At 35.4% G+C, this 72,089-nt stretch overlaps 1 protein-coding gene and 1 pseudogene across 1 annotated transcript; both read left to right on the top strand.

Annotated features, from left to right (window-relative positions):
- The first annotated feature begins 23,193 nt into the window (after window positions 1–23,193).
- Window positions 23,194–41,182, top strand: LOC126727893 (receptor-like protein kinase At3g21340; annotated as a pseudogene).
- Window positions 41,183–44,183: 3,001 nt separating this feature from the next.
- On the top strand, window positions 44,184–58,493 carry LOC126727894 (uncharacterized). The gene is made up of 5 exons (XM_050433793.1): window positions 44,184–44,326; window positions 55,351–55,422; window positions 55,494–55,565; window positions 55,649–55,720; window positions 56,720–58,493. Exons 1-5 carry the CDS (start codon window positions 44,184–44,186, stop codon window positions 58,491–58,493), a joined length of 2,133 nt encoding a protein of 710 aa, XP_050289750.1.
- Window positions 58,494–72,089: the final 13,596 nt, after the last annotated feature.

Here is a 72,089-nt window from a genome sequence, read left to right on the forward strand (position 1 = left end):
TGATGTGGCTTAGATAGTTGTTTAATCAATTCCATGTTATAGCATATGTTAAGTTTCCGCACACTAGTTGTTTAACATATTGCATGTGTTGATTAAGTTGGTTTTTGGGGGTCTAAACGTTCAAAAGTGTTTTTGTACACGTTTTTGAACTTTCAATTGGTATCAGAGCGGGTACACAGCTGTTTGGTGTCATTACCATTTGTGTGATCCTAGACCCCTGTGTTGTGGTTGCTGTTCTTGTTTATACCATGTTGAATTGTAGCTCAAGTGTTTGTGAAAATGTCTCTATGCACATGACTGAAAGGTGTCTTACTGATGACCTTGTAGAGTTATTAAAAACTAAGAAACATGCTAGAGCTTTTGTTCACATGCTGAAATTTCTTGAGAATCAGAATCTTGTCTTACACAGTAGCATATCTGAATCAAAATCATTGATTAAGAAATATAAAAGAAAGAATAGAATGTTGTGTGAAATGATTGAGAATCTGAAAATGAAAAATCAATCTAAAAGTAGCATGAAACCTGATGATGAGTTTGTGTTTGAAGGTCAAGAGTGTCTGTCACATGTGAACCTATTTGTGCATACCTCTTTAAAGGTGTTTAATGCTTGTCTGTGGTATCTTGATAGTGGGTGTTCTCGCCATATGATAGGGGATAAGTCACTGTTTAAGTCACTCAAAGAAAAGGTGGGTGACTATGTGACCTTTGGGGATGGAAGCCATGCTCAAGTCCTAGGCAAAGGAACCATTGAGATACCCGGTTTGCCTCTGTTGAAAGATGTGCTGTTCATAAAAGGGCTGAAGGCAAATTTGCTGAGCATCACTCAAATTTGTGATGACAACTTTCTGGTACAATTCTCCAAGAAAGGATGTTTGATCATCAATAAAGAGGGGATTCAGGTTTTGGAAGGAAATCGGACTACGGATAATTGTTATGGAATAGTTCCCACGGCACCAATATCATGTAGAAGTGCTCGGGTAGATATGTTGGAGCTGTGGCATCACAGATTTGGGCATGCCAACTTCAAACAAGTAGCCAAAGTCTCCAAACTTGAAGCAGTCGAGGGACTTCCTAAGTTTGGAAAAGTAGAGAAGACCATTTGTGGTGCATGTCAAATGGGGAAGCAAACTAAGGCAAGCCATCACAAGGTAAATGTGATAGCCACCTCTCGTTGCTTGGAGCTACTTCATGTTGATCTGATGGGGCCCACCAGAACTGAAAGCCTAGGGGGAAAAAGATATATCATGGTCATTGTGGACGACTACTCAAGATACACTTGGGTTGAATTCCTTAGAGAAAAATCAGAAGCTTGTGAGAGGCTAGAGATTCTGTGCAAGAAACTACAAAATGAAAAGGGGATTCCAATAGCCAAGATTAGAAGTGATCATGGGAGAGAATTTGAGAATGCAAGATTCGAGTCCTTCTGTGAGAAGAGTGGTATTAAAAGAGAGTTTTCAGCTCCCAAAACTCCACAACAAAATGGAGTGGTAGAGAGAAAAAATCGTGTGATTCAGGAGATGGCAAGAGTCATGTTGCTTAATAAGCAAATACCTCAAAATTTTTGGGGAGAAGCTGTCAACACCTCGTGTCACATTGGCAATAGGATTTTCTTTCGAGCTGGTACAAAGAAGACTGCATATGAGATATGGAATGAGAAGAAGCCTAAAGTGAAGTATTTCCGGGTATTTGGAAGTAAATGTTATATCTTAAATGATCGAGAGAATCTTGGGAAGTTTGATGCAAGAAGTGATGAGGGTATTTTTCTTGGCTACTCTACTACAAGTCGAGCATATAGAGTGTTCAACAAGAGAACAAAGACTGTGATGGAATCCATAAATGTCAAGATTGATGATGCCTTACCTAAGGTGGAAATGATTGATGATGTAGAAGGGCCGAGCACCGAAGAGCCTGATGTTGAGGTAGAAGCTTTGGATATAGAAGGTGAAGAACCTATACCAGAAGTAGAATCGACTCCCATCAACCCAAGAAGGGAAACGAGATCGATGTCTAGAACTTCAAGTCCTCTTACTCCACCAGAAGTTCATCCTCCTATCTCTCGTAGTGATGAAGTTTCTACTTCAAAAAGGCCTTCCTCAAGAATTCTCAAGAATCGTCCGGAAAGTAATATCATAGGATCACTTGATGACGGTCTTCGCCTCAGGAAAGGAAATATTCTGCTAGCCAATCATGTAACATATCACTGTTATCTTGCACAGTTTGAACCAAAAAGGGTTGAAGAGGCTCTTCTAGATGAGAATTGGGTTGAATCAATGCATGACGAGCTGAATCAGTTTGTGAGGAATGACGTGTGGGAACTTGCTCCACGGCCTGAGAACGTTCATGTTATAGGCACAAAGTGGATTTTTAAAAACAAAACTGATGAAGATGGGGAGATAATTCGAAACAAGTCTCGATTGGTGGCTCAAGGCTACACACAAGTAGAAGGGGTGGATTTTGATGAATCATTTGCTCCGGTGGCAAGACTCGAATCCATTCGAATCCTCATGTCCATTGCGTGCACCTTGAAGTTCAAACTTTATCAAATGGATGTTAAGTGTGCGTTTCTGAATGGATATCTAAATGAAGAGGTTTTTGTTGAGCAACCAAAAGGATTTGAGGATCCTCATTTTCCAGATCATGTATTAAGATTAAAGAAAGCACTGTATGGTTTAAAACAAGCGCCTAGAGCCTGGTACGACCGTCTTACACATTATCTTCTAGATAGAGGTTTCAAGAGAGGGTATGCTGATCGAACTCTATTTGTCAAAAATGATGAAGATTATCTCCTTGTGGCACAAGTCTATGTTGATGACATAGTGTTTGGAGCAACTATCGAAGATCGTGCTACTGAATTTTCTGAGGAGATGAAGAAGGAGTTTGAGATGAGCATGGAGGGGGAGCTCACATTCTTTTTGGGTCTTCAAGTCAAACAACAGAAGGAGGGTATATTTGTATCTCAAGAGAAGTATGCCAGAAATATTGTCAAGAAGTTTGGCCTAGACTCCAAAAAACATGCCTCCACTCCCATGAGCTCTGCCACTAAACTGAATGTGGATTCATCAGGAGTTGAAGTAAGTCCCACGTTGTATAGGAGCATCATTGGAAGTTTGCTCTACCTTACAGCAAGTAGACCGGACATTGCTTTCAGTGTGGGCGTTTGTGCCAGGTACCAAGCTAATCCGAAGGAATCTCATCTGACTGCTGCTAAGCGAATCATTCGATATGTGAGTGGTACTGCAAACTATGGTCTGTGGTATTCAAAAGACTCAAATGCGTGTCTTGCTGGGTATTCGGATGCTGACTGGGCTGGAAGTGTAGACGATCGGAAAAGCACTTCAGGTGGCTGTTTTTATCTTGGTAACAATCTTGTTTCGTGGATGAGCAAGAAGCAGAATTCAGTGTCTCTATCTACTGCAGAAGCAGAGTACATAGCTGTTGGAAGTTGCTGCACTCAGCTTCTTTGGATGAAGAAATTACTTCATGACTATGGAATTCCTCAAGAAACGATGTGTGTCTTCTGTGACAACACCAGTGCCATCAATCTTTCCAAAAATCCTGTTCAGCATTCAAAATCCAAACACATAGAGATACGTTACCATTTCATTCGGGATTTGGTAGAGGAAAGAGTTGTGTGTCTTGAGTTCATACACACTGACAATCAAAAGGCAGATATCTTCACCAAGCCTCTCGATGGTCCACGGTTTGAATCCCTCCGTAAGACCATTGGTGTCGGTACAATTCCTTGACTCTCTTGTGTGTTGTGTGCTTCACTGTTTATATATCTGTCTGTGTTGGAGCACACACATTTTTTTTTGCAACTTGTTTCTTGCTTGCTTGTTCTTTTGTGTTTGCTGCTGGTTTTGTTTGTGTTTGATTCATTCTTTTTGTTTCTTGAGTCAAAAATCCAAAAATCATATAAAGAATTTGAAAATCAAAACACTTGATTGACTTTGTTGAGTTTTTGTCTTAAAACTCGTTTTGCTCAGTTTTGGCGACTTGTTCGCGAGTGGAAGGTCCAGTCGCGAGATTCACTCAGAGATTTTCGCGGCTCAGCTCGCGACTCACTCGCGGGTAGACCTTCCAGTCGCGAAAAACACTTAGAAAAATTTTTTCAAAATTTTCATCTTGAGTGCTTTGGCGGCTTGAGCTGGCGACTGTGTGGCGACTTGAACCAGTCGCGAAAATCGCGTGTTTTGGACATACAGGGGCAGTTTTTAAAATTTTCTGTTTTCCCTCGATCTTTTTGTGACTGTTCTTTGTCTTTTTCTTCTGCACTTTCCCTTTCTCACCGTGCCTTCATTGTCGATCTCCATTGTTTGCTTCTTCTCCGCTAAAAAATCGTCGACTCACAGGTATGGTTTCTTGTCTTGCACTCTAATTGTCCTGTTGTTATGGTTTTCCCTCTGGATTATTCACTTCTGAGTGTGGGTTTTGTGATGGGCTTTGATGTCATCGTTGTCCTTTCTTAGCTTATGATAACCTGTGCTTCTGGTTTTGAGCTCATTTATTTTGTTGGCTGTGTTCTTCATCATATGCTTAGTTAGGGTTAGCTAATTTTTGTCTGATCTGTTGTTGCTATCATATTTCACTTTGATCTTGTGTGGTATCTTGTTGATGTGGTGTTGATTTTGGTCCCTTTACAGCTGTTTTTGTGGGCATATTTGATCTCTCTACTGTGTAGTTCTAAGTTGGGCCTTTGGTGTCCCTCATTGTTATTTTCTGACCATTCTCATCCAGCTGTTAGGGTTTCTTCATTGTTCCTACATTTTCACTAACCCACTGCTGATATAGTCTGTTGGATTGTGTTTTTGTCATTTCCCTTGTTTATAATACAGACTGGTCATGTCTCCATTCAAAAAGGCTGCTGTGAAAGGAGGTTCTTCCAAAGGGAAGGAACCCGTAATTGATGTTGATGAAGACACACCTCTCCCGAAAGTGACTCGCTCTTCATCACAGCGATTCGATCCCAATAAGTTCAGATCCTATTCAGCATATCAGTCATATGAGAACTTCTTTCTTCATGCCACACCACTACTAGAGAGAGCAGTGGATCTGCCTTCACTTCATAACACTGACATCCCGATATGCTTTGCTCACAAGGATTGGAATTACCTTCTCTCGGATCCGGATATCGTGTATGAAGAGTTGGTTAAAGAATTTTATGCTAATGCAATTGTGGAGGGAGATGAACTTAAGTGCTGGGTTCGGCAAAAGAGCTTTTCTGTCTCTCCTACATACCTGGCAGAAATTCTTCACATCAACAGACCCATTTTTCGTCATTCACCGGTCTATGATGATCTATGTCCTGATGAGGAGCTTCTCAAACAAAGTCTTGGTCAAGACTTGGAATTCTCGCCCAATGGAAAATCCATCAGTGTTTCCTCCCTTTCTCCGAAACTACGAGTGCTTACAATTGTGATGTTTCACAATTTGTACCCTTTGTCAAGTACTGGGTATATGAATCTCGGACGAGCTTTGTTTCTTCATGATCTGGTTTCTGATGAAGAAATTGACATTTGTGCTCACATCTTTCATGTTTTGCGCAAAACAGTTCTTCGCAGTGAGTCTCGGATCTGCATTCCTTTCTGCAGTCTCATTTCACGGATCTTGAAGCTCAAGGGGATCTATCCATCGACTGATGAGTCTCCTATCCCCAAACCGAGTCCGATCAACATGCGTACATACAATGCAAGTGTTGGACATAGTCGGAAGAGAGCCAAACCAGAAACTTCTGCATCTCACAGTGACTCTCAGTTCAGCAATCTCTCCCTCGATGAGAAACTTGATCGCATTGTTTCCTCTGTCCACGAGGTGAATACAAAGATGTCTGGACTCACTGCTTCTCTACACCATCAAAGCAACCGATGGGACATGAAGTTTACTTCTCTTCAGACTCAGTTGGATCAGATTCAGAGAAAACTAGAAGAGGATGACTAGCCTATTCCATGACAAAAAGGGGGAGTGATAGGCATAATCAGAGGGGGAGGATATTACCCTAAGGGGGAGTGTCACTATCTAAGGGGGAGTGTCTTTATTTTTTTTGTTTCCTTCTTCTCTTTAAGTTGATATATTATGTTTTGTAAAACTGTTATTCAGGTATTTGTTGGTTTGTACCCATATGCTTTTGTAAGCTTTGAGGGTTTATGGTTTATGCATAGTTTGTAGGCCTTGTGGTATGTACCATGCTTAAGTGCAGCCTTTATGCTATGTGAAATCAGTATTTTAAATCTAAATGTTCTGCATTGTGGTTTATGTACTGTCACTCTTGTGCCCTTGTAGGATTGTTCCTAGATGCATATGCCTTGTGTGCTATGCATTGGTTGAGTGTTGTACATACAAGTGTCTTGCCTTGTGCTTGTTAACTTGTATGTCCTTGTGTTCATTCCAAGTGTGAATGAACACTGTGATCACTACCTTGTGGTGTTCACTTGGTTGATCAAGCCATGGTTTGTTCTTTAACTCCATCTTATGCTTGATCTTATATTGCCTGTTTCATATGCATTTATAATTTTCTGCTTACAATGATCATGGTGTATTGTTGTGTTTCAGGAGTTTATGTTCATATGATTCAAGTGCTTTACAGCTTCTAGAATTAGGTGTGAGTGAGTTTTGATCAACTGTTCCCAACTCACATGTTAAGTCTAGAGTCTGTTTTAGGGTTTTGTCACGGAATAGCCAAAGGGGGAGATTGTAAGGTTGAATTTATTCAACCATCTAATTGGCTTTATTCCGTGCCAAATTTGCTTGTAATTCAGCATTTAGTAACCCTGTATTTAGGTGGGATTGTTGTAAGGGTAGTGAGTGAGATAGTGTGAAGATTGCTCAAGAGTGTGCAAGAAAACAGAGAGTCGCGGCTGGGACTCGCGACTGGACTCGCGGCTTCAACCCGCCAGAATCTGCACACGTGCCAAGCATGCTGGAAGATGAATAGTCATGCTAGCTGGAGCACTACAGGACAAAACAGGACAACTGGCCATACGGTTAACTCGCGACTGGAACTCGCGACTTAGTCAAGCCGCGAGGTCAAGCCGCGAGCCACCCCTGTTTTGGAAAAACCTGACGTTTCGCATTCCACTCCTCTTCAGTATAAATACCCTTTTTAACCCACGATTGAAAGAGAGCTTCCAGAGAGAATTTTGAGAGAGAAACCCTAAAGAAAAACCAGATTGTTTTACCCACAATCTCTACCTTAGAGTCTCATCAAAATCCCTCACTCTCTTCCTCTCCATTGTCAAATCCTTGAGAGGCCATTATACCAAACCTGGTTCTCACCATTATCATCTCTGTGAGACAGACGTTTGGAGTTCTGGGAAGCAGTTAGGAAGGAGTCAATCTTTATTGGTTGAGGCTACGGTGTAGTAGCGGAATCCGGAAAGCTAGAAAAGAAAAAGGTTCGGCGCAACCTCGTTGGAGCAAGAAGCTTGGAGGGCTTAGGTGCATTGGGTAGATTAGGCTTGGAGGGTCTATTGCTGTCCTTGTATCCCAACTGTATTTTCTAGTGGATTGATTACCGCTTGGAGGGCGGCGGAGAGGTTTTTCGCCGAGGTCTTCGGTTTCCTCTTCGATAACATATCTGGTGTTATCGCTGTGTTTGCATCTTCCTTCCTCTCTATCTCTGCCTTTACATTAATTTGCTGTGGTTTATTTTTGATGTGGCTTAGATAGTTGTTTAATCAATTCCATGTTATAGCATATGTTAAGTTTCCGCACACTAGTTGTTTAACATATTGCATGTGTTGATTAAGTTGGTTTTTGGGGGTCTAAACGTTCAAAAGTGTTTTTGTACACGTTTTTGAACTTTCAACTTTTCTTTGCCTTTTCAGCAGATAAGTGACTCTTGCTCAAGATATCAATGAGATGGGTCATTGGCGAGACAAAATAGTTCCTTCTTTTGGTGGACAAACACCCTTAAGAATCATGGCAAGGCTGTAGAAGGGAAGACACATTTGTGTAGCTGATCTCTCTGCTGTTTTTCCCATGGTCTGAAATATATGAGCACAAATGTCAATTTGAGCTCCATTGATTAGATCACATAGGAATTGTGCCCTTCCGAAATTAATGAACCCTGTGTTGGATAGAGGATATAGGTTGAAGAACATGATTAATGTGAGAATCTTCGTCTCCGGTCCAAATTTTGTAGTCCCAATGGAAGTGCCTGTGGAGGAGACTTCATGTTCAGCTCCTAAGATGTCAAGAATCTCTATCACTGGGGTTAGTCTGTCATCATATTGTGAAATGCCTACATTCTCCGGACAATTGATGTGAAGAATCTTCGCTAGATAATCCGGAGTGACAACAAAATCTTTTCCTCGAACCTAGCACTTCAGTTCAGCTCCGGTGAACCAAGTGTTCGAGTAGAATTCTTTAACCAATTCATCAATACGATCCTCAAAATTACCAAACAAGCTTGCCCAATCCTTATTAGCAAATATCATAGGTAAAAGGTGGATGCCAGAGTGTCAAATCTCACAACCTTCTCCACCATAGTAGGCGCACTCTTGAAGTTGTTGGAAAAGGATTGAGAATCCAAGAGTCTTGAATCTCTTGTTATCAAAATCACCCGATGATTAACGGGTCCTCTTTGGTACAAGAGATGATGTGAGATCAATCACCTCTTCTTTACCGCGAGAGGAACATCGAGACATGTGTAGAATGAATAACCACACAAACAAACAAAAGCAAACACAACATGGAAGCAAACTTGATTAAAGACCAAGTTAGTCCATAAAAACGAACAAAATAGTCCTAAAAATCATAAAGACAAGAAAACAAAGTTACAAGATCATGTTTTAAGTGCTAAAGGTCTAACAAGACTTACCTAGCATGAGTGAAATGCAAAACATGTCAAATGATCGAGTGTGTGCATCAAGTGTGCATCAAATGTGCATGTGAGATGCATGAGCAAAGCATGACATAGCACTCATGGGGAAAAGTGTGTAAAATAAACAACCAATGTTCAAAACATGTTAATCATGTAAAAACATAGTAATTCCCAAAAAATTGGTACTCATCGGAGTCCAAAACAACGAGAAAATGCCATTTGGGCATTTTATCAAATACTTAAAGTGCACACAAACCACTAACAAGTGAAACAATGCATGAACATGTGGAAAACTTTCCTAAATACATGTTAAAATGCCACTTGGGGCCAACACAAACACAATGGGACATAGCCCAATCAAGAAAATTAAAAAAATTTGACAAGAAATTTAGGTTTTTTATTTTATTTTATTTTATTTTTTATTTATTATTATTTCAAGCCCTTTCAAAATAACCCAACCGAAATCTTAGAATCTAAGGCTTAATCTAAGGATTCAAAATTGAAAAAAAGGTTAAAACATACCTTAGATGAGTCTTAGAGATGAAAGCCCTTGAGATTTGGTTGAGTTTTTGGAGAAAAATGTGTTTTGGGTTGAGAGAGGCATAGAGGAGGCAAAACATAAGGTTGGAAAAAATTGACATTGTTTGGCCATTTTAACTGAAAATACGCTCATTTTGCATGTAGGGTACTCGTGAAGCTACTCACGAAATGGCCTTAAAAGCACAGGACATGTTTCGCGGGAAGCTACTTCTTGCGAAAGAGTGGAAAGGGAGTCGTGAAATTCTCTGTGTAAAATTGAGGAAAAAACTGAAAATAGCTTCCTCATTTTCGTGGATAGGCTGGGAGAAGACTTACTCGCGACTTACTCACAAAAATGCCTCTAAAGGAGTTTTTCAACAAAACAAAGGTGGCTTTTTGGAAAAACTCATAACACAAAAATACTATACAAAAACACTTTCAAAAACATATAAAATGCTCAAAAATCTTTTTAGGTTTGATCATCAAGAAATTGAGTATACACATATCACATTTGAACACATATAATCACACAAATGAAATAGGCATTAATTGAACATTAAACTTGTGTGTTGTGTGTGTGGATCAAATATGAACTATTCCATAGTCTAGTATGAAGCTTCAATGATCAATTCAATCAAGTCATACACAACTAGCACGAAGTTAAGTGACCTATCTCACTTGTAGAAATGAACATATATGACCCCTCACCAAAGTGTTTACATTTGATTGAAAACTTTTCATTTGGCTTTCATTTTTCATGCTTTTGATTAATACAACTCAAATTTTTGAGAAACGATGCCATAACTTTTTGATATTTCTTTGATAAATAAGCCTTTGACTTTGGCCCTATACATTTCAATACATATTTGCTCCATCTTTTCCTAGTCAAATTAGTTTTCGAAGCAAGGTTTTTTCAGCTCTTTCTCTTTTTAGAGATTGAAATTTGTAGAGCTTTTGGAAAAAGGAAAAAAAATGTGAGGAGATATATAGGCACAAGTCTACGTATGTATTAAGATCAAACAAGACTATTGACTAATCATTTATGACAAGCTTGAAAATCTATTTATAACAATCAAACATAGATTTTTAGATGTCGCTCATACTTAGAAAAATGTGCATACATAACAAGTTAAGCTCGTAAATGCATTACGCCATTAGTACGAAAGTACTAGGCCAAACTCAACATGTGATATACACAACACAAGCGATCAAACTTTTGAGATTTTTCATTTTTTTTATGGGTTTTTGAATTTTTTCAATACACTAAAAAACAAAGCAATAAAGTAAGATCAACAAAAATAAGGTAAACAAACAAAGACCTATAAAAGAAACATGCTAAAATGGAAGCAATGACACGAGAAGATCTCATATGTTATGATGCATGGAACTAATAAGCCTAATACGTTGGAAGTATTAATGCATGGGCATAGTGAGTGATCATGCATGAGTACCCTTCTTCACCTACATTGTACGAGTGTTTTTAGTGAGATCCTTAGATGGAGGGGTATGATCGACATAGCTCTCAAACCTCAGAGTGAAGCTAGCAAGGCACGACGAAATGTTCTTCAACATCTCCATAACATCTCCAATGAGTTGTCCCTCATTTTCTCCTTTAGCTTGGTTTCCCTTTGGCATTCTTCTTGAGTTATCTTGGCCACGTAAAGAATTAGCCCTCTTAAGAGCTTGAAGCTTGAAGCAATTTGGTCTTGTGTGCCCTCACACACCACAATGATGACAAAAATGCTTCACTTAAGGTCTCCTTTGACTTTTGGGTAATGACTTCCCTTTTTTCTTTGGTTTTGCACCAATGGTTCTCTTTGCAACTGCAGGGGTCTCAACCTTGGGCTTCTCTACATTTTTGGCCAACATGAACCTCACTTCCTTCTTGGGTTCACTACTTGAGCTTCCTTAACTGGTATAGCCTAGACCGGTCTTGTCATTTGAAGGTTTTTGAGAAGAGAGCACACTGTCAAGTTTCTTGGTGGAAATGCGCTCCACTTTGACATTTGCTTGGATTATTTCAAGTTCAAGGAACTTGATTTTAGAGTAGGCATTCAGTAATTTTTCCTTCAACTCCTCAACTTCACATTTCACGTCCTTAAGTTGCACTAGTGTGGACTTATGCTCCTCTTCAACTTTCTTCATCTTTTTAATAGCATTCTTTGCAACTTTAGCATATTTGCCACAACCTTCAAGCAACGCATCATACACTTCTTGAAGGTTCTTCTCACCTTCATTGAGGTACACATCCTCATCTTCCGAATCATCAACTTCTTCACCTTTGGAATGTATGCCTAGCTCATCAACCAAGTCGCTCAACTCATCTCTAGAATCAACAGTGGTAATTGCCATGAAGGCCTAATAGTTTCCCTCACTATCACATTCTCCTTCCACATCGAAGTTTAAGTTCTTCGAGTCACTAAGGGTGGTAGCAAGCACTTTACCCTTTCCACTCAAGTAGTTTGGACATTCTTTCTTTAGGTGTCTATGACTGTTGCATTCATAGCACACAATTCCTTGAGTTGATGACGAGTCTTTCCCATCTTTCTTCTTGAACTCCCTTTTGTCATTTTTTGAGGATGAGAACTTTCCTTTGCCAAATGACTTCCCATTGTTCTTCATTTTGAGAAATTTCCGGAAGTTCTTTGCAAGAAACACAACCTTCTTCTCTACATCGTCTTCATCGGAGGAATCACCCATTCTCTCATTTATAGTTTTGAGAGCAAGTGATTTGCTGGATTTGTGATAAGGCAGTCCAAGCTCATAGGTTTGGAGAGATCCAATGAGTTCTTGAATTTTTATCTCATCCAAATCTTTACCCTCCTCTATTGCTGTGACCTTAGCCCGGAAGCTTTAGGGTAAGGATCTCAAGATCTTTCTCACCACTTTGGCATCTTCAATCTTCTCCCCAAGGTTGAGCTTGGCAATCACTATCTTGTTAAGTCTCCCATAGAAGGAATCGAATGACTCATTGTCGCTCATTTTTACTTCCTCGAACCTAGTAGTGAGCATTTGAAGCTTGGTGTCCTTGACCTTCTTGGTACCTTCGTAGGTTGTCTCAAGAATGGTCCACACCTCTTTGGTGATCTTCACATGCGAAATCTTGTGAAACTCATTAGTAGAAATACCACAAAAAATAGCATTAATAGCTTTGCTATTGGCATTCACCTAGACAAGAGTAGCCTTATCCCATTTGGATTTGGCTGTTATGGGTCTTACATATCCATTATCAACAGAATCCCACACTGTCTCATTAATAGCACAAAGAAAAGCGTGCATACATACTTTCCAAAAAACATAATTACTCCCATCAAAATAGGGAGGTGCATTAAGGGATTGAGATCTATCCATCTCACACGGGATCTAGGATCACACTAGGATATTAAAATCCGATGAGTGTACCCGCTCTGATGCCAATTGAAAGCTTGGATTTGTACTAAAACACAAGAGCTTATTCAGACTCCCAATAAAAAAATGCCAGCTAGATTGCTTTTACTCTAACTTAGATTAAGTATGGAATAAGAGTAAATAAGCACAATAAACCGATGATACTACCCTAAGCCATATTCATTCATCATTAACAATAAAATGAAAGCTTAAAGAGTAGGAAAGAGAGATGCAAATACAAGATAACATCAAGACGTGTTATCGAAGAGGAAACCGAAGAACTCTACGAAAAACCTCTTCGCAACCTTCCAAGTTGAAATCAATCCACTAGAGAATAAAGTTGGAGTACACGAATAACAAAAGACCTTCCAAGCCTAGTCTACGCCATGGACTTAAGCCCTCCAAACTTCTGCTACCAACGGATTTCTTTGAGTCTTGTCTTCTCTAGCTTTCCGGATCTTGCAATTCAGCCTAATTGCATCCACCAATGAATGACTTCTTCCAATGCTTCCCAGCAGCACAAAAATCTCACTTTACACTCAGAATGGGTGTGGTAAGTGTTTGGGCTAGCAACCTCTCAAAGATCTAGAGATGAAGAGGTAGGAGTTGAGGAAAACTACAAGGATTTGTGTAGATGCTTGTGGATATAACAATCTCTAACTCTCAAGTGTATTTTCTAGGGTTTTCTCTCTGAAAAAAACTCATTACAATTTGTGGGTAATGAGGGTATATATAATATGGGTAAAGACTTGGTAAAGCAAACACAACTTTTTGCCAAACAGAGACATTAGCGGGTCCTTCACAGGTTGGCCCTTCTCATGAGACAGTCACGGAAATGACAGCTTGGCACGACTCTTGATCTTCCAGTCATGTGCTCCACATGTGGCCTTTTTACGGGTTGCTTCTCGCAAGCTACTTGTGAGCCAGTCGCAAAATCCACTGATTCAACTTTTGAAACTTGATTCTTCACCGATCTCTCATACTCATCTCTTACAGATAAACCCACATATATACAGGGAAAATGATTGAAGAAATTACAATCAAATTTGGCACGGAATTAAAGCCAACATAATATAGTTGGAAATCACAACTTTACAATCTCATTATAATAAAACTATATTTTATACAATACATTTTACATCTCATTCTACATGTTACTACGGTGGAGGAGAGAGAATAAAAAAAAAATTACTTGTTATTACAATGAACATGTAAAAGATGCTTTTTTTTTTTTTTTGGGGGGGGGGGGCAAAATACCTTACCAAAAGTTGACTTGTTTTTATGCTTTTTGGTGAAATAGTATCATCTATTTTGTACTTTGATGAGATATGCCTTACCGAATGAAATGTGAATGGTTCTATTCAGGTTTTGTAATCAGTACATTCTATTTAGTCCATAAATGTAGTACTATCCATTTAGAAATAAGTTAGTTACATCCTAAAAGAAGTGCATATAGTTCAACCTAAATTCAAAATAATATAGTTCAACAAAATATAATATCTATCTAGAATTTTTTTTTTTTTTTTGTTTTTTTTTGTTTTTACATCCTAAAAGAAATGCATACACTTCAACTAAAATTCAAATTCAAATGGTTCAACACAAATATAATATTCAAAGAACTTACCAAATGCTAAATATAAAACAATATAACATAGTTTATGTCTCTCATTTTTTTTTTTTAAAAGTTTAAAATATAGGTTGGATATAAAAGGAATTTGATAAATCTAAATTAAAATGAATATTTTTTTATTTTTTTATAAAAGTTAAATAAGTCATTTTGAGTTGACACGAATAAACTTGGTGTATCAAATATGTCAATTGCAGGACACGTGGATGGACTTGCTCATAACATGTTTCTTATCGTGTCGCTTTTGAGTAAACCCTTTAAGACCCAACCTTAATTCGTAAAAATCCGTGTCATATTCGTGTCACGTTTGCAGGGCATGTCAAACATTGACACCAATATTACTGACCAATAAAATTATTAAAAAAAAAAAAGAAAAAAAAAAAGATAATTTTATTGTAGTACCAACTCCTTTTATACGACAAGAATTTTAGTAATTTTAGAACCACATATTCTACGACAAGTCTATGGTTCTAGGTTTTTTTCGAATTTGAAGTTCATTGAAGAAAACGCCGTATTGATTTTGATTCAATCGAGTGGGATTGGGATATCGATAAAGTCTTTCTATCTTTTATATGATACTGTAACTTCACTCCGCTTTCTTCTTAGAAAATAATCTTCTGTTCACACAACTTGCCTAGGGATGGCCATACCCATTGGGTAATGGATATCCAACCCTACTCGATCCAAATGTTCTGGGTAATACCCGGTTCTTCATGGGTAGAGCTTAACCGGGCAGGGTATGGATATTATCCAAATTTTTCAGGTAGGGTATGGATATTATCCAAACCCGACCCGCAAAAAAAAAAAAAAAAAAAAAAAAAAAAAAAAAAAAAAAAAAAACCCACTCTGTCGTCAAAAGACAAAAGCACTCTGTATAAAAAAAAAAAAAAGAAGCACTCGTTGTCAAATGTCAAGTCCTCCAAGCCGTCTGATCTGTCTTCCCCACACCAAATCCAAGCCTTCAAATCCCAACTTAGCCACAATGGTGAAGAAGTTCATGGAAAAGAAGCCGTCGTCTTCTTCGTCGAAGGTGGTGATTCCGTCGGATGTGATTGCAGAGGAATGAAATCGCCGTTTTTTCGACGAAGAGGATTCTTTCTGTTATCGGAAAGATTCGCCGGCTCCGGCAACGGCGATGGAGGCGGATCATCAAGAAGAACGAAATCACGCTACTCCACCTTGGTCAGATTAGCTGATCTCTCTCTCATCTCCACGCTACAATGGTATCACTCCCGTCGCCGTCATTTCCGCCCTTACCTTCCTCCAAATATTCGATCGCGTTTACAACCTTCTCCACGGTCTCTCTCTCTCTCTCTCTCTCTCTCTTAGTCTTTGTTTGCTTGCTCAGAAAATTTTGTGTTCTGATTTTACTTTTGGATTTTCTTTTAATGACTAAGGTGGAGCTAAGTTTCTGTTTGGTTGAGGAGATAATATATATATACACAGTAACAGACCAAAGGGTGGGAAAAAATACACGTGGAAGGGTGATAAAACTATTGGTTAGTTTTTAAGTTAAAATGTTTTGGATTTAAAAAATAAAATAAATGAGTTTCGGGTAGGGTATGGATATCCATGGATAATATATTCGGGTAAAATTCGGGTATGGATATTAATGGGTATTAATATTCGGGTATCCATGGGTAAACTTTTCGGGTAGGGTATGGGTATACCCGATCCATACCCTACCCATGGCCATCCCTAAACTTGCCTACATTCCAACAAATGTCAAAATCGTGTACAACTAACATTTTGGGGAGATCGATTATCGTGAGGAACGGCTTTGATTGTGGTCTACCTAGTTTGTTAGGACTTGGAAGTACTCAACAAAAGGACTTAGTGACCCAAACTTTGTCCCCCAATCTATTCATAAATCAACCTGCCGTTCTTAATACGAGGGCTTGACCAAAATCAAACTGTTATAGCATTGATCAAAGTTCCATGATTTCCATCCCAGCGTAGAAACTTTGATTTTCTTTTTATTATTTGAGAGTTATAGCACGAAGGAAAGATTTGAATTTTAAATGTTTTTGCTGAAAATACCAAAAAACACAAATTAAGCTACAAGGTTCTTCCCCTAAAAAAAGAAAAGAAAAAAGAAAGCTACAAGGTTCTTTGGTGATTCTTTTGAGGGTCTTTAATAGCTATAATAGCTCTATGAACACGCTTTTTTTCTTTTTTTCTTTTTTAATAAGGACAACTTACATTTCATTAATAAGAAATATGAGCACAGTTATGAAACATAAAATCTTTAATAATAATTATATACTTAGCAATACAATGAGATTCTCTAGAATTGATAGAGTAATGCAATCATGATTTCCAAAAAATACTCATTTTGAAATGATTTGATTAAATTTTGACCATGTCATTTAACAATTTTTTTTTTTTTTTTTGGAGAATACTATGTACTTTTAACACATACACATACGGAGAAAGGGGAGAAGGTTTTTTTTTTTAAAGAAACTTACAGTGGTGTATATCCAAAATGGCCTAACTCTTAGATACACAACACATGACGTCATCTAACATTTAAACAAACGTTACCTATCCAATTTTGGTACTTTTTTATTTTTTATTTTTTATTTAATTTTAGAATCCAAACCAATTTGCCAAGTTATTTAATGAAAAAAAATTACAATTTTGGTACTTATTTTAATTATTGATAATTGATAAATTTAATTTCCTCATTTCAAAGAGATGAATAAGCTTTTATTTAGAAACTCCATAATAGATTTATCATAAGAATTTTAGAAGATTCTAATCCTCTATTAATGAATTCTTAATTGGACATTTTGACATCACTTTTATGGGAAATGAAAAAAACTGTCAAAACTTTAATTACTTTTTTTTCTTTTTCCATAAAAACTTTCTTTAACTGGATTCTTAACTAATGCCCTAAGGGCACTCGTTAGCATGAGCCTATATATATATATATATATAGAGAGAGAGAGAGAGAGAGAGAGAGAGGTGGGCTCAAGTTACACCTGATGTAACTTCACAAGAGTTCTACATTTTGTAAATCATTGATTACTATTAGATCTAAGGGTCAAAAAACACTCATAGTAGTATCATTATTACTCCCTAGAAATTAGTGATTTAGGCATTAACTCATCTTATTAAAGGAATGAAAAAAAAAAAAAAAAAACCATAGCATTAACTCTTTTTTTTTTTTTTTCCGTCCATATCATCATCTTCTACCTTTTGTCTTTCTTTTTGCACTATACTTTTAGGCCTCCACCATTCATAAAATTCTTATAGTTGGGTCAGAAAGCAACCACAGAGCTTCTCTTTTGTTTATTCGTCTGGTGTTACTAGGTAATTTCATAGTTGAGGTTGAGGAGACCACATGTGCTCTAAAACTATTGCAGTGAAAAGCAGTGAAAATATATTTCTTAAATTTGGATTTCCATTACCACCATTAATAATAGTCTTGTATTTATAAAGGAGTTTTTAAGCGGATGGTGCATTTTCTGTTGAAGAAATTTCTTTGTGGAGTAACCATAAGAAGAACTTTCACATTAACTTTAAGAGAGAATCTTGACTAAAATATTTTGTTTACATATAGAGACGTTATATTCAGAATTCTTTCAACAATGAGCCTAGCAAGAAGAAAAGGATTTGAGAGTTATTTTCAGAATTTTTTCCAACAATGAGTCTAAGAAGAAGAAAAAACTTGAGATGTTATTTTCAGAATTATTCCAACCACCATTCATGATGGAGGCTTGAAAGTATAGTGCAAAAAGAAAGACAAGAGGAAGAAGAAGAAAATGACTTGAACCCATCTCATATATATATATATATATATGTATGTATGTATATATTGCTCTTTTCTTGTGATGATATCATTTATGATTTTTGAATTGTGTACTTAAGAATTTATGTATTATTTTTTATTGTTGAGTATTTTGTAATTTATTCTCTTGTAATGAAAGGAAGGTAAAAATAATATGATCATGGGTGCATTTGGCCCCATGATCGTGTGGACTAAATGCCTACTTTTAAAGAAAAACACAAAGTGACCTGTATTTGGCCCCACGACTTCTAACAAATTGCATTTTGCATTTTCAAATAGAAGCTACTACCAGTTTTTTTTTTGTTAAACCCCGTATTTTAAACAATGATCACATCTTCGCAACGCCTTTTTTTAGCTTGTAAATTCCTAAAATATTCTCCACTTATTGATAATACCATCAAATCTCTTATTTAATTATCAAAAAATTTTCTAGTTGAATTAGTTGAAACCCACTAATTAACCAAACCTACTCACAATATGTTTAGGGACAACCCATTTCTAACGCTAATTTGAATATAACCCGACCTAATCCAACCCGTTTACCAAGTCTAACTATTATACCGTGATCTCCCGCTCACACGTCACGCTTCAAGAAATGTCTTCAAGAAAGAAAATTGTTAGATCGCTAAAGGAATCGGCCTACTTGTGTGAGTTAGGGCCCACATGTGGGGGTATGTCTTATTGCACTACAACAAAATGTATTTTTAGTGACTAAAAAATTCATCACTAAAAGTCCAGTTTGGATCGGAGAGAGTGAGGGAAAGAGAGATCGGGTGAGTGGGAAGTGAAACAACAAAAAGAATGGGCTGAATGTGATATTAATATAAAACTTTTAGCGACGAATTGTATTTCGTCACTATAGGTTACCTTTAGCGACGAAACTAAGTTTGTCACTGATAATGATACGGATTCTTATCATTTTCTTTTTAGTGACGACTTATTTTCGTCACTATTTGTCACATTCAGCGACGAAGTGGGTTTCGTCACTAATAGTGTTCTTAGCAACACCTTTAGCGACGAAAATTTTTGTCGCAAAAAACTTAAACTTTTAGCGACGAAATAATTCGTCGCTATAGATGAATTTAGTTAGGTGCCCTTAGTTCAACACAACATATAGCGACAAAATCTAATTTTCATCACTAAATGTTACTAATTTTTTTTATATATAGTGACAAAATATAAATTTCGTCACTATATGGTACTTTTTGTGATGAAAAAAATTTTCCTCACTAAAATTCGTCATTGAAAATACATATTGTTGTAGTGTAATTGGACTGATGTGTACGATACTTTCTCCCAAAATTCACGGTACAAAAATCAATATTGAAAGTGTGCGAAAAAGGTAAATTTCGTGGATGATAATATGTGCATATCTCTCTCCTAAGAATATAAGCCGACAATTAATTGATGAAAAGTTGTTTGTTAGGAACACAAGTCAATGGGGTGCATTTGGCCCCGTAATTGTGCGGGCTAAAAGCCTGTTTCAAAGAAAAGCACAGAGTGACTTGTGTTTGGCCCTACAATTTCTAACAATTTGTGTTTTTTAAAATGCCAAAAAACTGCATTTTCAAATTGAAGGTACTACAAGACTTTTTTTTTTTTTTTTGGTAAATGTCGTATTTTAAACAATAATCACGTCTTCACAATGCCTTTTTTTAGCATGTAAATTCCTTAAATATCCTCTACTTATCGAGTCAATTTCGACAATATTACTTTGTAAACATTGCAGACAAGTATTAGCTTCTTGGCGCGAGCAATAGCAAACAGTTGGTGTTAGGATAGGGAACATCATAAAATATTAGCTTTTATTTATTTATTTATGCATGTGAAAAATACACATACACTCATAACCTATCAACCAAACCTACTTGCAATATGTATAGGGACAACCCATTTTTGACACTAATATAAATGGAACCCGACCCAATCCAACCCATTTACCAGGTCTCTATATACCTGGATTTCCCTCTCGCACGTCAGGCTTCAAGAAATGTCTTCATGAAAGAAAATTGTTAGGTTATTGAAGGACTATGAGGACAATCACTTTGAATGAAATGTCTTCATTAAATACTTTAGGAGTAATGCTCATTTTTCTCTCATCATACTCATAGTAAGTCTACTTAATTAAATTTATAAAAAAAAAAAAAAATTAATTAAATTCAATGTGATTGTCGAAAAAATGTGTGGTAGTTATGACATTGAATTGTAAATGTCACATTATATCGGATATATGAGATTGAGTATGTTCTTGATTTGAAAATCAATCTAGTAGATGTATCAAAAAAAAAAAAAAAAAAAAAAAAATCAATCTAGTAGACTAAGTCTTCGTGTGTGTGTGTTTCTCTCTCTCTCTCTCTCTCTTAATATGGCATTCTTTCTTTTCCCCTTAGTATTTGGGTGATGTGTTGTATGACTAGGCATGCATCATCTGCTCACTTAACACTTAACAATCAGGTTACTCACAAAGATGAACAAGAGAATCGTCTTGCAAAATATACTCAAAAGCAGAGGATCAAAATGAAACTTTCAAAATATAATTTTTCTGTAAAAAAAGATATGTTGCTGTGCATTTGTGGGGAAAAAAATTCTTTTAATTTTTTAATTTATTTATTTATGTACAAATTTTCAAATAAAGAAGTGTTACATTCACAACATTTTTTACAATACTTTCACAACAAATCATATGAGGTAAGTTGTTATTGATTTTAATTTGAATTTACAACTTAAATTATTTTTTTGCCCACTTATAACAATCAATAACAACCTGTCGTTTAAGATTTATTTTTTCTTAAAAAAAAAAAAAAAAACTCACCTTTTCCGATACAACTATGAAAAGTGAAAACTACACACATTGCGTCTGCCAACAGCTTATTACGGCCTTATCACTGTACTAATCTGGATCAGCGAGCCAATAGGGACTTAATGGTTTGCCAATGCAATAAAATCCAAATGTAAGCTCCATGAAATCAATTTGCAAGTTGCAATCTTGAATGACACTTTTTTTTTTCTTTTTTTTTCTTTTTTTAAGTTGCAACCATGAGACCGGAGACCTAGCCGATAACATGCAAATTAAGTCTACGTGCATCAACCAACCAAGCTAGCAACAGGTAAAATTTTCATATGTTCGATGTTAAAATCATTTTTTTTCAGGTGGATTTTGGGGCTCATAATTAGAAGGCTTTCCACACTTTTTAAATTTTTTTCGATATCCAATTGAAATTAATGAAACTTTAAAGGAACAAAATAGAAGTTTACCAAAACCAAAAAGTTTGGACATTATTGACTAGGATGAGTCCTATTGTCTCAGACGGTGGCTCTTCACATTTAGTTGCAGAAGTTGAAGTTGTTGTAGTGGTGAAAGCTTTGGAATTTTCTTTGGAAATAGGTACTATAGAGATTCTGAGGGAGACTCAAAGCATTTTTTTTTTTTTTTTTTGTGTGTGTGTGTGTGTAATGGTTCATTGTTCACAATCTTATTTTGACTCTCAACTCCAAGCACTTAAAATATTTTAAAAGTAAATTAAAATGATGTGCTCTCTCATGACTTAACCAAAATGTCAAATAAATTCACATTTTTACACTATCCTTAGGATATATATATATATATATATATTTTCTTTTGTGTGTGTGTGTGGGGGGGGGGGGGGGGGGGGGGAGGGGTGTTGGTGGGGGAATCCACTATGCTTAGGAGATTAAGCCATGACAGCTCATTTTTCCTTTTACACTTTGCTTTTAATTTTGGTAGGTAAAAAATGTAATATTTTTGTTACTATTAGCACATTTATTAAGCTTGATATAGGGTTTATACATCTATCAATTTATAAAATACTTCTTTGCATGTTGAACATGTTAATAATTTTTTTACAAAATTATATAACATAACATAATATTTAGCATGTAAAATAAATTTGAGACTCAAACCTCTCCTTCTCATTTGTAGTCCCTACTAAACGTCAAATTTCAAACTTCTAACCACACACACTAGACCCAATGACCCAGTAAAGTTATATAAGGGCCCCCACAACAATTTCAACTTAAATGCGTAAATGTCGAGCTGAAAGCTACTCTCTGGGCCTGGGACCTAAAGTCAAGAATTGATGTTTGCTTCGTATGACTTTTATCCTACTCTTCAATAAATAAATAAATAAAATAAAATAGAAAAAGAAGAAGGCAAAACATTGTCCTATACTCTTCAAAAAGTTCCAAATCACGCTAAACCCCCAGCGTTTGGGATTTATCCTCAACATTGTGATATGGGAATCTTGAATTTAGGGCTAGGAATCTCCTGCCTTGGAACTTGGAACTTGGAAGTTCTATTTAAAATTGACCGATATACATAGTCCTCCACCAAGTAATCTAACACAAATAGACAGTTCGGCCAAAATAAAATAACACAAATAAATAATGATTTTTTAAGAGTCATGTTAACGGTACTCTTAGAGAAATTAATAATAATCTATATTAAAAAAAATTTAAAACTACTTTCATGAGAAAAAAATTAATTACTATATCATTTTTCCCATAAAATATTTTTAAAAATAGTTTTTAAATCAATGTTCTTAGGACATTTATTAATATTTTCTTTTTTTAATAATAAAAAAATAGATAGTCTTTTGAACAGCATTTTGTTAACTACAAAGGTTTTTATTTTTAAATAATAATAAAAAATACTATATATTAAGAGGAAAGTATCATGTAATGAATTCAAAATATTAAAACTCGTAGAATGAAATTATAAAACTTTAATGTATTTGCATGTATATTTTGTGATGTGGATATATTCAAATTTTTTTCTTAAATTTTTTATAATTTAAGTTTTTTTAATGCTCACCCTAAATAAATTTTTTAGAGCCACCACTAGAAATTAGAGAAATATATGGGTGGGGTCATCCTCTATCTCTTTCCTATGAATAAAAGTAGGCCATTAATTGACAATGACTAAAAGTCGTTTGTTTGTAACACAAGTAATCGATGTAGCTAAGAATTTGGGCCTTAAATAGTATACATCTTCCTCCTGAGTAGAGCATAATATGCCAATAAAGATCATCATGGATTACACCCTAGAATTAATTTTCATTCTAAAGGCATGGCGTGTGGTTGTTTTGGTGATTGGTATTCTTGGCAATTGGAAACTAGCTAAAGGAGACAATGAGCATGCTGGAAGAAAACTTGTTGATCATGTTCCAGGTATGTCATTCATCTTGAAGCCTCGTTCAGTCCAGTTCTCCATCTCTCTCTTGAGAACCTGCCTTTTAGACATGCTTGCTTGAACATATTCCTGTAAATACCCATAAATATTTTATTTTATTTTTGCTTCTAATAAAATGGCAAAAAGTATACACCCATGAGATTTTTTAAGATTTTTTTTTTCAAATTTTATAATTCAATAATAATAAATAAATAAAAATTACAAACTCTCTATCACACACTCACTTCATTGGAACCAGCCACAACAGAAAAATTGCACTCCCTCCATGTGCCTATCGACTTTTTATTTATTTTATAGCTCCCCTCCCTCTTTCCTTGAAAATATTGATTAAAAGTATGTGCCTACATACTACGTACAGTCTTGTTTTTGTCCATGGACCTCTGTAATACGTATTCAAGAAGAACATATATATATATATATATATATATATAAAAGTGTTGCTAGTTTCTTTTTGAATTTCAAACTCAAATTCTTCTTGACTTTTCCATATTGATTGGTGTGTTCTAAATTTATATATATATATATCTCTCTTCTTTGGCATTATATATCTAGGATTCATAAGCATTGATTGCGGGGCTACCGAAGATTACTTGGATAATGTCAGTGGTATATTCTACAAGTCAGATACAGGTTTTATAGATACTGGGGCAAATTCCAACATACCCCCCGAGAACTACGATCCAAATCCGGATATTGGGCGGCTAACAAGAAACCTGAGAAGCTTTCCACAAGGAAAAAAGAATTGTTACACTTTGAAACCTGAACAAGGCAAAAATAGTAATTATCTCATTAATTTTATCTTTTATTATGGAAATTATGACAGCAAGAATACAATTCCAAAGTTCGACGTGTATGTCGGGGTTAATTATATGTTCACATTCGATCACAATCTCGATCAGATATATAGAAATCCTGTGAAGGCTTTAGATGTGATTCATGTTCCCACGTCAGACATCATATCCGTATGTTTCATAAACACTGGGTCCTCTGCACAAGGCCCTTTATCCGTTTGACTTTGGAGCGTTAAAACGCGGCTGGCGAGAAGACCTTGGAACCATCACAGGTCAATACCTGCCCTTTATTAGGTAAATCAATTACAATTTTGTTCTTTGATTTTCTTTTTATTTAAAACGTCAAAGTACACAAACTATACCTGAGGTTTGGCTCAAAGCTAACTATATCGAAACTTTTAAAAATATTCAATTTGTTCTCTACCCACAAAAAGTCACTTAACACTATTTGAAAATTCTTTTGATCTTCATTCTTCCTTCTCTATCTTTGGTTTCTATTTATTTATTGTTGGCTAAAATACTCTATCGCAGAAAAAATTATACAGTCTTCACGGTGGCCAATGATACTTGTCCACCATTCTACTATAAAATTCTCACTTGTTTAAAATTCTTGAGTTAGTAGTTAGTGTCTATTTTAAATTTTTTTCTAACTTAGTAATTTAAAAAAGACAGAAATCTTTTAGTAGAATAGTGGACAAATAACGTAATTCATCTTTAAAATATTATAATTTCTCCCCTAATAGAGTGGTGGAGGTAGAGAATTTAGACAAGTTATATCACTTTAATATGCCTTAACCTATGCAATATAATATAAGAGAAATATTATAATAATAAAAATTATGAGAAAATATATATTAATGAATGACAAAGATAGAATATGTCCCAAATTTTTTACCATAAAATTCATAGCACTTTTTCTGAACAAAATAAAACTTATGCATTCACATACCCCTAAATCAAAAGCTGTACATGCAAAATGAAAATGAGTTGTAAGCCTAAAAGGAAATAAAAAGTTTTCTATCTATCAAAAAAAGTTTTTTTTTTTTTTTTTTAAGGAAATAAAAATAACTTTCTAAAGAGATTTACGTGCTTAAATATTTTCATAAACATATGCTCTAAATACTCCTAAAATGGATGGGTTATATTTGGCAAAAAAAACATTGAACATTACGAAAAAAAAAAGAAAAAGAAAAAAAGAGAGAGAGAGAGACAGTAATACTTTAAATGAGTGTTATTATAATATTTTTGAATATAGTCATTAGTACTTAGATCAGTATCAGTGCTTGCGGGGCGTGGGGGGGAAAGGGTAAGGATTTAAGTCTTCATGAGAGAGTTTCATATACATATACATTTAGATTAGGCTAGAATAGAATTCTTTTTTCTTTTTTTTTTTCTTTTTTTGAGAAACCAGACCTTAAGTCTGGGAAGAATAGAATTCTTATTTCAGAAAAAAAAAATTAAAATAAATAAATAAATAAAGAGAGTCATTAATACTTATTTTTTTTGAGAATCAGTCATTAATACTTATTATACGTTGTTAGAACATATGCCCTAAATACTCCTAAAATTAAAGAATTATATAAGGTAAAAAAGTAAATTTAGATGCACAAACTACTTGGGAGTCTAGGAGAAAAAGGATCGATATTATTGTATAAACTCATAATTCGGGGTGTTTCTCTGTTTCTTATATTTTACCCTGTATACGTTCACATTATGTCAAATTTGAACACTGTTTTTTAAAATGTCTTGTCTCTGAAATTTTAACGTGACAATCAACTTTTCCATGTCCTATCTAAGGTACAAGAATGATGTTTATGATCGCTTCTGGCGTCCTTATAGTCCTTATAGTGCGTTGTCAAACACAGTTCCGATCAATACCTCCGACATACAAAACAACAATGGTAGTAAATTGATGTGAATTGGGGAAGCTATACCTCAGAACCTATAACTCTTGACTACTTAAAGCCATTGTCCATATGTCTCAATCAAGCATTCGAAAGGGGGCAGCTTAATTTTGTTATTAATGCAACAACAGGGTCTGACCTTCCTCCCATCCTTAACGCGTTTGAGCTTTACAACGTAATTCCTCAGTTTCAACTACACAAACCAACCAACTCAAGAGATGGTATGCACCTTTATCTAATTATTCTCTTTCTTTTTTTCTTTTTAAAGTATTTAAAAGTTTGAGATTAGCATAAATTTATTCTGATTTGAGCTAAACAAAACAAAAGCTGAATGGAAACATTGAGGGATACATGAGCGAACAAATGATAGGCTTTTCATAAATGAGAATATTTAAAACTACTATAAAGTTTGTCATAAAGACAATCTAAAAAGTGTAATTTTATTTTTCTTTTTAGTATAAAAGAGAAGTCTTTAAACTCTCGTTGTATGACAATTTCTCCTATTGTGTTTTATACAATCTTTTTATGAAAGAATAATATCTGAATAAATTCATAATGTTGAGTCATTCCTTTCTCATAAAAAGTTCATATGTATTGAATTATTCCTTTCTCATAAAATATGATATTTTTTTTGTTAATATTTAAATAAAATGTACATATTATTGGCACAAAATTTGACATGTATGTTAAGAACATAATAGTTTGATCCATAAACTTATTTTTTATGCATAATTTTATACTACAAAAAATTAAAATTTAAGCATTTAATTGATGATATAATTTGTAGCTAAACTTGAAACAAAAATAGAATTATGGCAAAAATTGTAACACAAAAGTTATAGTAGTAGAAAACAAAAAAAGAAAAAGAAAAAGACATATTGTATAACAAATATTCTAATCCCTCCTTTCAAATTTTATCCTGAATGATAATAATTTATTAATCTTAAGTAATATTTCTTATAAACAACAGTTGCTGCTATCATGGACATCAAACAAACATTAAGGATCTCTAGAGAAGACTGGCAAGCCGACCCATGTGTCCCGATTGAATATTCATGGGGTGGTTTGACTTGCAGTTCAGATGATACTCCAATGATAATTTCACTGTGAGTGTATTTCCAACACGTGAAACCAATGTAAATTTTTTTTTTTTTTTTTTTTTTTTTTTTTTGGAGAAGAAAGACGTTGCATTTCAATTAAAAGCAGCCTGAAGTACAGTAGTGATATCTAGTGGAAGTTAAATTAATGTATTTATATTATATATTTTGAAACAAATATATTTATTTTCAACCAAAAAAAAAAACACAATTTGGAATCCATTAAAATAGGAAGAAAGTTTGGTCCCAAACCAATTTAGGGTCTGTTTGGGATCCGCTTATTTTCCTGAAACTGAAAACTTTTTACTAAAAGTGCTATAAATAAAGGTAAAAGTTAGTTGAAATAGTACATTAGGACCCATGAATAGTATCAAAAAGTACAGTAAAATCCATGAATAATAAGAAAAATAAGCTAAATAGTAAAATAAGTTAGTTTTTTAAGCCGGAGCCAAACACACACTTAGAGTCATCTTTCCCCAACTTATCATGTGGCAATTGAAAATACTGTTCATGTGAAATTTCGGTTACATGACTTTTTAATGAGTCATGTTACTCATTTAAATGGCTAAAAAGTAAATTGGGTCTAAGTTTGACTAAAATTCATTTTAGTCATCAAACTTCATTTTTGTTCAATTGAATCCTTTGAATTTCAAAATTATTTAATTCAAGTCTTTTAACCAATTCCGTTAAAAAATTTTGTTTAGTATGAAATTAACTAATGAAAAAAAATTTAAAAAAAAATTCTCACATTAAATATTTTTATTAATTATATATATATATATATATATTTATATATATATATATATATTTTTTTTTTTTTTCATATGTGAAAAATATTTTTTTAATGGCAGTTTTTTAAGGAATGTTTGAATTGAATAAACATGAAATTTTTTTGTTTGGGAACAGCTTATTTAGCTGAAACTGAAAACTTTTTACTGAAAGTACTATAGAAAAAACAAAAAAGTAGCTGAAATAATACAGCGGAACCCATAAATAGTACCAAAAAGTGTAATGGAACCCATGAATAGTAGCAAAAATAAACTAAATAGTAGCAAAGGTAAGCTAAATAGTTAAAAAAACTGGCTTTTTAGCCAATGCCAAATCCAACCTCAATTTAACAAAAGTAAAGTTAGAAGTTAAAGTACTGAAATAAACTTTAATCAAACTTAGATGATGTGATTTGTATTTTAGCCTATTTAATTAATACACACATATAGTCTTATAATTTGCTACTAATGGATTTAAAAAGAAAACTCCAAACCAATTTAAAGTCAAACTTTGTAATAAACGGAAATGCTTAGCAATGGTAATTAATGGAAGGACTTGAATTAAAGTTTTATATAACATCAGGGTATATATCTAAATTTTAAAATTTTAAGGGATAAAATTAAAATAATCCCAAACTTAAATGATATAATTTGCAAAATTTTATTTTTGGCAATGGCATCAACTCTTTCTTCTTTGATAAATTACATGCAGGAATTTGAGCTCAAGCAAACTGACAGGGGAGATACCAATTTCACTCTCTAACCTCACGGCGCTGTAGTACTTGTAAGTAAAAATTGGAATGGGAAATGTCGGAAAAACTAGTAGTTTTTTTTTTTTTTTTTTTTGAGAAACTAGTAGTTGATGTACTAAGTTTTTGGGTTCTAGTGATACCCTACATGTATATGAAATATGAATAGTCTTTAAGTGGATTCTTTCTAGGAATCTCTCTCCACCGCAATAAATGCGATTGATGTTGTGGAGGACAAAATATTAATGCTATGTGTAAGTCCTGCAATTAAACGTATCATTGTCGATTCTCAAAAAAAAAAAAAAAAAAAAAAAAAAAAAAACTAAAAACAAAAAACAAAAATGTATCGTTGTTGAGAATGTATCCTATAAAATGGTATCTCATAAGGCCACTTTCTCTCAACATACATTGAATTTACATATGTGTGATCCACAAATATGAAAGACATGTCTCTTAAGACCATCTTGCAACATACTTTTGGTTGAGGAGAAGCTGAGAAAGCTTTAAGCTTTAGCACTATAGTTAAATGTGAGGTTGTTGTCTAGGACAAAAGCAAATAGTTTAGCTTCACATCCAATGATATATTTACCCAAAATTATTGTTAAATGTTAAAATCTTTCTTTTTCTTTGGTCAATTACAGGGATCTATCATACAATGAATTGACTGGGAACGTACCAAAATTTTTAGCACAATTGCCAAATTTGAAGACCCTGTAAGTTATTGAGCTCTAAGCTTGATATTATAAAACTCAATTTAGTGGTAGGAAATGAAATTTTATTTTACAATATATTTGCAGTAATTTAAGTGGAAACCAGCTCAATGGTTTTGTTCCAGAGGATCTTATACAAAAGTCCAGGGATGGATCATTGGACTTTAGGTTAGTTTTTCATCCTACTTATATTATTTCATTTTTCTTTACTTTTTAGTTCGAATTTCAAGTTGTCCTGTCGCCCCTTCTCCACCCCCCCACCCCCATTTTTTTCCATGCAAAAACACTACAGAGGTTCTATGTTTATTTGTTTCATAAATCCAGTTTCATTTATATTTCCAATTTAATTCAATATATGAAAATATCACCGATCTTTCAAAAATATAATTACCATGGCATGTTTCGAATATGCAAGTTTTGGCAAAAAGCCAGATCTTTGTCTCTCAGTTCCATGTACGAAGGAGAAGAAGAAACCGAAAAGGGAGCTTATTGTTGCACTTGTTGCAACGTCGATGGTAGTTTTGGTCCTTTTGCTGTTGATTTTTTGTGCCCTGGCTATCTATAAAAGAAAAAGACGAGGTATGTCTTTCTTCTGTTTGGATCTATATATTTTTGTTTGGATAAAATATAAAGGATAGGAAATAGAGTGAATTCCCTATTTGGACATTACCATAATAAAATTCTACTCGTTGGGTTTGGGCCGGTAAGCCCTGGTTGAGATTGTTTATTAAAGATCCTGAAGCCCAATATAATATTTTTTTCCTAGGATAAACCAGAACCTCCTAAATTATAGAAACAAAAAATCACTGAAAAAATTTAACACCAGGATAGTGTCCAAAGAACACTTATTAGCTATACAAGTGTGAGGGAAATCTTATATTGAATATTAATGATAAAAGTAAGTGATTAATATATTATAATTCAGTAATGATATTTTAACTACTAAACTGAGTTTCTCAAAGGTTTTCTCTCCCCAACATATCTTATCAGAAACCAGGACAATATGCGGCAAAACATTACACAACCCTAATCAAGTGATATTTTCACTAACCCAAAAATCCACAATCTTATTATTTTATCTATTCCTAACTAGTAGGAGACTAGGAGTATGGTTCTTATTGTAAACACAGTAGAGATTTAACTAACCGTGGTTAAACATGTGATAAGTCAATAAAAACTACTAATTTTACATGGGTGATATCTATTTTGAAAAGGACAATGTACTAGAACCCCAATTTAAGAGAATCCTTTTGAATTAAAACTGGAAAAATCATAGATCACCTCGCCCATGTGATTGGGTATGAAAATTTCACCCATGTACCTTTCAATTTTATATTAAAAAATGTTCAAAAATTATTAGGCCATGCATGGCCTAATGGTATAAAAATGTTCAAAAGTTTAATTCAAAAATTTAAATAGTCTGTTTTTCAAAACCATGCAAAAATTCCTTTTTTGGGAGGTGTTACATATGATGTGATTTCCCTTACTGCAGAGAGAGCTTCAAGATCCAACTTCAAAATAAAGAATCGACAATATAACTACTCTAAGGTTGTGCGAATAACTGATAACTTTAAGACCATTATTGGAGAAGGAGGATTTGGAAAAGTATACCTGGGCATTCTAAAAGATGAAACTCAAGTCGCTGTTAAGTTACTTTCTGCATCATCAAAGCAAGGCTATAAGGAATTTCAAGCAGAGGTTAGATATATATAAGAGTGCAAAATTCTATTCATAATTATGTGAAATTTCATCTTGTATTAGAAGTTTGATAGCATGAAATATGCAAGTACAATATTTTCATTGAGCTAAAATGGAGAACCATTTATAAATGCAGGCACAACTCTTAATGATAGTTCACCATAAAAACTTGGTTTCTCTCGTTGGGTACTGTGATGAGGGTGAAAACAAAGCGCTTATTTATGAGTACATGGCCAATGGCAGCCTACAACAACATTTATCAGGTATAAATAATAACATTGTATTTAAGGTAATTCATTTATGACTCAATGTATGGTAACTTATCAAATTACAAAGTATATGGTTAAACTTAAGTACAATATCTTAGTGCAATACATTAAATTCTTCCATTAAAGTTAAATACATGGTTGCAGTGTCCATTAAAGTAAAATATAACCAAATATTTGAATTCAATTGGGAAAAAAAAAAGTATATTGTAAAACTTTAAGTACAATACCTTAGGTGCATTGCATTAAATTCTTCCATTAAAATTAAATACATGGTAAAGTCTCTAATATTTGAATAAGAGAGTTGAGGTTCAATCTTGCTTACACTGAAAACCAATTTTGATTTGATAATAAAGAGTTATTATTAGGAGCAGACGCCGTAGGTTGAAATTCTCTCTCTAAAAAAAAAATACATGTTTGCCTTGACCAATAAAGTACAATATAACAAAAAATTTGAATTCAATTGGAAACTTAATATATTGCATCTAAAATACTATAATTAAATTTTCGCAAAGCATATTAGTCTAGGGAAAGACTGTTCCACATTGCAAGTTCATTGGTGGTGTCCACCAATAAAGTATATCTAGCTAAACCCTGCAGATAGTGTCCACACTCCACATTAGACATTGCTTGCTCATTGTTGGGGATTTAACCAAAATCCCAACCTGTGAGAAACAAAACAAATAGAGAAAACACACGCCAAAGAAAACAATCACACGCACAAGACAATATTTACGTGGTTCGACAATTAGCCTACGTCCACAGAGTTGCAAGGATTTCACTATTATCAGGGAAAATACAATAGTGCACAAGAAAACTCTTAAGAAACCCAATTCCTAATTACACCCTAACACTCTCTCACAGAAAAAATAAGAATAGAAGCTGGCTGCCTCTCTTTTCTCTATTTTCTCTCATGCGGCTGCTCACTAGGTTAATTGGAATTTCTCTCCAATCACACGGCTGCACTAGAAATACAATATATATATATATATATATATTAAAGTCGGTTGAAAAGGTTCCTATTACAAATAGGATTCGGTCAAAGCAAGTTGGGCTTGTGGCAATTCAAGCCACACACGGGCCCACTTCAACAAATCTCCACCTTGGCTTGAATTGATCAAGCTACACTAGCAAACTCCTCCATCAGCTCCACCTTAGCCCTTAAGGGCTCACAAGCTGCAAACATTAGCCACAATCCTCCATAACACAATCCTTCATCCCTGCAACTCATCCTCCTATCCTCAAGCTAGAAGACCAATTGAAGCTGCGCACAACTTTAACTTCTCAATAGTGACACCCTTAGTCAACATGTCTGCCGGGTTCTTAGATCCACAAATCTTCTCAAGCATTACCAGCTTATCTTCAACAAGGTAACGGATAAAGTGGTATTTTGTCTGTATGTGCTTCGACTTTGAATGAAAAGCCGAATTTTTGGCAAGAAAGATTGCACTCTGGCTGTCACTGTGTAGAATGCCCATCTCCTGCTTCTTACCCAATTCATCTAAGAAACCATGTAGCCAAATCATCTCCTTTCCAGCTTCAGTTGCTGCAACATACTCAGCTTCTGTAGTAGACAAAGTGACAATCTTTTGTAGATTTGAAGCCCATGATATGGCTGTACCACCCAGAGTGAAAACAAACCCTGTAGTACTCTTTCTACTATCAATATCACCAGTAAAATCAGCATCTACATAACCCTGCAGTTTCAAACTTGCACCTATGAAGTAAAGACATGTATCTGATGAACCCTTCAAATATCTCAGAATCCACTTGACTGCCTCTCAATGCTGCTTTCCAGGCCTACTCATGAATCTGCTCACAACTCCCACTGCATGTGCAATGTCTGGTCTTGTACACACCATAGCATACATTAAGCTGCCAATAGCTGAGGCAAAGGGCACCTTGCTCATGTGGTCCCTTTCTTCTTTTGTCTTCGGTGACTGTTCTTTGCTTAGTTTGAAATGACTACCCAAGGGTGTGCTCACTGGTTTAGCTTCATTCATGTTGAACCTGCTGAGAACTTTCTTCACATACTCTGACTATGAAAGCTTCAATGTACCATTAGTCTTGTCTCTAATGATTCTCATACCAAGGATTTGCTTTGCAGTTCCCAAATCCTTCATTGCAAACTGTTTGGACAATTGCTTATTCAGATTATTAATCTCCTCAATGCTAGACCCTGCAATAAGCATATCATCCACATACAACAGTAATATGATATAAGAATTGTCAAAAGACTTAACATTGAAACAGTGATCAGCTTCACATCTCTTGAACCCAATTCTATGCATAAAACTGTCAAATTTCTTGTACCACTGTCTAGGAGCTTGTTTTAGGCCATACAAGCTCTTTTTCAGTTTGCAGACTAGATTCTCTTGTCCTTGAGCAATGAACCCTTCTGGCTGAATCATGTAAAGGTCTTCCTCCAAGTCACCATGAAGGAATGCCGTCTTCACATCTAATTGCTCAAGATGTAAGTTTTCTACAGCCACCATTCCTAGTACCAGTCTGATTGTTGACATCTTCACAACTGAAGAAAATATCTCTGTGTAGTCAATGTCCTCTTTCTGCTGGAATCCTTTAACAACTAATCTGGCCTTGTAACGTTTACTACCATCATGCTCATTCTTTATTCTGTATACCCACTTGTTGTGCAAAGCCTTCTTTCCTACTGGCAATTCAGTCAGTTCCCATGTCTGATTCCCTAACAAGGAATTCATCTCATCCTTCATGGCTAACTCCCACTTGCTTGAATTCTCATCTTGCAAGGTTTCATCATAACACTCTGGCTCACCACCATCAGTCAATAGGAGATAATTTAGAGTGGGTGAATAACGCTGTGGAGGTCTAATGTTCCTAGAAGATCTGCGGACTTCAGCTACAAATGTACTTAAATCTACCTATGAATTTACATTCTCCTTATCTTCTTCACCATTTTCTGGACAGTACCTTTAGTCAATTCATTTAAATTGACAAACTCAGATTTCTTCTAATCTATCTCTGTAACATCTGACATTACAGTCGACCTGTCCTTATACATAACCTGTTCATTAAATATCATATTTCTACTCCTGATGATTTTCCTGTTTTGTTCATCCCAAAACCTATAGCCAAATTTCTCATCACCATAGCCAATGAAAAAACATATTTTAGACTTTGCATCAAGTTTACTACGAGCATCAGAATCATTATGAACATAAGAAACACAACCAAAAACTTTTAAGTGTGAAAACTTTACCTCTTTACCTCTCCAAACCTCCTCAGGAAGTCTAAACTCCATGGGAACTAAAGGTCCTCAGTTTATCAGGTAAGCTGCAGTGCTAACAGCATCAGCCCAAAAAGTTTTTGGTAGTCCAGCATGCAACCTCATACTCCTAGCACGCTCATTGAGAGTTCTGTTCATGTGCTTAGCCACACCATTCTGCTATGGTGTCCTAGGAATGGTCTTCTCCATCCTAATTCCTTGTGCAGCACAATACTCACTAAACCCTCCATCTATGTACTCTCCTCCATTATCTGACCTCAAATATTTTACTTTCAAACATGTTTCTGTCTCAACCATGGCCTTCCACTTCTTAAAGGTTTCAAATACATTGGATTTATTTTTTAAAAAATAAACTCATACCTTTCTGCTTGAGTCATCAATGAAAGTGATGTAGTACCTTGAACCTCCAAGGGATGCAACCGGAGAAGGCCCCATAAATCAGTGTGTACTAACTCCAATTTTTTAGCCTTCGGTGTCCTGCCAGTTTTCAAGAAGCTCACTTTTTTTTGCTTTCTTAAGATGCAACTTTCACACATGTCAAAATCAATGGACTTTAATTCTGGTAGTTTTCCTTTTAATAGCAGCATCTTCATCCCTTTCTCACTCATGTGACCAAGTCTACGGTGCCATAGACTTGTATCAGTACTTGCATCAGCAACTGCAATTGTGTCTCTTGGACTTGAGGTCATGTACGAAGTACCAGTTTTCTTTCCACGAGCCAATACCCTAGCTCCCTTTGTAACCTTCCAAGTACCACCAACAAATAGTATTGCATGCCCTTCATCATCAAGTTGTCCAACAGAAATCAGATTCCTCCTTAGGTTAGGAATATGTCGAACCTTCTCTAGTAACCAAACAAATCCATTGGGCAACAATATCCGGACGTCTCCCATACCTACAACATCCAAGGCTGAACCATCAGCCAAATACACCTTACTAAAATCACCTGCAACATAATTCTGTATGATTTCTCGGTATGGAGTGGTATGAAACGAAGCTCCTGAATCCAAAACCCAATCATCAAGTGGACTGTCTACTGCAAGAAGTAATGCATCCTGTACCTCTTCTGTTACAGCATTAGCAGAATCATCTCCATTCTTCTTCTTAGGACTTTTGCATTGATTCCTAAAGTGACCTGTTTTCCCATAGTTCCAGCATTGTATTTGTTGGCCTGATCTAGATTTACTTCTGTTTCGATTAGAATTTTTGGATTTTGATCTGACCCGTTTGAATTTCTATCATTACCTCTGCCTCTTGTCTCAAGGTTTAGGGCAGAACTAGATCCTGAGGTTTCGCCTGCATCTCTTCAGCGAATCTCCTCAGCCAGAATTAAATCTCGTATATCATTGTACTTGAGCTTTTCTTTTCCTATAGAATTGCTTACTGCCATCCTCATTGCCTCCCAACTGTTTGGCAAAGAAGCCAAGACGATCAGAGCACGAATCTCATCATCAAAATCAATTTCTATAGATGACAATTGATTTGTGATAGTATTAAATTCATTCAGATGTTGTGCTACTAATGCATTCTATGCCATCTTCAGATTGAATAGTTTCTTCATCAAGTGCACCTTATTGTTTGCTGACGGCTTTTCATACATACCAGACAAAGCCTTCATCAGATCTGCTGTGGTCTTCTCCTTTACAACATTGTGTGCAACAGACCTAGACAGAGTTAACCTGATAACTCCTAGTACCTGTCTATCAAGAAGAGCCCATTCCTCAGCCTTCATAGCCTCAGGTTTTGTCCCCAAAAGAGGTAGATACAATTTCCACCCATAGAGATAATCTTCAATCTACATCCTCCAATACGCGAAGTCTGTGCCATCAAACTTTTCTATTCCAGACACCTTTCCTGCTTCCTTTGCCATTGCTCCCACTCAAACCTAACCCTAGGCTCTGATACCAGTTGTTGGGAATTTAACCAAAATCCCAACCTGTGAGAAACAAAACAAATAGAGAAAACACACGCCAAAGAAAACAATCACACGCACAAGACAATATTTACGTGGTTCGGCAATTAGCCTACGTCCACGGAGTTGCAGGGATTTCACTATTATCAGGGAAAATACAATAGTGCACAAGAACACTATCAAGAAACCCAATTCCCAATTACACCCTAGCACTCTCTCACAGAAAAAATAAGAATAGAAGCTGGTTGCCTCTCTTTTCTCTATTTTCTCTCATGCGGCTACTCACTAGGTTAATTGGAATTTCTCTCCAATCACACGGCTGCACTAGAAATACAATATATATATATATATATATATATTAAAGTCAGTTGAAAAAGGTTCCTATTACAAATAGGATTCGGTCAAAGCAAGTTGGGCTTGTGGCAATTCAAGCCACACACAGGCCCACTTCAACAGCTCATAACTTTAAAGACAATGACAACACCCAATAAAAATCTATTAAAGTCTTGTCTGCGGTGGTCGAGAGAATTAATTGTGGTGCAATGACAATACTCGGTTCTCCCGTGATGGAGAATTTGAGTATAAATCACCTAGTTGTAAGCAAATGAAAAAATAAATAAATAAGTCTTGTTTTTTGCAATGCACCAATGTTAAAACCTAATTCTCTCTCTTTTATTTTATTTTTTGAAAATTTTTTTTTTGTTTTGTTTTTTTGTGGAGGGGGGTGGTTAATTATAGTTAATATGGCGCAATTGCAATGTCCCCCTCTAATTGTTTGTAAATAATAAGCACTTTAGGATTTGCCAAATTCAATGCAAAAGTGAATTTTTTCAAAACATGTGACAAACAAAAATTTGAATTTTCCATTAAATTTAATAAAAACCTTAGAAAGAAGAAATTTTACAATGAATTTGACAGGAATCCTAATAGAAGGGGGAAATAGTTCTTAATACCAATTGTTAAAGTATGACACAATTCATTTTTAAGGATAAATTACATTTTACCACCCTAAACTATACCCCAGATTACATTTTGTATCCTAAACTTTTTGAATGCACATTTTGCACCCTAAACTGTGACCCTTATTACACTTTGCATCCTGACATTAAGTATGACATTATGTGAAATGACCTAATCTCCCCTCTTCTCAATCCCTTAAAAACTAAGAAGAAATTATACTTTACCACCCTAAACTATACTCTTGATTACACTTTGCACCCTAAACTTTATATTTTCATCCAAGTTAATGGCAAACTTAACGTTGGGGTGAAAAGTGTAACAAGAGTCATAGTTTAAGGTGCAAAACGTGCATTCAAAAAGTTTAGAGTTTAGAGTGTAATTTAGGGTATAGTTTAGGTTGGTAAAGTATAACTTCCCCCATTTTTAATGTATACGAGTCACTACAACTACACCATATTTAAAGGAAAAGTGCTATTTGCCCTCTTTTTGCAGGGGAGAAGTTTGAAAAGATTGAAATTCATCGAAGGACTAGTTGATACCCTGATTTGACATAAGACTAATTGATAGAATAAAGAAAAGAGGGAGTGGGATGCGGAATAAATAATGTAATAAAAGTGTAAATAAGCCTAAAGACGCAATATTCTTCATATATATTAAAAATGCTAGTATTGGTGCATATATTAAATATGGTGTTAATAATGGTCTAGGTAAAAGTTATTTTATTCCAATCACAACAAGCCAATTTAACCGTGAGAAATAAAGTTGTGAAAAAATGTTATGTTTTAATATTACTAAAAGCAAAAGGTTGAAAAAGAATAACAAAATGTGTTTTTTGATAGTTTTAGAATTATTATTTATATTCTAGTGTGATCGTAGAACCGAATTGTCTTCTATAACAATCTTTGCTGAAGAGATAATTTATACATTTTGGCTGCAGTGACCAATACAAATGTCTTTAATTGGAATCAGAGACTTCAGATTTTGGTGGGTGCAGCATACGGTTAGAAATAGATCAATCAAATCATTATTCCTTTTCAATATCTATTTCTTTGTTAGGAAAAGTTAATGGGTGCCTCATGGGAAAAGAAAGAAAAAATTGAGCTTTTAACAGCTTTTTATATTTCCCATGAAATTGGTATTAAAACTTTCATAAAATAGTCCATTAACAAATACCTTAAGGGCACCCATTAACCAAACCCTTCTTTGTTTGCATAGAAATTGCTCACTACTAAAGTTTCAGGGTTGGAGTATCTGCATAATGGTTGCAAGCCACCTATAATTCATAGAGATTTGAAGACATCCAACATCTTATTAAATGAAAACATGCAAGCAAAGATAGCTGATTTTGGGTTGTCTAGGGCTTTTGCAACTGAAAACGACTCTCATGTCTCCACTAATCCTGCTGGTACTCTCGGGTATCTCAATCTTGAGTAAGTTTCAAGAATTAATGAATTTTATGTACTTTTAGCCACAGTTAATTAGAATATATTTAGGAATTGTGCATATAGTTTCTAATAGACAACACAATAAGCCTCACTATATTGAAATTTGCCACTGCTTCCATGTCTTTTACCCTTAATGCAAAAACCGGGAAAAAAAAGGGTTAACTTTACCTTCCTCTCTAATTGTAATTTCTTCCTAAATTCAAAATTGAGCAATCTTTCCCCGAATTATTAGTAATAAACACTCCCTGCAATTAGGATTTTCGTCAAATTTTTTTTAAAAAAAGTCTAAACTTTTCAAAAGATCTATTTGAAAAGAAAAATTCTATTCTTTAACACTCAATTCCAAAATATTTGGATTGGTTATGAATTTGTAACTAATTAGAGTCAACCATTTGTATTCTTATTTTTTGTTCTTTCTTATCCAAAACCAATTTGTCAACTCCATAATTAACATGTCATTGTTTACTATCGTTATCAAGTATCAAAGTTATTTTAAGTTTTCTTCTCTCTTTGTATTCTCTTTGTTTGAATCAAATTCACTATATGTTGGTGCATTAATCGCTTTTCCACAAACATAACTAAACCAACTCAAGTAACTTTACCTCGATCTTTTAATTAATAGGAGCCACCCCTATCTTCAAACATATTTCTTCATTTTATATAAAAAATTATCTTGGATTTTCACTTATTTACTTTAAAATTCTCATTTCAACCATATTCATTTTATCAACACGTTGCTTTTGAAGGCACATTCAAAACCATATAGTTGGTCTTATACTGGTTATAAATAGTTTCTCTTTAACTTAATAGGTATTCTACAACCATGCAATATTTCTTATGCACTTTCCACTTTCTCCACCATGCTCTTATTCTATGACTTATATCTTCTTTGATTCCAATCATTATGAATTGTTGATCCAATATACCAAAAATATTCATTTTTTGGTATTTCTAGACCATCAAATTTTTCAACCTCTTCATCTTTATTTTTACCTTTACAAAATTTACACTCCATTTACGATGTTTTATTTCTTCTTAACCTAAATCTTCTAGAGTCCAAACCATTCTTCCAAATTTCCAACTTGGCATTGACTACACGTATAGTTTCATCTAATAAAACTATATTGCATGTGTTTCATGTTTTATCCTCCTCTATGCATTATTTACCTTGTCCATCAACATTCATCAAACAATCTTATAGTTTTTATCCTCCATTAATTTACACAGTCTATTTAATTTTTTTATGGCTTCCATTAAAAAAGGTTATGAAAATAACATTTTCATCTTTCTTTAATTTCCTCTTCCTTTATTAACTCTCTTTGATCTTCATCTCTATACACTTGGTACAATTCAAGTAAATTTTAAAGATGCTATTATGTATCTATCTTTCATCCCTAACTCACTATATAATTCATTGAAATCCTTAATTCTAGCATCTTGCCACAATTTTAGCTCCCTTATTCCCCTTTTTATAATCTATATAAGCAATATTGTCACTACAATTACATAGGCTTCTCTCTCTCTCTCTCTCTCTCTCTCTCTCTCTCTCTCTCTCTCTGTCCCTCCCTGTTGTTTGAACATCCTTATTTAACCACCAAGTCCCCTTAGTCTTTTTGTTATGAGAGAGTTTCAACCTATGGCGTCCGCTCCTAATAATAACTCTTTATCATCAAACCAAGACACCAATTAGTTTTTGGTGTAGGCGAGGATTGAAATCCAGATCTCTTATTCAACCATCAGAGACTTTACCAGCTGAGTTAATTGGAACCCACAAGCCCCCTTAGTTGGTAGTCAATATTGTTTTTTACATACAGATATCAAGCATCCGGAAACTTAAACAAAAAAAGTGATGTTTATAGTTTTGGTATCGTTTTATTTGAACTAATCACTGGTCACCCAACAATAATGAGAGGACGTGAAGAAAACACTCACGTACTTGATTGGGTTTATCCTATAATTAAAAGAGGGGATATTGAAAGCATAGTTGATCCAAGGTTACAAGGAGAATTCTACACCAATTCTGCCTGGAAAGCTGTGGAGATAGCTATGTCATGCATACCATCACCTGTAATCCAAAGGCTAGACATGAGTCAAGTGTTGGTAGAATTAAAGGAATGTTTGGATCTGGAGATAGCTCATGGAAGAAGCCAAACATTGGCAATTGAGGCCAATGAGACAACTTCAAGCATTCCATTCACAGTGGCCTCTATGGAGCTTCAATCAGATATTGTTGCCCTGACTAGGTAGTTATACTAAACAAAAGGTTTGTGGTAAGTAGTTCCATCTAAGCAAACATGACAAATTACATAATAATACATTTGTAATTTAGAACTTCTCATATACTTATTTCATGTTTCTCACTCCTTTTTAGTTAAGTTCAAATGATGTATTATAATGTACTTACATTGCATTTGATAGACATGTATATTGATGGATCATTTTTATGCTGAATGAATTTATATTGATGGATAATTTTTATGCTAAATGAATTTATCATTATAATCTTTATATGCAAAACATTTTTTTTCTTAATTATGCAAAATAATTAAAGTGACTAATCCACCGGCTCTATATAAGTGTGTGTGTGTGTGTGTGCACGCACATGTGTGTGCCGCTGAGCTTTGTAGCTCAATTAGTTGACATTTCTTGATATTTCAAATGAAGACATACAGGCCAAAAATGAATTGACCCCTTGTGATAAATTAATTGATTAATTAGCAAGTTTATTAATTAATCAAATTAACATGCAAAGCATGTGGTAACACAAAAAAATCACCAAATAACTAAATATGTAGCAGAAAATAAATGATACAGTAATTTGTTTACGAATAGGGAAAACCTACACGGCAAAAACTCCATCGGGTGATTTTCAGGTCACCACTCCCGAAATTCCACTATTAACACAACAAGCGGTTACAAGTAAAGGAATCCCAATACCTTATACCAACTTACAGTTGAACCCTTTCCCCAATACCCAATTGGACTTGTTCTGTAGTGACAATTTCTCCTTTTGATGCATGACTCCTAAGTATGTGACTAACTAATTGCGCGGATCCCAGTATGTGACTTCAATCACCAACTAGAGTGTTAGAATAATGTGGCCCAACATAATATGTATGATGCCTCTATTATTAACAAATAAATATTCAGTCTCTTGTGAAATTATGCAATATTTTTATGATGTAAGATATTGATATATTGAAATATGTCTACTTGATTTAGTAGACTAAGATTATGAATGCATTCATTGTAGTTCTTGACTTGACCATATCCATCATGATGTAGCCTATTCTGATAGGTACATTGTTGGACCATGATGGAAGGGAGGTGCAAGTTAAAATTGCTCAGACTATGGAAGACAATAAGGGCTAGTCTTTCGATGGTTAGTGCATAATAATCTCGGAAGTCCTTCCATAATGAGATTCATGCACGTTGAGTGTTGGCTTTAATAAATCTATCGTGTCAATACCAGTAACTTGAACTCCTATTAAAGGCGTTGTCATATAGTAGTTATGGATATGAACGATAGATGAATCCATGTAATAGTATGGAGTTACAAAAGTAATAACACATTAATAAACTTCTTCATTAATGAATCTAATTAATAAAGTTGTTTATTAACAAATGTAACATTTCTGTTACATGAAGTGTTATTACGATAGGAAGGATTTTATGGCTAGTCATGTCCTTTCTGAATATTATAAATATTGTCAAGGCCACACTTGCAAGGGGGTGTGAAAGAGAAAATAAAGCTCTTGTTAATCCTTACCAGCTGGGGGGAGCATCCTGATTGCTTGTGAGGTCCTTGAATAACATAATCTAGTATGTAAATTTCTCACATCTTATTGTTGATTTTTATTACATATGCACATGATATAATTGTTAATTGATAGATGTATTATATTTGTTCCTCTTGAATTATTACTTTTTAAGTATAATTCCAACATAGAGAAGGTTGTTGGCTGCAAAGTTCTTTAGTTCATCCACACAATGAAGATCTAGAAGATGTTTGGTCACAAAACCCTACGGTGCATAAACACAGCAACTTCTTCAGAAGAGATGAACTAGGGTGAAACTTTGTCTCCGGTTACAAATTGCTTGAACAAACTTTGCTCAGCACTTGTGCAACTTGTGTACACTTTGATGACCCTTAAAATAATCCTTTTATATGTCTAGGGTTGTGAGAAAAGAAAGCTCAAACACATAATTACGGATTAGAGTCAAAACAAAACTGGAACTCTATTTTTCATAAAGCTCGACAGATACCTGTCTGTCGAGATGCTGTCGAGCCATGGGGCTAGAACAGCTTGTTAAGCTCGATGGATAGCTAGCTGTCAAGCTTTAATGAACAGCACTTCTTCAGCTTGAATTTTGGACAAACTTGCATGTCTTCAACACTTGATCTTGAAACATAATTTCTTGAAGTATTAAACATATCCTAGATCTACTCAAATACAAGTAAAGTGTGTTTTGTCATAAGATAAACCAATTACATAAAATAGTGACATATGTTCCTAATAAGTGACTCACATATGTCCTAACAATCTCCCCCTTTTGCAATCGGTGACAAAACCACAACAAACAAATGAGATATGAGAGAAGTCATAAAACACTCAACTCATATTCACTTGTTGAATACAATAAAATCTATCCTAACACAAACTCTTGAAAAACTTTGCAAGAAGAGAGTTTATGGTAAGTAGACTTTGACAACCTGTATTTCTGAAACACTTTAAACAAAACTCATCAAGGCATCTTTATGTGAAACAGAAATAATAGATTGCATACACGTAATACGAAGCATGTGCATAAAGAGAGAAAAAAAACAACACATGTAAGAGGTAGGTGACAGAAACATACATCAACATATAAAGAAGATAAGTACAATGTATGTCAAAAGTGATCACAAAACCCATGTACAAGAATAAATGTATCTAAAATAGAGAAAAGAAAAAGATACAAGTAATCCTCACTACATCCCTCAAAAATATCAACACTCCCCCTAACAAAATGTCCTATACTAACTCTCCCCCTAAGAATGACTACTCGGTAGAGCTAATATCTCCATCATCATCATCCGAAGCATCATCGTCATCATCCTCATCCTTAGAATCAGAGAGGAGGTGGTGGAGGAGAAGCCTTAGGAGCATAACCACCCATAGTTGCCTGTCGCAGTGCAATAAAACCGACACAAATGTTCACTTGATACAACTCTGTAGAGAGTGTATCAAGGCTAGCATCCATGCGCTGCAGCTGCGCCATGATGTCTCCTAGAGCCACATCACTCGTAGAAGAGGAAGGAGCAGATGTGGATGGAGCAGAACAAGAAGGAGCTGAACGGGAGGGAGGAGCTGCTGAATCCGACTTCTGTGACCTAAAATGTGCCTCGCTACGTTTAACAGTAGCGTAGTTTATGGCACACATGATAGAAAAATCGTCGAAAGAGGGAAAGGGAATAGAAAAATGGCATAGAATCCGCATGATAGCCGAAGGGAAAATGAGCTTATCACGGGTAGCTGTATCCCTATACACATATAAGATAGAAAGAATAAAATGTGAAGGAAAATCTATAGTGAGGTGCTCTAACAAAGCCAGCAAAAATCGAGCACAAGGCTCTGTGATAGAGTTATATTAAGAGAGTGGGTGCAAAACAAAAGTCATCACCATGTTCATGAATCTAGGACCTTTAGCAAAGGCCTTACATGGTGTAAACTGAAGATCACCCCAATCTGCGGAACGCTCACAGAAGGCGAAAATCATCTCGTCTTTGGACACAGTCCTCAGACACTCACAACCAAGGTAGTCAGGATGCTCTACCCTTGGAATGTGAAGCACATCCGCAACAAGCTGGGGTGTGACCTACAATGCGCGTACCTCGAATGCAAGTAGAAAAGAGAGGTACTGAAAAATCGAATCCATGCATGTTGGAGTAAAACTCTTGGATTAGCACGGATGGACAAGTGACCGGGACGTCACACAGTGACTCCCATCCCCAACTGTGAGTGACAGTGGGAAGGTCAATGTCGGCGAAGTCCACCAAAATGACTCAGCATTTCGAATGAACACCTCGTCAAGAAAAGTTCTCCGAGAAGTCCTTTCGGGCATCCTCATCACGGAACCGAATATGAGGAGTAGGATTAGAAGAAGATGATGCCCTCGGAACGAAGAGGGTTCCAGGATGAAGCAGATTTAAGCTTAGGTGCCATAGACACGACTAACGTAAATAGAAAGAGAGGGAGAGAAAAAGAAACAATCAGAAAAGTCCCAAAGAAATTCAAATATAACAAGTATATTGAAAAGAGAGTATGTATGCATGGGGAATGCATGAACATGCGATATGCAAAAGAAATTGCATCATGGGCTTAGCCCAATCCAATCTTACCAGCACACAATCAATTTGCACATATCTAAATGCATGATAATATGTTATAATACTTATGTGGTGCAATGCATGAGATTTTAAACTCGTTTAATCAAAAACCCATCCCAAAAATTTCAACAACAACTCATTGATTTTGAAAAACCCCAAAATTTTTCAAAAACCCCAAAACCTAGGTCTAATTGCATGAAATGCATGAAAAATGAGAGGAAAAAAAAACATACCAAGTGATTTGAAGCAAGGAAAGATCGAAAATCACGTGGGTTGAAGGTTTAGAAGGAGAAGAAAGTGTTTGGGAGGTGAATAGGGAATCGGAATTGGATCGCGAAAAACCTATATATAGATCCTTAGAAATTCTCGACAGATAGAGGTGTAGAGAGGGGTCGAGACATCTGTTGAGAAAGGTGTCGAGAAACATAACGTCGACAGATACAGCTGTCGAGAAGGTGTCGAGAAACAAAGCAAAGACACAAGAACAGAAGCTCGATCAACCCACCAGCTGTCGAGAAGCTATCGAGGGTCCAGGAACTTTCTTGATTGATCCACCTAGCTGTCGAAGATCTGTCGAGATTGCGATAAGAACAAAGCTTAAGAGCTCGACAGATAGCCAAGTGTTGAGGAGGTATTGAGGAGGTGTCGAGATAGCTTAAAACCGTTTTTCAAGAAGGGAAAAAATACGGATATGAATGCAATCAAGCATGCAATTCAACCGAAGATCCAGTCAACATTTTAAGCTCTCAAAATATCTCTCAAAAAAAATATTAAGCACAATGATCCCAAAAATACACACATACACTAGATAAGTCTAACCAATTTTACATTTCAAAAACAGCTTAAGATAGTTTAGTGAGCATACATTAACACATGTAAAACCTTGTGATGGCCAAATCACGTTGTACCTGCACATGTATCAAGAGTAGCAAAGAATATTGCGTGTTGTGTGTGAAAAATATCGCAAGATTGCATAAGTGTATACATGTTATGACGATTTGAGATATGAGAAAATTAATTTAACTCACACACAATCATAACTGTTTAATAGGGACTATCACCTTCGAGGTACATCCTATAACTCCCATATCTCCTAAAATACACGCTTGCAATCATATTTAAAGCATTTTTTATCTTTTTGCTTTTCATTTTCTTTGCATATTTTTATTTAAGCAAATCATGCATGGGCATATAAGAGAGAGAAAAGAAATACCCAATGATGTTAAGCATTTGACATTCCAATTTTGCTATGCCAAAGCACACAAATGTCATTGACACTGCACTTTTGCTATGCCGAAACATACAGGTGTCATTTCATGATTGGCAGGCAACAATGGTGAGATGGTTATTTATGCCTTTCTCTTAGGATTTTCTAGTCCTTCCCATCAAAAAGAGTGATATAAGTATTAAGTACAAGAGATCACTTAATCTTACTCATCACAAACATGAGTCACAAATCTCACTTGCTTAGTTGTGCATAGAGATGCTCATCTAAGCTACAAGAGATACAAAGTTTAGAAAACTTTGTTTTAATGGCCATCCAAGGTACACAAGTACCAATGTACACAAAACACACACTATTTTTGTATTTTTTTTTTCAATTTTTTTTTATATGAAAAACAAAACAAAGCAAAATTGAAAAAAAAAAAACAAAAACATGTTAAACAAAGTAAAGTATAAAAACTAGACTGACTCAAAATAAAAGCAAAACACACAAGTTATGCAAAAACAAAAACTCAAAGAGAGAGAAGAAAGTGATAAAATCACTTGGAGTCCTTTTTCTTCCACACCTTGGAAGAACCTTTCATTTGATTAAACCCTTGAACCGGTAGTGAGGGGGAAAAATTGAAATCGTTCAAGTTTTGAGAAGATCTCCAAGAGGAGAAAGAGAGGATTGAAGCTGATTCTGGTTCCCAGATGCTATCATGCCATTGCTCTGTTGAGTGGCTAACCACTTATAACAATTTGGTCGAGTATGACCAGCAACTCCACAATGATGACAGAGATGCTGCTTCTTTTGTTTAGGCTTTTGAGAGTTAGCCTTCTTAGCCCTAGGGTTTTTAGCTTCCTTCTTATCTTGCTTAGGGGGTACTCCTAAGATAGATTTACCTTTGTCTAAGTTCTCACTAGCTAAATCAGTTTTAACATCATTGTTCTCAATTTCAACATTATTGCTAGGAGGAACAAAAACAGTAGTACTAGTTGAAGCAATATTAGATGAAGAGAAACCATACCCTAAACCTATTCAATCAGAAGCAGATTTTTGAAGACTGGGCATCTCATCAAGCTTTGCACTTGAAGTCCTCTCCAATTGAGCTCTGACTTGAAATAGCTCCGCTTCAAGCATCTTAGTCTTCTTAGCTAAGAAATTGTTCTCGAACCTCAATACTGCAATAGTCTGATTAGTCTCATCAAACTTTGTGGAAAGCTCTTCACGATCAAGTTCTACATCACTAAGCTTCTTTGTGGTCAGCTTATAAAGTTTCTCATGTTTCTCAGAAAGCTTGTATAATTTCTCCTAGGTTGTATGGATATCATCTTAATCATCCATCTTTTCAAACTTAGACTCCACCAATTCCTCTTCTTCAACCACATCTTCAACAATCCCATCAGTAGGATTGACAGTGGTAGTGAAGGCATTCAAGATTCCATCATCCTCATTATCGGAATCATCCTAAGGCTTGGTGTCGCTCAAAGCAACAACAAGTGCCTTGCTCTTCCCAATGCTCTTGAGTTATGTAGGACACTCTTGTTTCATGTGACCGAAACTTTGACACCCAAAGCACTTAGGTCCTGCGGGAACAGTGTACTGACCGCCATCCCTTGCATTCTTCTTCCTTTTGTCTTGGCTCTTGAACTGAGAAGAACTGGATTGCCTACAGTACTTGTCGAAACCCTTTCCATTTGCATTCTTCATAAACTTCTTGAACTACCTAGTGATGTAAGACTTCATTTTAGAATCTTTATCATCAAAAGACTCATTCGTATCATTGCTCTTGGCCTTTAGTGCCATACTCTTGCTCTTACCCGACTTGCCAATTCTTGATAACCCTAGCTCGTAAGTCTGCAAATTACCAACTAGCTTTGTCAAAGGAATCTTGTCAATATCCTTTGATTCCTCTATCGCTGTGATCTTGGCATGGAATCTCTCGGGTAGAGATCTGAGCACCTTTCTCATAATCTTGGGTTCAGGAATGGTTTCCCCAAGATTGAAAGCTGAGTTCACTATGTCCTTGAGATTGGCATAGAACTCATCGAACGACTCATCCTCCTTCATCTTAATCTCTTCAAAGCTTGTAGTGAGCCTCTGAAGCTTTGAATCCTTGACAGCCTTTGTTCCCTCATAGGTTGTCTAAAGGATGGTCCATGCTTCCTTAGCAATTTCAGTGGAGGAGATCTTCTTGAACTCCTCATTGGTGACTGCACTGAATAAGGCATTAAACGCTCTGCTGTTGAAGTTTGCCGCCTTGATCTTGGCATCATCCAAATCGGCCGGTGCTTCTGTAGGCTTAGTCCAGCCTATCTCCACAGCTTGCCACACTTTCTCATCTAAAGATTGCAAGAAAGCTCTCATGCATACTTTCTAGTATGCATAGTTAGTGCTATCAAATAAATGAGGTATAATTAACAACTGTCCTCTACCCATGACAAACAGGGGTCAATGAATTAACGCAGCAAAGATTAAACCCTAATCAGAGTGTGCTTGCTCTAATACCACTTGATAGGCCAAAAACGAATTGACCCCTTGTGATAAATTAATTGATTAATTAGTCAAGTTTATTAATTAATCAAATTAACATGCAAAGCACGTGGTAGCACAAACAAATCATCAAATAACTAAATATGCAGCGGAAAATAAATGACACGGTGATTTGTTTACGAATGGGAAAAACCCACACAGCAAAAACCCTACCGGGTGATTTTCAGGTTACCACTTCCGAAATTCCATTATTATCCCAACAAGCAATTACAAGTAAAGGAATCCCAGTACCTTATACCAACCTACAGTTGAACCCTTATCCCAATACCTAATTGGACTTGTTCTGTAGTGATAATTTCTCCTTTTGATGCACGACTCTAAAGTACGTGACTAACCAATTGTGCGGATCCCAGTACGCGACTTCAATCACCAACTAGAGAAAGTTATTGGCTGCAAAGTTCTTCAGTTCATCCACACAATGAAGATCTAGAAGATGCTTGGTCACAAAACCCTACGGTGCACAAACACAACAACTTCTTCAGAAGAGATGAACTAGGGTGAAACTTTGTCTTCGGTTACAAATTGCTTGAACAAAATTTACTCAACACTTGTGCAACTTGTGTACACTTTGACAACCCTTAAAATAGTCCTATTATATGTTTAGGGTTATGAGAAAAGAAAGCCCAAACACATAATCACGGATCAGAGTCAAAATAGAACTAGAATTCTGTTTTTCATAAAGCTCGACATATACCTGTCTGTCGAGATGCTGTCGAGCAGCTATCAAGCCACGGGGCTGGAACAGCTTCTTAAGCTCGATGGATAGCTAGCTATCGAGTTTTAATGAACAACACTTCTTCAGCTTGAATCTTGGACAGACTTGCATGTCTTCAACACTTGATCTTGAAACACAGTTTCTTGAAGTATTAAACACATCCTAGATCTACCCAAATACAAGTAAAGTGCATTTTGTCAAAGGATAAGTCAATTACATTAAATAGTAACATATGTTCCTAACAAGTGACTCACATATGTCCTAACAATATCTATAAAAATAAACCAAAGATAACATTTTTAAACACAAGAAGCTCCAGAATGATCAAAGAAGATTAGACCCACTTTAGCAATTGACTTACCAGAAGCAACGCCCACCTCAAAAATTGAAGAGAATTTTTTGCCAGTGCAAGTGCTAGCTCATTTTTTTAGCACTAGCATCAGCCATTCCTTAAACTATATATATATATATATATATATATTGACGTGTAAAAAAATCATTTTATCTACTTTAATACATTACTTTACAATATATGCTACTTCAAATCTTCTATTACCTTATTTAAATACTTTTTTTATTCTTTCTTTCTTCTTTTTAATTCTTTTTGGTTCCCAAAGGCCCAACGTCACACACACACATACACAAAAAATCTGCCACTTCCTTCGCTGGACTGCAATATTTGAACATGGTTATAAGCATTAGTTGATGGGTACAATACATACAATTATACACAAAAGCGTTTCTTCACTGAGGCATTGCACAATGCACAAGGAAAAATTCCTCATATTGAAATTAATTGAACTTGCAAATCCTAGCTTTATTATTAATTATTATTTTTAATTATTCTTAAAATCCATTTTCAAAATTAATTGAACTTGCAACCAAAATTATGTTGTCGATCAATCACTTACACGTACACAATGGTCATATGGCTTGGTCGACCATAAAAATTGTTGATTTTACAAATATCCCTCTTGGATTTTCATGTGTTTTAATCTAGTTTTTTTCTTTTTTTTTTTTCTAATTTAAGTAATTAATCATTGGAAATTATGCTGAAAAACCATTTTAATATCTTCAAATGTCTTATTATTATTATTATTATTATTTTGAGATAACAAAATTCAAATGATCATTAAACTTTCACAAATGTAAATTTTTCGTTATTTATTTGACATTGTATTATAGAACATAATTACTCCAAAATATAAAAGTCTTGGTCGAACTAATTTTTTATATGTTTAATAATCCAAGCTTAACATTAATAGTACTACTACAATTGAACATTCCCGTGTGTAAGCATGAGTTATACGCTAGTTTAGAATAGTACATGTTGTGGGATACAGAAATTTGATAAGGTAACAATGCCATGTGTCATATCCGAGGCTGAGGATGCCACGTCGATGCCAAGAAGACCCTACCCTCAGATGGCCAGGCCGAGGAGGCGAGCCTTGACCACGTCAGTGACACATTACCAGAGGAGGTTGCACTATAGAGGAAGGGCTTCAGGGAGGAGGTCAGTCTTGTCATGTCTGAAGGGATGGAAGCTACCACCACATTTATTGCACCCCACCAAACCCTCTGGCTGCATTTATGTGGAAAAGACCCTTGAACAGTGTTGTCTAGGTAACCGCAACACACGGAAGGTTTGGGAAAACATTTGATGGGACAAGCACTCGAGTAGTGGCCTATGTGATCAACAAATGGAGGGCCAAGATCAATGAAAAGAGGCTATATAACGTAAGAAACCCTCCAGAGGAAAGGAAGGATCTGAGAATCGGTGGAGAAAACACTGTAGCAACAAGAACTGGAATTGTAATCGAGTCTAGAGAGAACATATTCAAGAACTACTCTCCTTGGATTTTGCTGAGGAAGGATTTCTTTGCATGAAGCTTGTTTTTCCTTATTTACTTCCCACCTTTAATCCGTTGTAAGCATCGTTCAATTCATTAAGTCTAGTTTTTGGCCCACTCTCTACAAATTCATTGTGTTAGGCTATTTGGACCTTAATCCTTATGACCCCAAACCGCGCCCTTACACGTGTGCTTAGATATAAATGGTTTTGATTTTAGAGGGGGAAAATGTCCTTACTTTAAATTCTTTTTAAAAAACCCATGACTAGCGAGGGTTAATGTCGAGATAAAATAAAAATCTCAATGTGTGAGGGCTACCTCGGTCACTCTTATGTGTGATCCATGGGATGCCTACTAGTTTCTTGTTGTTACAAGAGATTTTTCAAAAGTTTGGGGCTTAAGACCAAAATTCATGCAGAGGCGGCTCAACATAATTTGAGGCTTAAGACAAAAATTCATGCATTTTATACTAATCAAATCAAGGTTAATTTGATGCAATATTAAATACTTAATTTGAGGAATAATACCAACTTATTATTTTTGAGAGAGAGAGATTAATCTATAATTGGTGATTTAACACATTTGTAACATTTTTTTGAAACATTTTAGGGTTTCAATTGGGTTAGGTTGCTATTGGTCTTGTATTTTGGAAGCCTTGATACAAAATAAAAAGGAAAATTCAAAGTCTAACCATTGGATGGGAAGAGCACGGTAAAGAATGGATATTGGTGAAATTAGGGTGTGATTGGATGGTTTGATTGTGAGAGCAGACCGATCAAAGTACGAGTACACAACATGTAACTTTCATGTGCCAATTTATATTCCAATTCTTACTGTTGGATTTGCATAGCATGGTAAAATATTGGTGTTGATGAAATTTAAGCTCAATTGAACAACCAAATCGAGCTCAAATTAAACCATTTTTACATATAAGCAAACCCATCATTTGTTTTAATATTTAATAGCTAAACTATATTGTTCTTTTATAGTATTTGATATAGCTCACTGTGGAAAAGTTTCATATTGTTCTTTTAACATATGACATATAATCTTTTTTATTATCTAATTTTGGGGAGCTATTCAATTTATGAATTATATCTAATTTATGTCATTAATTAACCTATGTATTTCATATACATACTCCTATTTATTCTTGTTTATTATAAAAAATTATACTAATTGTTTAAACATTAAACCTTATAAGCTTCAAACCACATGCCGCTACATATATTCTAAAACTTAAATTAACAAAAAAAAAATTCTTATAACATGCAATTTCTTATAAAACTTTTTTTGAGCTATAGAAATCTTTTATTAAATGCCAAATATAGTCATACAAAGTAAACTAGTGCATACACTAGCATAGGTGGGACATTCACTACGTGTAGTGTAGTCCCAAATAAAACACCACAGAGAGCCATTAAGACCAAAAGAAAGACAGCTCCATGCCCAACATCACTATATAATTTCTTATATAACTTTTTTTTTTAATCAAATTTCTTAAAATTTCTTAAACCTTAGCGCCACATGTCCGTCAATTCCCCTTGCCCTCAAAAAAAATTTCACTTTTCCCTCTTAACACTCCCTACTCCTAACTCCCTCGGAACACAATTCCCCTTTCCCTCTAAAGTTTTTCACTTTTCCCTCTAACACTCCTAACTCACACCAACTGACAACACGAAACTGCGCGGCAAGACACCCAAAAAAAACAAAAGACAAAAGCGACTAAAGATCTCTCTACCAAATTCTCAACTCCTCACACCATGGCCTAACTCACTTCTTCTCCATTATCCCAATCACTTTCCTCCTCCTTCTTCTATCTTTCCCTCTTACACTTACACACCACCACCACCTTTGTCTCTCGCTACTGCTTCTCTCTACAAACGACGCCGTTTCCATTTCTCCGCCAGCTGCAACAGGCCCGTCATCTTCGCTTTCTCCGGCGTCGGCGTTACCAACTCTCTCCCGGTGAGTCTTTTATGATTTCAGAGAAAGTAGTTATTGAACCCGAGGGAATTTTATTTTTATTTGTTTATTTATTTATTTGTCACAGTTAAAATTGGAAAGGCTTTTGATGGATATAGTTTTATTTTATTTTATTTTTATATTAATATAATATGGTTTTCACTGTGTCTGCTTTACCAATATCTGAACCTAAACTTACCGAACATGAATGAATACATAATATAATACATATATCTCAATATATGTATCTGCTAGGTGATATTGAAGAAAAGAATACTTAACTTTCTAATATAAATTTTAGTTAAGCAGGAATTGGAACCCCACAGGTCGGTTAATGTGTGAACAATTTGTTAAAATCAAGCACCGCCTCTCTCTCATTCTCTAGAAAATTCTCTTGCATCCCTGAAATTTCTCCATGATGCTCTTTCAGGATTTCTCTATAAGGTATCTCTAGAGACTTCTATGTAAAAGTAAAATTCAGCCACAAATTGTTGAATAGTCTAGAGGCTGTCACGGGCTAGATATTAAAATAATAATAAAATAAAGCCTAGAACTACTAGAACTCTGGTGGCAAAAATTAGATGAAGCTAGAAGCTTCAATGTCGGTTGCTTAACTGATCTCATTCTTGTATAAATAGGAACCTTTGGTTCCCACTTGTGACATGAGCTGTAAGAGACTTGTGAGCTAGAGTGTGAGATTAGTGAGAGCTGTGAGAGATGTGTAGAGTGAAGTATCGTGAAGTGAGTGATCTGACATTAAGTTTTAGGTGAAGTAAATTAGAGAGAAGTGAAGTATTGTGAAGTGAGTGATCTGGCACTAAGTGTTAGGTGAAGTAAATTAGAGAGAAGTGAAGTAAAGTCGACAAAGAGGGAGTAAAGTCAACAAAGAGGGCTATAGTGTCAGTAGGTGTGCATGTGTATTTGGTGAGTGAGTGTATGTAATAGTGCCGTGGGTGTATTGATGCAATAATATAGCTTGTAAAGTCTTGTAATTTAAAGAGTCAAGATTTAAATAAAAGCCTCAGTCTTTTGTTCATCAATCTAGTGTCAAAGCTTCTGTTAACTCAACACAATTCAATTACATATATACAAATTTGGGCTTTGTTTCTTCTTTTCTTTAATGCCAATTCCTGTTGTAATTGGCATCTTGGTGGGGTAATTATGTACTTTTCCTTTTTAGTTAAGATGTTATAATGATAGATAAGGCTATTGGTTTTGAGATCCAATCTCTATCTCTCTCTTCTTAGTTATTTGTTTTCTGGTTAATTTTTGTTCTCTAGAATTATTGGTTTTCAACTGGAATTGGTATTTTCTTAAAGCATCAATTGTAAATTTTTATTGTTAGTTAAGAGTTAAGCTAGTTTTTTTTTTTTTACTAACGAAAGTTGGTAGCATCTGGTCCTTTGTCTATGCACCGGTTCTTTAATTGTTTGAATGTAATAGTCAATACATTCTTTTTCTTTTTAGTACCATCTATAACTCAGTTTATTTTTTTCCTTTATCTCCTACCTAAATAATTTGAAAGAATGATTATAAAATAAATCTTTTGTTTGCTGCTGTATTGGTGGTGCAGAGAGAAATAGGCAATTTGGCATGGTTGAATTTCTCTATCTCTTTGCTAAAAGATAGTTCCTTAATTAGGTACTTTTTATGAGCTCTCCTTAAAATTGCATGTTAGATACCATCATATTATGCTGATTCTAATTGCATTCAGTTTCTTATTCTCTTTGTCTCAATTTTTTCTGCTTTTTTCTTTATTCGCTATGACAGTCAGCTGAAGCGTCTTAATCTAAGTAGAGTTCTACCAACTGATTTTGGAAATCTTACTAATCTACAAGAACTGTAAGAGAGACATTCGTGTTTTTTCTGCATTTAAGAAGTTAATTAACCTCATCATATTATCATTTCTGCAGGTCGCTTTCAAGAAACCAGTTAAGTGGTGAAATTCCTAAGGGAATTGGTGAGATTGGTTCACTTAAGGAGCTGTAAGTCTTGACGTAGATTTTATTGCTTAATTAAAAGAAGAATGGTGTACAACTTGGGTTACAGTTTAAGTTGCATTTTATAGGGTTTTGGAAGCTAATCAGCTTGATGGACATCTTCCTGAAAACCTAGGAAATTTGAGCAACTTGAAGAGACTGTAAGACTTTTCCATTTTAATTTCTTCTTTTTATTTATTTTTTCTGTTTCTTTGTTTTTTACTCTCCCTGGGAAATATTCACTAATAATGCATTTTGGTTTAATAGGTTGCAGTATCTTTTCTGCAAAAAAAAGTGTTTTGTAATTCATAATGGGCAATGAAAACACACTGAGTAGAACCATAGAAGATATTGCTAAATATGATGAGCTAATTCATTGATTTTAACAATATCCAAGTATTTTTTTATGCATTGATGTATGTGTGACATAGTTTTTTTGTGTCCAGGGACTTTTATATTGGTCTATGGCATAGTGTTCTATGTCTTAGCCTCCTAGGTCTCTATATTGGGTATACAGGTATCAAACTTCTTGTTCTTCTTTTGAGTTGAATAAACATGGCTGTCCAACACTCTTTTGAAGTAGCTAATGGTTCCTAAGACCATCCACTAGTTCTTTTAAATTTACTTTCAATTCAGTCTTGAATTCAGTGCCTCTTATGGACTACACAATCAAGAACACGAAACTACTGTTACATGGATGCTTTTAGAGTGAATCTTGGTAGTAAAAGCACCAACTTCTTTTTCCTTTAAAGGTTCTATATAACCTTTGACTTAGGACATACTTTACAAAGATTGTTATGTTTTATATGCACCCTTACTTGATTTAGTAGAAGTTGAGGAAGAAAACACACATAGTTTTGTGGTTTGAATCAATATTTGAGCCTGTATAGGACCTGTATTGCTTGTATGGTGTTGCTTCTTACAAGATGGATGAAGCATAAGTATTGATTTTCTTTGCAATTTGTAGGCCTTGATATTGTTTGCAAAAGCTTTGTTGAAGAAGCAATAAAGAGTGGTTTTTGTTCCAATTCGATATGAAACTTAGCTCATGTTTGTTTAAAATTGACTTATGAAGATTTACTATCTCCACCATCAATGTTAGTTATGATTAATACAATGCTTTAAATGGTGTAGATAAAATGACGGTTGATAAATCTTAGATGCATCTTTCTACTAGATCGTGCATTGAAGATACATCTTTCTACTAGATTGTGCACTGAGAATATTAATGGAGTTGAAAACTTTCTTGAGTATGCATTTAAACATTCAATAGATGGAGATATGAAAATCAACTATCCGTGTATTGATTGTAGCAATAAGTATCGTAGGACTCGGGATGAGGTCCAGTATCATCTTTTATTTAGGGGTATAAGGAGAGATTATACTACTTGGTACCTTCATGGGGAAGGTGATAGTGAAGAGGAAGGTGATAGTGAAGTGGAAGGTGATGATGATGATGGTATGCTATATGGTGATATGTTTGATATGATCAAGGATGCTTATCCACAAGTGGTGTGTGGTAGGGAATCAAGTGGAAATGAACCACAAGAGCCAAATGGAGATGCAAAGAAATTTTATAGATTGTTGGAAGAGGTTAAAAAGCCTTTGTATCCAAATTGTGAAAAATATTCAAGCTTGTCGTTCATAGTCAAGTTATTGCACATAAAGTGTGTATCATCATGGAGCAACAAGTCCTTTAGTATGTTGATGGAGCTGTTAAAGGATGCATTTCCTATGTGTGAGAGACTACCTAGCTTGAACTATGAGGCAAAAAAGATTGTCAACGATATAGGCCTCCATTATGAGAAGATAGATGCGTGCAAAGATGATTGTGCACTTTATTATAAGGAGTATTTAGAAGCAACTCAATGTCCAGTTCGTAAACTTTCAAGATGGCAGCCAAATAAGGGTGGTAAAAGGAAAAATAAAAAGGTACCATGGAAGGTTTTGCGGTATTTTCCACTTAAATCAAGGCTACAACGATTGTTTATGTCAACAAAGACTGCCGGGGATATGAAATGGCACCATGAAAAACATGTTAATGATGGAGTGTTACGACATCCAGCAAATTGTGAAGCTTGGAAAAAATTTAACCAAATTCATAAGTCATTTGCAATGGATCCCCGTAATGTTAGGCTTGGACTAGCTATAGATGGGTTTAACCCATTTGTAAATATGAGTATTAAATACAGTGTCTGGCCTATTATCTTATTTCCATATAATCTTCCCCCTTGGATGTGCATGAAGGAGCCTTACTCATTGATGTCATTACTTATACCAAGCCCAAAAGGTCCTGGGAATGACATTGATGTATTCTTGAGGCCGTTGATTGATGAGCTGAAAGAATTGTGGGAAGATGGGGTGTGTACATATGATGCTTCAACAAAGGAGAACTTTCAGATGAGAGCAGCAGTGTTGTGGACTATCCATGACTTTACTACATATGCTGTTATTTCTAGTTGGAGTACAAAGGGAAATTTCGCGTGTCCTTGTTGTCATAGTGAGACTACTAATTGCAGGTTACGAAATGGATATAAGATATGCTATATGGGACATCGTCATTTTTTGGCCTTAGACCACAAATGGCGTAATAAGAAGTCACAATTTAATGGTAAAAAAGAAAGGAAGACTTCACCCAAACGGTTATCTGGTGATGATGTGTTAAAACAAATTCGTCCGTTAAAGCCAATTATATTTGGGAAAGGCCAGAAAAAGCAATTTCTAGAAGGGCATGGGCAGCTTCATAATTGGAAGAAGCATAGCATTTTTTTTGAATTGCCATATTGGAGAACACTTTTGTTACGTCACAATTTGGATGTGATGCATGTTGAAAAAAATATATTTAACAATGTGATTGGGACAATTACGAATATTAAAGATAAAACGAAGGATTCTTTAAGCACTCGTCTTGATCTAAAAGAAATGGGCATATGACATACACTCCACGCCATAGAGGTTAATGGGAAGATAGAGCTACCCCCAGCTTGCTATACACTGTCAAATGATGAGAAAAGGGCCATATGCTTATGTCTAAAAAATCTTAAATTTATGGATGGCTATTTTCAAATTTATCTCGATGTGTGAATATTAAGGAGAGAAAATTTTCTAGTATGAAGACTCATGATTGTCATGTTTTCCTAGAAAGATTATTCCCACTTGCAATGCGTGACTTTTTACCTAAAAAAGTATCTGATGCTTTGATTGAGTTAAGTAACTTTTTCAAAGAATTGTGTTCCAAAGTGTTACGAGTGGATGATTTAGATCGTCTTGAAACCCAAATTGCAATAACCCTCTGTAAATTAGATCAAATATTTCCACCTTCTTTCTTTGATGTAATGGTTCACTTGGCCATTCACCTATCTTGGGAAGCTAAAGTTGCAGGTCCAGTGCAATACAGATGGATGTGTCCAGTTGAGAGGTAAGGTTTACAAAATTTCATTATAATCTAAATTACAATTGCACACTAGTATTTTATTTTTGATAAAATTTCATATTATGCCTTCAAATATAGGTATTTGCACAAACTTAAGAATTATATCCGTAATAAGGCACACACAGAAGGGTCTATTGCAAAAAAGTATTTAGCAGATGAATGTCTAACATTTTGTTTTTGCTATTTACATGGAATAGAAACCAAATTTAATCGGGTAGAGCGAAATTATGATGGAGGTACTTCCGCATATGCAAATACCTCTCAATTGTCCATATTCTCAACACCTGGACGACATTTAGGGAAAGCAATAAGGTGTGAGTTGAATGATGATCTTCACAATGCAGCAACATTTTATGTTCTTCAAAATTGTGTCAATGCTGACCGATTTGTTGAGTAAGATGATCTTCACAAAAATTACTTCTTTGATATTCTCATGATATGATATTAAAACTGATTAGGATATTTAACTATGCACAGAGAACATAAGAACATCCTTACAAATGCAGGTGTTCTCGACATTGACAGGGTGCGTAGACAAGAATTTATTGCGTGGTTTGAAAAAAGAGTAAGATAGTAATTTATTTTGAAAATGTATGTTTGTTTATATTTTAACTACTACAACTTGAGTTTAACCTTATTTAGGTTTTATTGTAGATCACCAACTTATATAATACAAGGCAAGTTGATGGGCATATGCTTTCATTAGCTTGGGGCCCTGAGAAAAGGGATATTTTTTTATCGAGGTTACAATGTTAATGGGTTCAGATTTCATACAAATCAATGTGATGAAAGTAAAAGAACACAAAATAATGGAGTTATGGTGAGAGGGGAGGATCAAAGTTGCAATGTACCTTATTATGGACAATTAACAGACAATGTTGAACTTCAATATACTGAAGGGTACAAAGTTGTGTTGTTTAAATGTGATTGGTATGATGTATCTCGTGAAGGAATTGGTTATAAGAGAGATTGGCACGGAACCACTATTGTTAATACATCACGAAAGTTGAAAACCGTAGAGCCATTTGTATTAGCATGTCAAGCAACTCAAGTTTACTATGTTAATGGAATAAAAGATCCCACATGGAATGTTGTGATTGAAACCAAACCACGAAACCTTTATGAAATGCCATCAGATGAAAAAGACCCATACCAAGGAGAAGAAAATTTACACTGTAATGCAAATGTGCTGCAAGAAGAAAATGAGGATGATGATATAGATTGGAGTAGGAGTGGTGTTGAGAATATGATAATCAAGTGACTTTAAAGGCTACAGCCTCCACTCCATCATTGTATTTGGCTTCATCCAGATTAGTCATCCGTGTGCATAATACTAAGGATGCTTATTGAAATAGAAATTTAGTTACAGACAAGGTTCGGGCAGTTATCTCTCTTGCTTTCTTTATTAATTCTCTAAGATTATTACCCTAAAAGTATAGAGTGTTCTCATTGACCCCATTGAGTTTAATATGTGATTATACTATCTATTTTGACTCTGTTTGAGCTTGAAGTTTTTTTTTTTTTTTTTTCTTTTTTTGAAAGAGATACTATTGCTGGCTTTATGAATGTGTCCTCTTCATCCTTAGAGCAACCACATCAGCTCGTGGAAAAGATTCCGTTTATTTTACACAAAAAACCTACTTTTTCTATTTTACACCATTACTTTTACAAAACACCCACATCAGTTTATCTATTTTACAAGACCATTCAATAAAATATTCATTATTCATCAATTTTTTTTTATTTTCCTTAATGGTTATACTTTTTTAATTTAAACTTATATTTTAAGTAAACTACCAACACCGGTGGCTCGGCCAATAGAGCCGCTTGTGGTGGAGGTCCGATGGCCCACCGGATTGGTGTCTCCGACCATTGTACCGCCATCACCGGTGGGCCGATTGTTGTAATAGTGTCTCCGACGACCGCCGTCGAATCGATGTCTCCGACGATCGCCGCCGAATCGATGTCTCCGACCACCGTATTACTAGAATCGGTGACCGAATTGATGCTGTTGAATCGATGTCTCCGATCAACGGTCATTTTTTTTTTGACCCAACGGTCATAATTTTTATTGTTATATCCACCGGTCATAATTTTGAAATTCAAACGGTAAATTCAAACCTAACTTTAAACCCAATGGTAAATTCAAACATAAATGTCATATTTTTTTAACTTTAAATCCAATGGTAAATTCAATAATTTAAAACACATAACTTTAAGTCCACTCATAATTTATAGTTATTCAATAATTTAAAACACAACAGAACAATAATGTAGAACCATGCAGAACAATAATTTTTCTCTCTTTATCTCAAACAGGGGTATTTAACCCCCTGCTAACAGCAGAAAAGTAATGTAGAACTATGCAGAAAATCATGTCTGCAGAATTCAGAAAAATAACATTATGCAGAAAAATAACACTATGCAAAAAAATAACATTATGCAGAAAAATAACAGTATGCAGAAAAGTAACATTATGCAGAAAAATGACACTATGCAGAAAAATAACAGTATGCAGAAAAATAACAGTATGCAGAAAAATAACACTGCAGAAAAATAATTATGCAGAAAAATAACGCTATGCAGAAAAATGACACTATGCAGAAAAATAACACTATGCAGAAAAAAAATTATGCAGAAAAATCACATTATGCAAAAAATGACACTATGCAGAAAAATAACAGTATGCAGAAAAATAACACTGCAGAAAAATAATTATGCAGAAAAATGACACTATGCAGAACAATAACACTATGCAGAAAAATAACACTATGCAGAAAAATAATTATGCAGAAAAATGACAGTAAGCAGAAAAATGACAGTATGCAGAAAAAATAACACTGCAGAAAAATAACATTATGCAGAACAATAACACTATGCAGGAAAATAACACTATGCAGAAAAATAATTATGCAGAAAAATAACATTATGCAGAAAAATGACACAATGCAAGTACAGCCATCTGTTGAGAAAGTGCAAAAAAATAGCATATACAACTAATAAAATCAGCAACCAATAAAATAGCATATTCACATTCAAATAACATTTACAACCAATAAAATCAGCAAGTACAACCAGCACAATACAAAATTTACAACATTTCCTTGCACAAGTAAAAAGTACAAAAATATATCTAATATGTGCTAGTATCTTTGCAATATACAAAAAATTACTTGATTAGATATTGTCAATAATAATATTCCATTATGATGCATATTTAGACCTTAACCTCTCCAAGATTTCCAAATGACGTAGACGAATATATTCTTTTTGCTCAGAATCCATAGTTCTTGTATCTTTCATCATAAGTTCATCTTCCATTTTCCTCTTTTCTACTTCATTCTTCTCTTCCTTGATACGAATCAACTCTCTTCGTTCTTCGGATGCAATGCACATTGCCTCTCTTCGTTCTTCTAATGCAATGCGCATACTTTCCTTTTTCTCCTCATGCATTCTTCTCTTTTCTTCCTTGATTTCGTCCAATTGGGAGGAAAGTGTTGGGATCACGTCATCACAATTCTTTCTTTTCTTTAATTTCTCATTTTCGGCCTTCTTGCCTATAGATCTCTCCAAGGTTTCGCCAAAGTTCATCTCTTCATTATCTTCATCTACATTTATTGAGCTTGCAAAGGATTGTGTGGCTGGTTGTGTGGCTGGTCATGTGGCTGGTTGTCTTGTGCAGGCCTTCAAACTATCTCTTAGAATCAACCACTTAGCTTCATTCCTCAAAATTCTCCAACAATGCTCCAATTGAAATGCATTTTTGCAATTAATTTGATACATAGTTTTTGCATCTTCAATCTACAAAAGTAAAAAATTGAAAATAATAAGAATCATAAAACTAAAAGTGTTTTGATGTACAATACATATTAAATGTTGAGTTTAAATACCTTGTCATGCTTAGTTTTACCGCTTTCATTCCGGTTCTCAATTTGGGCCAAGCATCCACAGAACTTGTTGGTCTCCCTTTGAATTGTTGACCACCGACTATTTAAAGAATTCTTAGTGCGGTTAAATTTCTTGTCATTGTGGAAGGTAGACCAAATTCTCTCCCAAAATGTTGTGTGTTTTTGGTCCGTCGATGTCACGGCATCTAAGCTAACATTGAGCCACGCCGACACTAGCTTAATGTCTTCATCTATGGTGAAGTTGATTCCCCGTTGACCTCTCTTAGTAGTTGATTTTTTTGCAATAGGGGGTATAGATTGTCCCATTTCAACTTGGGGTGGAGATTGATGGACATTGACGTCTGAATGCGGAGTGGACATCAAATTACTGCTGTCAAAAGACTCAAAACCTTGTTCATTGTCTTGTAAAATGTCAAGGAAGAAGGGATTTTGATTTTGTGAGTCCATCACCTAACAAACACCAAAGTAATTCAGAAGCAGCACTAATAAGCAACAAAATTGAAAACAAAAAAGAAAAGGCATTGAGAGCATGGAATTCAATCACAACCAAGCAATCATAGCCAAGCATAGATGAAGCACCCTTATGGTCTAATTCATAACCAAGCACCCTTATGGTCTAATTCATTGACCAATTCATGTACAAACACAAGAAAATCAAACCTCAAAGCAACAGAATTGAGAGCATGGAATTCAACCATAGAAATAATAAGTATTCAACCTCAAACCTCAAACACAAGATAAAACCCACATGGAATTCTAACTTGCTAGGCATCATTTTTTTTTTTTTTTAGTAAGTATTTGGGCAGCCGCCATATTGCAAATAAATTTTAGCAAAATCCATGTGTAAGAATTGTTGAAATGGGCCGTGTGTATGACTTTAATTGCCAAGCCCAAGTCAACATAAATAGAATCCTAGTTGTAAAAGGAATGCTCCAGCCGACTTTGACATATATATATATATATATATTAGGTTTTGACAAGCAAAAATGTGTAGCCGTGAGAACATAGAGAGAAATCCTAATTAACCTAGTTAGCAACCGCATGAGAGAAAATAGAGAAAAGAGAGGCAGCCAGTTTCTATTCTTATTTTTTCTGTGAGAGAGTGCTAGGGTGTAATTGGGATTTGGGTTTCTTGAGAGTGTTCTTGTGCACTATTGTATTTTCCCTGATAATAGTGAAATCCCTGCAACTCCGTGGACGTAGGCAAATTGCCGAACCACGTAAATATTGTCTTGTGCATGTGATTATTTTCTTTGACGTGTGTTTTCTCTATTTGTTTTGTTTCTCACAAGTTGGGATTTTAGGTTAAATTCCCTACAACTGGTATCAGAGCCTAGGGTTAGGTTTGAGTGGGAGCAATGGCAGAGGAAGCAGGAAAGGCGTCTGGAATAGAAAAGTTTGATGGCACAGACTTCGCGTATTGGAGGATGCAGATTGAAGATTATCTCTATGGGAGGAAATTGCATCTGCCTCTTTTAGGGACAAAACCTGAGGCTATGAAGGCTGATGAATGGGCTCTTCTTGACAGACAGGTACTAGGAGTTATCAGGTTAACTCTGTCTAGGTCTGTTGCACACAATGTTGTAAAGGAGAAGACCACAGCAGATCTGATGAAGGCTTTGTCTGGTATATATGAAAAGCCGTCAGCAAACAATAAAGTGCACTTGATGAAGAAACTGTTCAATCTGAAGATGGCAGAGAATGCATCAGTAGCACAACATCTGAATGAATTTAACACTATCACAAATCAATTGTCGTCTGTAGAAATTGATTTTGATGATGAGATTTGTGCTCTGATCGTCTTGGCTTCTTTGCCAAATAGTTGGGAGGCAATGAGGATGGCAGTAAGCAATTCTACAGGAAAGGAAAAACTCAAGTACAATGATATACGAGATTTAATTCTGGCTGAGGAGATTCGCAGAAGAGATGCAGGTGAAACCTCAGGATCTGGTTCTGCCCTAAACCTTGAGACAAGAGGCAGAGGTAATAACAGAAATTCAAATCGGGGCAGATCAAAATCCAGAAATTCTAATCGGAACAGAAGTAAATCTAGATCAGGCCAACAAGTACAATGCTGGAATTGTGGGAAAACAGGTCACTTTAGGAATCAATGCAAAAGTCCTAAGAAGAAGAATGAAGATGATTCTGCTAATGCTGTAACAGAAGAGGTACAGGATGCATTACTTCTTGCAGTAGACAGTCCACTTGATGATTGGGTTTTGGATTCAGGAGTTTCGTTTCATACCACTCCACACCGAGAAATCATACAGAATTATGTTGCAGGTGATTTTGGTAAGGTGTATTTGGCTGATGGTTCAACCTTGGATGTTGTGGGTATGGGAGATGTTCGAATATTGTTGCCCAATGGGTCTGTTTGGTTACTGGAGAAGATTCGACATATTCCTGACCTGAGGAGGAATCTGATTTCTGTTGGACAACTTGATGATGAAGGACATGCAATACTATTTGTTGGTGGTACTTGGAAGGTTACAAAGGGAGCTAGGGTATTGGCTCGTGGAAAGAAAACTGGTACTTTGTACATGACCTCAAGTCCAAGAGACACAATTGCAGTTGCTGATGCAAGTACTGATACAAGCCTATGGCACCGAAGACTTGGTCACATGAGTGAGAAAGGGATGAAGATGCTGCTGTCAAAAGGAAAATTACCAGAATTGAAGTCCATTGATTTTGACATGTGTGAAAGTTGCATCTTAGGAAAGCAGAAAAAGGTGAGCTTCTTGAAAATTGGCAGGACACCGAAGGCTGGAAAATTGGAGTTAGTACACACTGATTTGTGGGGGCCTTCTCCAGTTGCATCCCTTGGAGGTTCAAGGTACTACATCACTTTTATTGATGACTCAAGCAGAAAGGTATGGGTTTATTTTCTGAAAAATAAATCTGATGTATTTGAAACCTTTAAGAAGTGGAAGGCCATGGTTGAGACAGAAACAGGTTTGAAAGTAAAATGTTTGAGGTCAGATAATGGAGAAGAGTACATAGATGGAGGGTTCAGTGAGTATTGTGCTGCACAGAGAATTAGGATGGAGAAGACCATTCCTGGGACACCACAGCAGAATGGTGTGGCTGAGCGCATGAACAGAACTCTCAATGAGCGTGCTAGGAGTATGAGGTTGCATGCTGGACAACCAAAAACTTTTTGGGCTGATGCTGTTAGCACTGCAGCTTACCTGATAAATCGAGGACCCTCAGTTCCCATGGAGTTCAGACTTCCTGAGGAGGTTTGGAGCGGTAAAGAGGTAAAGTTTTCACAGTTAAAAGTTTTTGGTTGTGTTTCTTATATTCATATTGATTCTGATGCTCGTAGTAAACTTGATGCAAAGTCTAAAATATGTTTTTTCATTGGCTATGGTGATGAGAAATTTGGCTATAGGTTTTGGGATGAACAAAACAGGAAAATCATCAGAAGTAGAAATGTGATATTTAATGAACAGATTATGTACAAGGACAGGTCAACTGTAGTGTCAGATGTTACAGGGATAGATCAAAAGAAATCTGAGTTTGTCAACTTAGATGAATTGACTGAAGGTACTGTCCAGAAAAGGGGTGAAGAAGATAAGGAGAATATAAATTCACAAGTAGATCTGAGTACACCTGTAGCTGAAGTCCGCAGATCTTCCAGAAACATTAGACCTCCACAGCGTTATTCACCCACTCTAAATTATCTCCTGTTGACTGATGGTGGTGAGCCAGAGTGTTATGATGAAGCCTTGCAAGATGAGAATTCAAGCAAGTGGGAGTTAGCCATGAAGGATGAGATGGATTCCTTGTTGGGGAATCAGACATGGGAACTGACTGAATTGCCAGTAGGAAAGAAGGCTTTGCACAACAAGTGGGTATACAGAATAAAGAATGAGCATGATGGTAGTAAACGTTACAAGGCCAGATTAGTTGTTAAAGGGTTCCAGCAGAAGGAAGGCATTGACTACACAGAGATATTTTCTCCAGTTGTGAAGATGTCAACAATCAGACTAGTACTGGGAATGGTGGCTGCAGAAAACTTACATCTTGAGCAGTTAGATGTGAAGACAGCATTCCTTCATGGTGACTTGGAGGAAGATCTTTACATGATTCAGCCAGAAGGGTTCATTGCTCAAGGACAAGAGAATTTAGTCTGTAAACTGAAAAAGAGCTTGTATGGCCTAAAACAAGCTCCTAGACAGTGGTACAAGAAATTTGACAGTTTTATGCATAGAATTGGGTTCAAGAGATGTGAAGCTGATCACTGTTGCTATGTTAAGTCTTTTGACAATTCTTACATCATATTACTGTTGTATGTGGATGATATGCTTATTGCAGGGTCTAGCATTGAGGAGATTAATAATCTGAAGAAGCAATTGTCCAAACAGTTTGCAATGAAGGATTTGGGAGCTGCAAAGCAAATCCTTGGTATGAGAATCATTAGAGACAAGACTAATGGTACATTGAAGCTTTCACAGTCAGAGTATGTGAAGAAAGTTCTCAGCAAGTTCAACATGAATGAAGCTAAACCAGTGAGCACACCCTTGAGTAGTCATTTCAAACTAAGCAAAGAACAGTCACCGAAGACAGAAGTAGAAAGGGACCATATGAGCAAGGTGCCCTATGCCTCAGCTATTGGCAGCTTGATGTATGCTATGGTATGTACAAGGCCAGACATTGCACATGCAGTGGGAGTTGTGAGCAGATTCATGAGTAGGTCTGGAAAGCAGCATTGGGAGGCAGTCAAGTGGATTCTGAGATATCTGAAGGGTTCATCAGATACATGTCTTTGCTTCACAGGTGCAAGTTTGAAACTACAGGGTTATGTAGATGCTGATTTTGCTGGTGATATTGATAGTAGAAAGAGTACTACTGGGTTTGTTTTTACTCTGGGTGGTACAGCTATATCATGGGCTTCAAATCTACAGAAGATTGTTACTTTGTCTAGTACAGAAGCTGAGTATGTTGCAGCAACTGAAGCTGGAAAGGAGATGATTTGGCTACATGGTTTCTTAGATGAATTGGGTAAGAAGCAGGAGATGGGCATTCTACACAGTGACAGTCAGAGTGCAATCTTTCTTGCCAAGAATTCGGCTTTTCATTCAAAGTCGAAGCACATACAAACAAAATACCACTTTATCCGTTATCTTGTTGAAGATAAGCTGGTAATGCTTGAGAAAATTTGTGGATCTAAGAACCCGGCAGACATGTTGACTAAGGGTGTCACTATTGAGAAGTTGAAGCTGTGCGCAGCTTCAATTGGTCTTCTAGCTTGAGGACAGGAGGATGAGTTGCAGGGATGAAGGACTATGTTATGGAGGATTGTGGTTAATGTTTGCAGCTTGTGAGCCCTTAAGGGCTAAGGTGGAGCTGATGGAGGAGTTTGCTCGTGTAGCTTGATCAATTCAAGTCAAGGCGGAGATTTGTTGAAATGGGCCGTGTGTATGACTTTAATTGCCAAGCCCAAGTCAACATAAATAGAATCCTAGTTGTAAAAGGAATGCTCCAGCCGACTTTGACATATATATATATATATATATATATATTAGGTTTTGACAAGCAAAATGTGTAGCCGTGAGAACATAGAGAGAAATCCTAATTAACCTAGTTAGCAACCGCATGAGAGAAAATAGAGAAAAGAGAGGCAGCCAGTTTCTATTCTTATTTTTTCTGTGAGAGAGTGCTAGGGTGTAATTGGGATTTGGGTTTCTTGAGAGTGTTCTTGTGCACTATTGTATTTTCCCTGATAATAGTGAAATCCCTGCAACTCCGTGGACGTAGGCAAATTGCCGAACCACGTAAATATTGTCTTGTGCGTGTGATTATTTTCTTTGACGTGTGTTTTCTCTATTTGTTTTGTTTCTCACAGGTTGGGATTTTAGGTTAAATTCCCTACAAGAATGAAATTTAAAAGAATACAATAAAGAACGCATGGTACTAAAATGTTTATATCAAATGCTAAATCCACAGACAAAAATGCTAAATTCCTTCCTATATTGAAATGTACATATTACATCTTTTCTTTATGAATATTTTTCTTTTTATTCCAAACTTTCCTCTCTTCCAAATTTAAATTCCTTTTATTTTCCATACAAGCAACCAATTAGAGAAACAACTATTTAGTATAAAATAAAAAAATACTTCCAGTGATCTATTTTTGGTTAAATCAATTGAAGATTGGACACTGTAGGGAGCTCCTAATCGCCATCTCCGTGTTGGTGGGTGCTTCTAGCTGCAGCTACTTAGTGCTAATACTGATTCTATTAAGGGTTAGTCTTCTTTGTCCTGTTCCACAGCATTTATATGGCTTTCTTTTTGGTTGGGGAAAATGACTAGTTTAGGCTGTATGTTGAAGATTTCTAATCTAAGAAATGTTAGTGGAAATGGAAAATGACTAGTTTACGCTGCCCAGACAAGACCCAATACACCCGCCCGATAATCTAGTGACTTTTGCTAAGCAACAAAACCAGCCACAACAGCCAAAGGCTACAATACAGGGCAAGCTACCCCAAACAACAACTTGACAAAACCAACTAAACTACACAGCCAAGTCCAATTATACATACACACTGACCAGGCACAAAATCTCAGCAGCTAACTAACCAAATACAAGGTAATCACGACAATAAAGCTAACAACCAAATATCCACACAGTAAATCAACTAGAACTCTGTAACTATTAACATCAAACAGAGCAAAGTTCATAAATTAAAACATAGATTGAAACTTTTTTGACCTATCAAGAACAAAGTTCATAAATTAAAACTCGTTTATGTAGAACTATCCCATGGAGGTACTAAAACAGCACACCAGCTCTCAAAAATAACTTCGGGTGTGCTCTGAAGAATCCATAAAAAAAAACCCCAAACCAGAAAAAATTTGAAACAAGAAACCCCCAAAAAAATTAGTTTAGAGAAACTCCCAAGAATCTTGATTGAAACCAAAAAACTCTAAAATCTCAATGAGAAAAACCCATACCTTTTTTAGAGAAATCAACCCCAACGTCTGTCAATAGAGAAGATTCCGTCAACCCAATGATCCACCCTCCTCACCGGAACTGCAAAACTCCTAAACCGATAACATTTTATTTCCCGTGGTGATGAGAATGAGCAAAAGAATATGAGAGGAAGAACTCAAGAGGGAGAGGGAAGCTGAGATGAGAGAGGCGTTGGTGTGCTCAGTGAGATGAGAGAGAAAAAAAAGAGCGAAAATGAGGTTTTGTTTACTGTACATATAATATTATTTTAAGTTATAAACGGGCTATAGTGCCCGTGTAAATTTACACGGGTACTGTAGCTCGTTGAAAATTATACACGGGTTTACACGATTTTACAAAGACTGATGTAGTGTGTTTTTTGCTTCAAAATGTGTAAAAATGGTCAAAATGTGTATTTTACACATTTATACACAATTATCCAAGAGCTGATGTGAATGCTCTTATATATCTATTTTGTTTCAAACATGCACTTTAGACTAGGGAGGCAGGGACAATGGAGTCATGGACACAATTTAAACCGCATATTTGAGCTTGATCAAAATTCTTGGATACATGGGGGTTATTAGTGAAGGCATTGATCTTTAATATATCAATTGCAATCGACTCAAAAAATAGCATTAAAAATTTACCTCCTTACCTGATTTCTTTATCATTTGAGCCAATGTCTATTTAGAAGTAGAGTCAAATTTGTTTTGAGAAAATCAAAATGTCTAGAAGTTCATAATAAGAATGACTTAAAGCTTTTAGTGGCAAAACAACAATTAACTTTTAGTTTATTTTGCTAGACTCTCATATGATATTGTTACTTACATGTAACACAATGGTGTATTTACTGGTTTAGAAACATTTCTGCAATAAGCGTGAGTTTTCATAAGTAAAACTTTTTTTTTTTTTTTTTGTAATTAGGGTGTTAATGTTAGTGGTGGTTGATTTTCTAAATTTTAGATTGCAGGGACAGTAAGAAAGCTAGGCATTCTGGTGGTTGCGGATGAAGTTTATCACCATCTCACTTTTGGAACTAATCCATTTGTGCCAATGGGAGTATTTGGATCAATAGTGCCTGTTCTCATACTAGGGTCCATATCAAAGAGATGGCTTGTACCAAGTTGGCGACTAGGATGGCTTGTGACTAGCGATCCAATTCTCACCACTTAATTGTGTTGCACTGATTTTAAAACTGAGCTTTTTTTTTTTTTTTTTTTTTTTGTTCATCTTATTTCCCAGTACTATGAGTGATTGGCAATCACTAATTGCCATATGTGTTCTGGATATGTAAATAACATTTTTACTATAGTCTAGTTCATGCAACTTTCCAAAGAAGTGATCATGTAGTTCTTGTAGTGGTTAATTACACAAATAGAAAATGATGGATAAATTAGAATTATGAAGTTCAAAGTCAAGTTGAGTCCGAAAGTTTTGAAGAATTTGAGCAAACCATCTATAAGTTGGTGGCCTAATTGAAAACCAAAGATGAAAAACAAGATATTATGAATTTTAATAGGCATAATTTTGAATACAAATTTCCTATCACTTTATGTTTCACCAATCATTATATTCTTTGAATTTTAGAATAACTTTTTTCTCCAAAGAAAATTAATATTTTCATGATTATTTGTGAAGGCCAATTGTGGCCCTCGCAAATAATTTAGTATTAGTGAGGGTATATTTTTAACTCACACAAAAAATATAGTTTTTGCAAGGAATTTTTATTGTCCCTCAGAAATAATTTGGTGGGAACATTTCCCTCCAAAATTTTTTACATTTTAATGATTATTTGTGAGGGTCGATCCTAGCCCTCACAAATAATTTAGTATTAGTGACGGCATTTTTTTAACCGTCACAAATAATACACTTTTTGCGAGAGATTTTTAATTGTCCCTCGCAAATAATATGGAGGGAAAATTTCCCTCCAAAATATTAGCATTTGTGACGACTATAACACATAATTGCGACAGCTTTTTTTGTTGGTCACAAATATTTCACATTTTATCAAGTATTTGTGAGGGCTTTATTTTGCCATCACAAAAAAGATTTTTTGAGAGGGCTTTTTGGGTCCGTCAAAAATTCTTGGTCGTTAATAGGCATTTTTTTTTTGTAGTATATGCATGACTTACTTGACTTACCTCACTGTGTTACAGCACTTATGCATCAATGCATATTCATATTCATATGCATGTTTATGATATTCAAACAATCTAAAACCCTAAAAGGCA

The sequence above is a fragment of the Quercus robur genome, chromosome 5 (assembly GCF_932294415.1).
Source record: "Quercus robur chromosome 5, dhQueRobu3.1, whole genome shotgun sequence".
NCBI lineage: Eukaryota > Viridiplantae > Streptophyta > Magnoliopsida > Fagales > Fagaceae > Quercus > Quercus robur.

What these genes read in the sequence shown, in the direction of transcription:
- LOC126727894 (XM_050433793.1), top strand. Translation starts at nt 44,184, where the DNA reads ATGTCTCCTAGAGCCACATCACTCGTAGAAGAGGAAGGAGCAGATGTG. An exon ending in TCGCTACGTTTAACAGTAGC is followed by an intron (nt 44,327 to 55,350) that starts GTAGTTTATGGC and finishes TCGCTATGACAG; the next exon opens with TCAGCTGAAGCGTCTTAATC. An exon ending in TTGAGCAACTTGAAGAGACT is followed by an intron (nt 55,721 to 56,719) that starts GTAAGACTTTTC and finishes GATAAATCTTAG; the next exon opens with ATGCATCTTTCTACTAGATC.